Below are 72,089 nucleotides of genomic sequence, written 5' to 3'. Positions count from 1 at the left end.
GATATCTAAAATTCTATCTTGACTTGTGAACTTGTGTTAGATCGTGAAATGTGGTTTGAGAGTTAGGCATGCGACCTGAGGTGATCATTTACTAAGATCAGATGATCTGAGCTTGATTTTGCCTCGAGACATCGAAGAATGCTTTGAACTCTAACTGTCATTCATGACCTGGGAAACTTAGATTTTCCCATGGCTGAATTTTTTTGAACTATCTTGTTTGGTGTTCGCGTTTGGCATGGTGAATAAATGCCTCTTTTGAATGACCTCTTTAGAAGTTATTTGTCATATTTGACAGCTGATACAATCAATAAAGTAATCTTTATCTAACAGACGTATCACTATGCATATTAAATGTCAGCCATAAACAATAAATGCTAGCCATGTTGAAACAACATTCTTTTGGGGCACATTAAATGCAGATGAGATAATTACGCTGGTGATTGAGATTCTCGATAAAGTTATCATCGGTTGGTTTCTGCGAGGCGTGGAAGTTACTCTTCCCATGGATTGATGATACGTGGTCGCGATCTAAGATCAAGAATTAACTCCCACCCAAATTTGCTTTTAAAGGAAACTATACCATCATCTTCTTCACAAAGTTATAGGTATCTTTGTTAAGCAAAGGCCAATAATATCCCTGTCGATAATTTTATTGGCGAGAGACTGTACGGTGGTGTGATTACCACAAACCCCTTCATGTATCTCTCTCATGATGTAGTCTACATCTTCATCTGTCACACATTGGAGAAGAGGAGTGCTGCATCCTCGTTTGTACAATTGATCTTCGATCATGGTATAACGAACAGCTATAGTCTATAGGAGTCTTGCCTCAGTCTTGCTGTTAGGAAGAACCCCTTCCTTGAGATAATGAATAATTGGAGTCATCCAAGTTATTGATTCAGTTGTAGCCACTGTCTGATCTGGTGAGTTGATACTGAGAACCTCGATGTATTTAACCAGGATGTTATCTGGCACATCGGAGTCCAGTGATGAAGCTATCTTTGCCAAAGAATCCGCAATAGAGTTGTGATCTCTTAGGATTTGCTTAATCATATATTGCTAGAAGGGCTCAAGTGCGGTCGTAGCTTTCTTCAAGTAACCGCTCATGTTTTCTTCTTTAGCTTGATATCTACCAATATCAGATTGACTACCAATTAGGAGTCATTATTGATTTTGATCACTTCTGACCCCATCTCTCTGGCTAGTCACAGACCAACAAATAACATGTCATACTCAGCCTCATTATTAGTGGCTTTGAATCCAAACCTAAAGGCTCCATAGATGCGAGGACCCTTAGGGATGATGAGCAGAAGACTAGCTCTGACTCTTCTTCTATTAGAAGACTCATCAACATAGAGGCTCCATGTTGATGAATTTCGAATAGTCTCTTGGACGACCTTGCTGGCTAACTGATCGGGTTCCCGATTTAGCTGATAGGAGAACTTCGATATAAAGTTAGCCACAATTTGCCTTTTAATTGCTGCTTTTGGTTTGTAATATATATCGAATTAACTCAATTTCATGGCCCATTTAAGTAATTTACCCGAGGCCTCTGGTTTCTGAAGGACTTGTCTAAGCAGGTAATTGGTCAAAACATAGATGATATGGGCATAAAAATAAGGTCGCAGCTTCTTGGAGGCGATTAGCAAGGCAAAGGCTAATTGCTCCATTTTTGGATACCTTGACTCGGCGTCTAGTAACCGTTTGATGGTGTAATACACATGCCATTGAATTCTGTTCTTTTCTCGAATGAGAGTAGCATTGATTGCATACTAGGAAATGAACAGGTAAAGAAATAAAATTTCCTTAGGAAGTGGTTTGGACAAAAGAGGCAACTTTCTAAGATGCTCTTTTATGCCATGAAAAGCTTGCTCACATTTTAGAGTCCATTCAAATTTCTTGTTGGCCCTGAGTACATTGAAGAACGGCAAACAACAATCTATGGCTCTCGATATGAAGCTACTGAGAGCCGCTATATTCTCATTCAAGCTCTAAACTTGCTAAAGTTTTGTAGGGCTTTTCATATCTAGGAGAGCTTCGATTTTCTCAAGGTTAACTTCAATTCCTCGATGATTAACCATGTACCCTAAGAATTTACCTAAGGTTACTCTGAATAAACACTTAAGAGGGTTAAGTTTCATTTTGTATTTTCAAAGTATGTTATGCATTTCTATGAGGTGGGCTATGTTATCTGAAGTGATATGCGATTTAACCAGCATGTCATCGACATAGACCTCTATTGTTTTCTCGATCTGCTTAGAAAACATTTGGTTAACCAAACATTTTTCAGAGCGAAGGGCATGACTTTGTAGCAATATAGCCCCCAATCTGTGATGAATGAGGTGTGTTCCTTGTCGGGTATGAACATCAGGATCTGATTGTATCCCAAATAGGCATCCATAAAGCTGAACAATTCATGCCCGAAAGTGGCATCAACGAGCTAGTTGATTATGGGCACAGGGAAACTATCCTTTGGGTAGGCTTTGTTGAGATTCGTGAAATCAATACAAGTTCGCTATTTACCATTGGGTTTTTTCACCAAAATAGGATTGATGACCCAATTGGGGTAATGAGCTTTCCAAATAAACCCGATTGAGAGGAGTTTGTTCACCTCACTTTTAAAAGCTGCATAGCACTTTGGGTCCATAGCTCTTCTTTTATGGAAAATTAGCTTGATTTCACTGTCAATGTTGAGTGCATGATATATGATCTCGAGGCTGATCCCGATCATGTCGGCATGTGTCCATACAAAAACATCAATATTCTATCTGAGGAAGCTCGCTAAGTTGGTTGCGAGGTGAGGGCTGAGATTACTTCCCGATTCTCAGCACACGACAAGTACCTCAGACAAAGTCTCAACTGGTCTATTGTGGTTATACTCCTCTTGCACATGAGGATCGTGTTATCTTCCACTAGACCAGGCTGTGGCTCGATTCTGTTGATTGCCATTGCCTGCTCAAGGTTACCCTCGGGCTTCCCTTTCCCTTTCCCCTTACATGCCATTTGGACTGCTCAATTATAGCAGTTGTGAGATTCATGTTGTGATCCTCTAACTTCCCCACACCCTATTGGAGTGGGGAACTTCATATTCTGGTGATGGACAGAAGTGATAGCTTTGAATTTTCATAGTAGAGGTCGTCCAAGAATGCCATTAAATGTTAAAGGACAATCTACTACCAAAAATTCTGTTACTTGGTCACTTTGTGAGGATTGCCTAAAGTGACCGGAAGAGTAATCATTCCTCAGGGAGTTAGATGATTGCCGGTAAAACCATAAAGAGGAACAACTACAGGCTTTAAGTCTATCTCTTCCAGCTTCATCTCTTCAAAGGCTTGCTAAAATAGGATATTCATGGCGTTTCTATTGTCCATTAGCATCATGTGGATTTCGTACCTTCCCATCTCAGCTACGACAACTAGTGCATCCTCATGAGGGTGGTGCACTCGTTTCACATCTTTCTCAGAGAAGGTAATCTCCTATTCTCTGCGCAGCTTGCTAGGTCATGGTTCCAGATTGAGCACATTGAAAGGCTCATATCTCAGGCATAATTATCTTGTGCATGTCGAGAGGTCCCTATAATATGAGGTCCCCCAATGATGGTCCCTATAAGTAGACACTTTGCGACCTTTATGCCTTTTCCCATCTTCTTGATCTTTCTCCTTCAAGGGAGTCGGACCATTTACATACTCCTTAAAGTGGCCTTTCTAGCTAAGGTCTTCAATTGCCTGCTTGAGAACTCGACATTCATTAGTATGGTGCCTATTATCCCTGTGGTAACGATAGTATTTCTTGCCGTTCCTTTTAAACATGGGCTTTTTCATGGGCTTTGGCTTTCCGAGCAGATTGACTTCTGCTGAATTATTTAGAATGGCTGAGACTGATGTATTGAGTAGAGTGAAGTTATCGCGGTGGTGATGAGGAAGTGGAGCATAAGATTTCTTGGGCCTAAACTGTTGTTTCTTTTTCTTTTTATAATCGTCGTTAGCCTATTTACAATCATTCCTTCTACTACTCTCTCCCCCGAATTCATCCCTTCGACTAGGAGCGCTGGTCAAAGGTCTGGGGTCATGGCGATTTAGAGATGCCACTGAGTTTTCTATTTGCAGATATTTCTCTGTTAAGTTGTAAAAGCGAGTAAGGGAAATATCCCCTTCCAATTGCAGTTTGTTCCACAAGTTAGTTTACGAGTGAACTCCAGCAATAATTAGAGTTCAAACTGAATCTTTAGGTGTATTAGCCACCTTATTCAGTTCCTTGTGGAACTTGTCAATGTAAGACTAGAGAGACTCATTCTTCTCCTTTCATATATTGCTTAGATAGCTGAGCAGCATTGAGAACTTCTGATTAGCTTGGAAGTGACTTAAGATTAATGAGCTCATCTAATGTAATGAGTTGATAGACCGTGGTGGAAGCAATCTGAACCAACGTTTAGTTTGGGCAGTTAGAGTCACTACTAAGCAGCGACATTTTTCCAAGTTTGAAACTTGGTGAAGCTCCATGAGGTCATTAAACTCATAGAGATGATCATGAGGATCAACATTCCCATTGATTGCTTTCATGTTGGCATTCTAAATCTTGGTGGGAAAGAGGAAATCAGAACTACTACAGAAAAGGGAGGCGTGCCAGCGATCACTCCCTGCTCATTTTGCTAAGCTTGAAGCTGATCCAGAGCTCACTGTAACTCCTTTGTCTGAGGAAGCGAAACCCTTTGGGGATCACTCTCTACAATGAGGGTATGTTCTCGACGATCTCGATTGATGATAGACCCCAGGTTGGTGCTTTCTCTACCCTGACTGGAGCTTTCGCCATACCTTGACATTTGCAGACCCGAGCCACGTGAAGGTGTTGAGTGGCTGGGGGAGTTTTCCCTATCTCTATGGTGGTCAGAACCGACGTGATGATAGTGGGTACTTTCCTTATGGTGATGGTCGGAGCCATCATTGCGCTGTAGTGCGCGTAGTATGAGCTTTCACTTGTTTCCATACTTTAGAACGACCTACAGACGTTTTTGGAAGTGGTACCACCTTGTCTGAATTTAGTGGCATGACTTGGTCTTAACGATCCAACCTTTATTTTATCGTTTGGAGGGTGTTATCAAATTTCTCTAGGTAACGGATCAAAGTAAGATTCGTCTAGAAGGTCGAAGGGATGCTCCTCGCAATATTCTGGGGAGGTGGAACTACTTCGGGAGGAGTAGTCGTTCTCTTGATTGTGGGGAATTTCCTCGTTATTGGTGTCAGTGCGATCGACTTTAAAATCACGAGCCATGAGATTTTGTGGTTGATCTTTGAAGATCAAACTAACAGATCAGTTGAGATTAGTAGATAGAGAGCTAATGTGAATCTTTGCCATCCTTCTAATGCCAAACTATTAATGCTGGATTTTGACACCAACGACTTCGCATGTGCAAAGTACTAAGAAAGTCTTAAAAATTTCACGTGAATGATTATGAGAGTTGAATGGGGTAATGTTCTCACAGTAGCATGCAAAGACATAAAAGTAAATGAGACAGCAAATGTTTTATAGTGGTTCACATGCTTAAAGCAAATCCTACATATACTGTTTTCTTTTATATTATTGTGTTCCTGGTTATTAGTCAAGATTACAAGAGGTCGCGAACGATGATCTGGGTTACAGGTGCTTGGTGTTATAAGTGTTATTAAAGAATATCAAGCTAGTCTCTTTTCTGTAATGTGTCTTTGCTATTTTCTTTGTTGAATTCAGAGTGTCTGATCTTGATTTTGTTGGGCGGGGGGGGGGGGGGGGCTGCCTATTTAGACCTGCTGAGTTCAACGTAATGATTATATTTCTGCAAGTGGGTTGGTGTTGTGCAAATCTCTCTCGTCTTCCCATTGGTTGAGAACTTAAGAAATATCCTTAAATTAGATGGGGCTTGGACAGGTGTGCGAACCAAATTCATTCACAGACAAAACTTGAGTCGGTTGGGTTGTTGATAGCTATATTCTTTCCGTCTTAGGCGATGTGGTAGACTCTGGATGGTGCAAAGTCTTCCTGAACTTTGATTGGTGCTCGCTAACATCAATTTATGTCAACCCTGATATTTTAGGCATAACAATATTAGTTAAATTTTCGTTCAAATAAATGCACATACTTAGCATGCAGATTGATTATGATATCATATCTTAATTAATTAAATTCTTAAAGTATATTAATTAAGCTAAAAATTATTGAGTACAATTGTTTGCTTTTTATGTGTTTGTGCATGACACAATCGGCTTCCTCTAGTTTGTTTATTTAATTGATCCAAGTCTATAATATCATGAAAAAATGAACGGTTGTTGGTGAGTGATTGTCTATTAATCTATGAGTTTATCCACTATATTAAGAGTTAAAGTAAATATTAGAGAGAATAAGAATCTAACACCAGCCCCAGCGAGTTTGTAGATAAAGAGAGGAAATTCGTAAATGAAGTAGTTAATCATTTTCGACAAATTTGCGTGAAAACGGCCAGAAAAGACATAAAATCAATCTCTTGAATATAAATCGAAAAAGAAATGAAGCTCCAATTCCTTCATAAATGGTGAGATTGTTGTTTGCGTAAGAAAAGAAGTTGCTCTATAATATTATCACAAATAAGAAACTCAAAAACCACTATATTTATATCTAAATTTTTTAATAAGGGCGTGTATCTACACGTAGTTTACCGTAATGATGAGTTGGTATCCAAAAAGTTTGGAAATGATAAACAGTCACTTTCCATCAGGTTCAGTTAGAAATTTTCGTTAGCTAAAAGATAACAGTGTGCGAAAAGACTCAAATACCTTTGGCAGTTTAATATTATTAGTTTTATTAGCTGACGTGGTGGATGACATGATAATGCCACATCATCTGACACGTCATCAACTTGCCACGTCAGGTATTATACAAATAAAAAGAAAAATCAAATGTAAATCCCATTTGGCTCCCGAATTTTTCAAACCTAATCCCAAATTTCAAAACCTAAATTTTGAGCTCTCTCCCAAATAATATCAATCCATAAACCCAAATTACAAACCCTAAATTTTGAATTCTCTCCCAGATGCTTACTAACCAGTCTTTAAAACTGTTCATAGCGATCTCTGACATTTAGATGAATTTTTTTTTTTTCACATTGCCCTAACTGCACCCCTTTTTCTCTTTCGTTCCCCCTTGTAGTCACTAAATCGAATCAGAAATTGATTGTTGTGATTGGCAATATGAGTTCACAATCACAATCACAATCACAATCACAATCACAATCACAATCACAATCACAATCACAATCATAATCTCCTCTTCCTCGCGACGGTTATCGTGCATCAAGTGTTTCGACGCTCTTGGGTTATGCTATTCACTTGTTCATCAGATGCAGCAGGGGGCAGTTTATTAAAAAGACATTTGGAGTTAAAATTTAATTGAAAGGCTATGTAGTTTGTAAATGTTAACTAAATAGCCTTATTTTTTATTAAGCTTAATTAAATATGATTAGGGGTTAATTAGGATTAATGAATAATTGTGTAATCTTTTAAAAATTATAATATGTTCCCAAAGAGTCGAAATTCTTGCAAATAAGCCCAAACACCTTCTTCTTTTTCCTCCCGCCACGTTAACGCATTCCTTCGCCATTAACATCTTATCCAACACAGATACTTCTCCTCCTCTTCCTCCTCCTGACATTTCGTCCAGGTATGTGTATCTTCCTTTCGATTTCATATTTTGATTTACAAAGATCTGGGTTATGTTTTGATTTAGCATGGATTGGGTTTGGGTTATGATTTTGATTTAGTTGTTTAGGTTGTTGGGCTATGTTTGATGTAATGGAAGTTGAGAGGAGTGAAATATGTTGAAAATTTATTCTGGGTATGATGGATCGATTGTAGGTGGAGATGACTGAAAATGTGTTCTGGGTATGATGGATCGCTTTCGCGATCTGGTGTATCGCTTAAGCAATCTGGTACGTCTGGTAATGCAGCAGATAGATTGCTTAAGCGATCAGGTATGTGGCATAAGATCGCTTAAGCGATCCGCTAAAAGTCTGGTGTATAGGAGCAGATCGCTTAAGCGATCAGTAAATGGCATAAGATCGCTTAAGCAATCATGGTTATTAATACTGGATCGCTTAAGCGATCAAGTGTATCGCTTAAGCGATCCAGTATAAATAACCATGATCGCTTAAGCGATACACCAGACCATATAAGCGACTGTGCGGATTCTTTTTAAAATATTTGAACCCTTAGTACAACATTTAAGAATATTTTTTTTCTTGCATTACAGGTAGTTGGCTATTATTACACATGGGACAAGTTGTTTTAGGTGTTGAATATTTTGGTGAGTGGGTGGAGGAAGAAAGTAGCTGGAAGTGGATTAGGAAGAGCAAAGAAGTTATACCAATTGCTGTGAGCACAGAGGTTAGTTTTGATGAGTTGATTGATGAAATAATTAGAAGAGGTAATTTGAGTAGGTAATTTGAGTTGCTCGCATAGTGATATAGTTGTGAAGTATGTTTTAAGCAGAGTTCCTGAACATTATAAGGTACCTTCTGCTATATTAAAGTAGGATGAAAGTGTAAAGTTATATATGATTGATGTGGCCGATAATGGTTCAAAGGAAGGAGATAACGAGGAAGTAGGTGGAGATTTGCCTAGTTTTAATTTGAACTATGAGGCCATTGATTTGTTAGTTGAAAAATCAAGAGTAGACGGTGAATTGCATGGTGAGGAGGACACTGTAGAAGAGGTTGGTGATAGGGGGCAGAATGGAAATGTTGAGGAGGAGGACCCTGTAGATGTTCCCATAGATGTGGAGATTCCTTTAAATACAGATTATGCAAAAGGCGTAGATTGTGAGGAAGAGAACACTATGGTCGTTTATGTAGGTTTAGAGGAGGCAATTAGAGGTAGTAGTGAATCAACTCATGTTTTTACAGATGGATCAGAGTTGCGCATAGGGTATTTATTTGACAACAAAGAGGAAGTGGTGAGGAAGCTAAAACTTGTTGCCGTGAGAGGTAATTTTGAGTTCATCACCAAAAAGTCAAATTCATTAGCTGTGACGGTTGCATGTCGTGATCGAAAGTGCAAGTGGTAGGTTTATTGTAGAAGGTTGGCAGAGTCTAAAAAATTTATTCTTAGCACATATACCTGTGAGCACACATATGGTTTGGGACATATTTCAGGTGAGCATCGACAAGCTTCCGCTGATGTTATTAGACAATCTGTCAAAAGTCAGTTCGTCGAAGGGAAATGTCCATCTCCTAAAGACATTCAGAGACTTATGCGCACATAGTTGGGATGTGCTGTTAGTTACTGGAAATGCTGGAAAGGGAGGTAACATGCACAAGATTTTGTGAGGGGCACGCCGGAGCACGGGTATGCAGTATTAGAAGCGTACCGCTATATGCTTGAGTTGACAAACCAAGGTAAGAAGATGGCTTTGAAGTGGGACAGGAATATGATGTTTAAATATTTTTTTGTTGCTTACGGTTCTACTATGAGGGGTTTTGTAAACATGAGAAAGGTGTTGGCTGTTGATGGTTGCTTTCTGACGGGAAAGTATGGAGGTACATTGTTGGTGGCCACTGCACAGGACAACGAGAATCACACATATACTATTGCATGGTGTGTCGTTGACTCTGAGAATGACGAGTCGTGGACTTAGTTTTTTCAGCAATTACGTACGATAGTGCCTGACAGTGACGAGTTGTGCATAATATCCGATAGACACAACTCTATAAAGAAGGGGATTGCCATTATTTATTGTCAAGCACATCACGGATTTTTTATGAGGCACCTTGGTGAGAGCATAAAACAAAAGTTTAAGTGTGCTGGCCTCCTTCAGACATACTATATGGCAGCAAAAGCTTATCGGGTTGATGAGTTCGAGGAGCACTTCCAGGAAATCCGAATCAAGGATGATAGAGTTGCTAAGTATCTTGAGCATGGTGTTGTTTCGAGCGATGGAGTAGAGCTTACTTTCCTGGAAGAAGGTTTGATGTCATGACCACGAATATAGCAGAGTCCATAAATTCGAAGTTGTTAATAGAAAGAGAGTTTCCAATAGTTGCACTTTTTGATGTAATCCAGAGGACATTGTCACGGTGGTTCCATGAGCGTCGTATGGAGTCAGATAATTTTACTACAACCTTTGTTCCGTCAACTGAAAAATTATTGCGAGAACGTATGGAATTGTCAAATGCACTGTTTGCCGATCCTCTTAATGCTCAAGAGTTCACTGTACGTGGCTATGGTCCGGATGCCCTAGTTAACCCTGTTAGTAAAATTTGCAGCTGTAAAGTGCTTGACATTCAACGTTTACCTTGTCCTCATGCACTAGTAGTACTAAAACACCAACGGAAGTCGGATTTTGGTTCAAGAATTTACATGGAACTTTGCTCCCCTCTCTATATGGCAGGTCACTACATGCTAGCTTATTTAGAAACAATATATCTAGTGCCTCTAGAAGAGCAGTGGGTAGTGCCGCCAGAGTTGGCTGACATTGTCATCCATCCGCCATTCAAGAAGATAGTAAAGGGGAGAAAAAGAGTTAAGCGTATTCCATCAACCTCTGAGGTTCCCTGGAAGATGAATAAGTGCTCAATTTGTAAGCAACCTGGCCATAAGAGAAGCAGTTGCCAGAAGTAATCACATGCAGATCCAGAAATTTAGGTTCGAAGAAGGATGAAATTCAGGGAGTTGCGAAGGCCAACCATTGATGAGTTATTGTTTTCAATTATTGATGTTTTAAATTTTATTGTTACCTTTAATAAATCATTCTTTATATTTCTTGTTACATGGCCTAAATATTTGTTGGTGATTTTAGTTTGGAATTAGGTTGTCAAATTGAGGAGAAAGTATGGAATGAATACGTGTTGGTAATTTTAGTTTGTCAAAATTCGCGAGAAAAGTTGGAAAAGTATATATTGCCCATGATCGCTTAAGCGACTAAGTATATCGCTTAAGCGACAAAGGGTTTTTCAAACAGGATCGCTTAAGCGATCATGCACCTGGGCAGATATTGATTCTGCCAATCACATGATCGCTTAATCGACCAAGACAAAAAGACAAGAATCACTTAAGCGATATCACGGATCGCTTAAGCGATCATGCACCTAGGCAAATTTGATTCAGCCAATCACATGATTGCTTAGGCGATCCATGATCACTTAATCGACCAAGTGAAAAAGAAAAGAATCGCTTAAGTGATATCTACGATCGCTTAAGCGACCTTGTGTAAACGAAGTTTTTTTAGTACGATTGCTTAATTGACCAATGAAAAATTTTAAAATTTAACAAATACACTCCCACCTACCCATGGTGCCAGATTCCGGCCACCATTGCAAAAATCCTACTGGGAAAGGGTGTTACGATGCACAGCGATCGGATCAGGCGGATAAGGCTTCGATATGGCCTTTTCCGGCCAGATCGACCACAGATGTGGCTGGAAAAGGCTAGATCACGGCCAGATCTAGCCGTCGACGAATGAAAAAGTCCACATCTAGCTGTCGACGACAGCCAAATATATGGCCGTCGTTTTCGGTCAACGATGCCTAAGATTTGGCCGTCGTTGACCGTCAACGTTGGCCATTTCTTTGAAAGTCGATGATGGCCAAATGTGGCCTTTTCCGGCCAGATCCACAGTGGATCTAGCAGAAAAATGTCACATCTGTGAATTACTAGCCATTTTCGATCGTTTGTAGCCGTCGGTGGTAGCCAGAATCTGGGAAGTTGGGTGGGTGGGGGTGGTTTTGTTAATTTTTAAACTTTTTCAGGCCGGTATTAATGAAATTAATTCACTTAATGAGTCTAAAATTAATTAAAAAAATACTAATATTTCCTAAATAATTAAACAAAGAAATATTTTGGGAATAAGATTTGTAAAATTTATAGGAATATTCAACCAAATGCACCCTTTATGTTCTGAACAAAGAAGAAGAACATATGTTCACTAAGATTCCATGGTTACCTTTGAAATATAATAACGGTCATGGTCCACTAAACGAATAATAAACCCCATATATTTCGCATAAACATAAACATTCTATACCTTATATGTTTCATACTGACGTAAAAAAACTATATGTTTAATATAAATATAATAACGGTCATGGTCCACTGAACGAATCGTAAACCCTATATGTTTAGCATAGACGTAAACATTCTACAGCTTATATGTTTCATACTAACGTAAAAGATCTATATGTTTAATATAAATATAATAACGGTTATAGTCTACTGAATGAATCGTAAACCCTATATGTTTAGTATAGTATTAATCGCTTAACCGATGCTCTGAAATACAATAAATAATATCCAAATACATAGGATCACTTAAGCGATCCTCTGTATTTACACAGTCGGTTAAGAGATCTGTCTGTATCGCTTAAGCGATTCTTTGCTTTTACTTTGGTCGCTTAAGCGATCCGTTTTTATCGCTTAAGCGATTCTTTGCTTTTACTCTTGGTTGCTTAAGCGATCGGTGATCGCTTAAGCGATCTAGTCCGCAACAGATGCCCAGATCGAAAATCGCTTAAGCTATCCATTTGTATTGCTTAAGCGATTTTCGTAAAAGACTTTGATCGCTTAAGCAATCTTGGCCAAGGTAGAATGAATCTGCCCAGATCTATGATCGCTTAAGCAATCCATTTGTATCATTTAAGCGATTTTTGTAAAAGACTCTTGGTCGCTTAAGCGACCCTGTCTGAGGTAGAATGAATATCTTCCCAGATCTATAATCGCTTAAGCGATCTTATATATCGCTTAAGCGATTCTTCCTAAAAGAGTCTTTGTTGCTTAAGTTATTCGGGATCGCTTAAGCGATATTTTTCGGGGCAGAATGAACATCTACCCAGATGGATAATCGCTTAAGTGATCTTATGTATCGCTTATCGCTTAAGCGATGCTTCGTAATAGACTCTTTGTCGCTTAAGCGATCATTTCTGGAAAAGTCTTGGTCGTTTAAGAGATATATGTGGTCGGTCATATACGTAATTGTTTGGTACCATGCCATTCTTTAGGTTAATTAATTTCGAAATGATTGTGATTGGGAAACATTTGTACATCACTCATTTCCCTCCCAAATCCGAATAGAATTTGTATCACAAAATTAAGTAATTTATATCAATCTAATTCATCACAAATCAAAATATAAGAGACATCAATGTAACCTATTTATCGAAACACAAAATAAAAAATAGGCATGGGATGTGGCAAATATCGAAATATTTGGACAAGCTAACCATTAGCCCCAATTGTGGTGAATCAAATAATCACACCAATACATCACATGTTGTAGTGATACACAAATTGAAACAAAACGCTAAAAAACCATTATCCAACTTGGGTGAAGCAAATGATCACACCATACATAGTAAATTCAAATTGCTAATGAGATATCTTATACGGACAAACAAAAATATCTCCCAAATATCAGATCCAATTTTTTACAATGATTCTGTAGGCACAAGGCTTTTGGCTGCCGCAAGAAGAGCCACATCACAACGATCTGGACTTGAGAATTTCCTATACACTGCTTTTAGTTTACTTTTTGATGCCAAAGAGTTTAATGTCACTAACACCTTTGCACAATCCCTTCATTGCAGATGCCTCCTCTTGCCAACCAGCCTTTGAGAAGTTTTCGAATTCTGTTTGCCAACAACTTGTCTGAGATCATTGTTTGGTACCGTGCCTTCCCAGTAGCCTTTATTGCAGATGTCTCCTCTTGCCAACCAACCTTTGAGAAGTTTCCTCTCATTGTTTGCCAGGAACTTGCAAAATTATTCGGCACACACCTGCAGACACGTCAACTTTTGTAAATAAAAAAAACATGTAAAAAAGTTATAGAGTGGGTAGGTGAGAAGTTCACTCAGTCCATCTCTTTCGATAAAGCTCCATATAACCATGACACCTGCAGCATCAGCACCACAACCCAAGTATCAACATCAACATCACATAAACTAAAAAATTCAAAGTTCAACTTTCATACATTTTGATTGGGTTCTGGTCACTCAAAACGAATCCATCTGCCCATGGAAGTAGTCGATAGCCCAGCCCTCTCGACAGTCTCTCATTGTTTTGTCATTCAAGCCGTCCATCGGGGTGTTGGTCATGTCGAACTCAATAAATTTTAGGGCATATGCCCCACATTCAGCACTACAGTAGGAAGAAGACATTAGCATTAGAATAAACTTATAGAATAATTGTATTATGTAAGTTAGTTTTATACAAAATTTACCTTGACTCATTTATTGGGCCGGTAGAGCATTTAATTGACCACTTTTCGGTTAGTACTTGATCACCCAAGTGCCCAAACATCCTGCTGTCATGCAACAGCTATGGGAACAACCTGGATAGTGGCTCCAACTTGACCTCCAACTACTTGTCTCAACAAATAGTTGGGTTGCAGTCAAGGATCTTAAGCAACCCCTCCTCTAGATGCGCGACGACTACTATCCAGTGCATCTCTTTGACGAGGATGATGCAGTACACTCTTTTAACAAAGGCCCAACCGTGGCCATATTTGGGCCGATCCCCCCGTATATACTGCATAATTATGTCATCAAAATGAAAATCATCAGGGATGTAGTCCAACTGTTGTGGGGCCAATCTTTTTCGCTTCGGTCCTTTTGTTGCACCACTAGCAACTACATTTTTAATTAAAGTGCGATATGCCGAAACAAGCGTTTGGCCAAAAGCCACATCGGTGATGGCACAGTCAGGATACAATAGATAACCATCAGTAGTCTATCGTAGCCTCATCAGTACCAATATTTCATCGATGTGCTGCATCAAATAAAAACAACAAGATAAGTATGGAAAACATAGGCAAAAATAAGGAAAATTAAGTGAAAATAACTCACCGAGTCCTCAAGCCACGTGCCCATCGTCAACAACTTTTCAAACCATTCCTGGGGATAATCCCCTGTCTTATACTTTATATGGGCATTACTTCCTGATCCATTGTAATAGGCATAGAAGAGTTTTTTCTTTTCCTCTATTGGCCTATACAAATCGACATTTGAGTCAATTTTCGCTTGCCCACTTCCTCCCCCTTCCTCCATTTTTACATCCTCGCTTCCTTCGCCTCTCACCTCGCCCTCCTCCATTATCACCGCCTTACTTCCTCCACCAACCTCCTTAACCTCCTCTATTTCTGGTTCTTCCTCTATTTGTTTTTAATTTTCTTCTTCTTTACCTGTGTCACTACCATGTAAGGCAATTTCACAAACTTGCTCTTTCGGCTCTCTGTTTTAAGCCCAGTTTGCACTTCAATCGCCTTTAATTCTCCACCAACTTTCTCCTGCATTGTACCAATTTCCTCCTCCACTGTTCCAACTTTCTCTGCCAGCTTATCCACTTTCTCCTCCACCCTTTTCATGCGCTCTTCTATCTTGTCAAACCTGTCATAAACAGCTATTGTAAAACTCTCAAACAGGCCGTTTATGAGGTCAACCACCTCATTCTCCCGACTCCGATGTCTCGGCAAAGCGGTACTTGTTGTACCAGTTTGCTGAGGCATATGAACCTCTTCCTCCCTCTTCTTCTCCTTATCCTCGGGCCTCCCGCTGATTGGAGCTTCATCATCCTCGACATCAACCACATTGTCAAGTAGTGGCCCTGCAACTGCCGTCACATGCGTGATCCTTTTTAGGCCCGCATCAAGCGATCTATCCATTCATCCCTTTCATCCTCCAGTGCTTTGAAAGATGTGACATAGTCCTCTTCCGCTTCATCCCCAGTAGCAGTGAGAAAGGGACAGACGACTCCCTGCAATAAGAAACAAATCAATCAGATTGAAGCGACATTTTAAGCAACTGCATATTCAAAATCTTAATTCTTTAATCTTACCCTAGCCGCTTCAATCTTAATGTCTATTTGGTCGTAGTCCCTATGGGTACACCTCTCGACATGCCACCGAAATATCCTATGAAATTGCTGTTGCATATCCAAACTGTTGCTACTCCCCCCCGCCTTAGCGAAGACAGGGATGGCCTCGTACATCCAAGCCTACATTGTAAAAAAACAATTCATATCATAATTCAAACACATATATTATAAAAAATATAACAAAAAGCTATTAATATTTACCTACATTGCCCATGGGAAGCGAAACAAATTGTACATGCTTGGTTTATCCTTCCTGACCCATTGGGCCTACTTTAATGCCATGTCTGGTTTTTTCAGGCTATTGATGGTTCGCTCAAATGATATCTGTCCCCATGGATAAGAATTAAAGAACTCCAAGTCGCTTGCAAACAACAACCAATCATTTTCAATAGCTTTTGTTGAGTCACCAGCCAATAAGATCGAATGTAAAAACAATACCAAACACACTTTTATCTTCTCTCCATCATTAAACCAAACTGTTTGTAGCCTCTTCTCTAAAATCTGTCCTGTAATAAACTTTGCCCCCTGCAAACCTTCTTACAAAACCTTTTGGCTGTCGGACTCGTCCTTATTGCGTCTGCCTCTGCCTTATCTGGCACTTCCCCGCATCTTAAGCCCGTCACCAAGGCATACTCCATCATCCCAAAACGTAGTGGCTTTCTGTCCACAACGAACCACATTTCTTTTTATTTTTTTATTGCATTTTACTGAGTGCAACAACATGTAATGCACATCCTGCCCCCAAAATGCCTTTTTCCAATTTGTTCCGATTCTTAAAAACAGACCGAAACAAGTGCAACGAAAATCTCTTGCACCATGCCTCATTCCAGCTAAAATGTCCCTTATTCTGTCAAAAAGATGCCAACTCAGCCTCACCGTCACCTTGCAGGGAAGTAGGGTACCTTATCACTTATAAGCTCCAACTTGTAGTCTCTACAGTTTACGGTCCGCACAATCTGTACAATCGATATAAACAAAATGTCAGCAACAAAAATAAACCAAAACAACTAAAAAACAAAATATCAGCAACAAAAAATTACCACTGTAGTCGCTTAAGTGATTTTGGATCACTTAAGAGATCTTGACTCTGCCTCATACAAGATCGCTTAAGCGACCAAGAGTAACTGAAAGAATCTCTTAAGCGATACAAAAGATCGCTTAAGCGATCTTATATCTGTGATTCTGCCTCGACAAGATCGCTTAAACGATCTGAAATCGCTTAAGCGACCAAGAGTAAACTGAATAAATCGCTTAAGCGATACAAAGGATCGTTTAAGTGATCTTAGATCTGGGCAGATGATAGGATCGCTTAAGCGATCATGAGTAAAAGACATTAATCGCTTAAGCGATACAAATGATCGCTTAAGCGACAGTACAAGCAATATTCCCAAAACAAATCGTACCCTTTCTTCGCCGACCTCTCGCATTCTTGCAGGCCTCCTTCTCGTCGCCTGAATCCTCGGACGACTCCTTTTGGCCTGAATTCTTGCCAAACTCCTCGTCTTCAAAACCGTTTGCCGATTCTTCTCTCTGTTGTTGTGTCGCTGTCGTCTCCTCTGCCTGTGGACTACCTTCACTGATTGGATGATCCACCGGAGCAACCATTGAACTGCTTGCGCCACCGGAATCTAGGATTCGAAGTGGTGTAGGGTTTTCCTCCTCATTGTGAGTGTCAGCCATGGTTTTGGATTGAATTTGGTATCAAAGTTTGCAGTTTTGATCAGAAATGTGGATTGTATCACCGGAAATCGCACAGATTCTGTTTAGGGTTCAAGAAATTGATTGAAAATCGTGACTATATCGCCGAAAATCGCGACTGTATTCCGTTTAGGGTTCAAGAAATTGATTTCAGGATTGAATATGGTGTGCAAATTTGCAGGTTCGATCGGAAAAAATCACAGTGTCTCCCTTTGGTTCAAGAAATCGCTTTTTGCCCTAATGAATTTCGATTAAGCGAGGTGAATAGATGGGACTTGTTTTGATAAATTTCAAATTTTAAAAACTTTCATTATTTATATTCGGCCCACATATGTTTTAACCTTTTCATTTAAACCCATTTTACGTGTTTAATTAATCCTAACTATGCCACGCCATCTTCTCTAAATTAAAAAAAAAATGAAAAACATTTTCAAGGCCATTTTCTTAAATCGAAACTTGGGATGGCCGCGCAGCTAAATTTTCTCGATGCAGCAGTATTATCGCTAGGGAACTTTCGACAACTATTCCATTAATTGGGCTGCTCTTGTAGATTGTTTAATTCTCAAAACCAAACCCTCTTCTCACGTTGAGGTAATCAATTATTCTCCTTTTCCATCCCTATTTCCATTTTCTGTAAATAATTTTCTACACACTTTTGATGGCCGTGGTTCATCTTCTATCTATTAAGCTATTTACTTTGTATTTGTTTTTAGGATCCATTCTTCTTTTACTCTATTTTTATCGCATCGCTTCTTTTAAGTTATATTCAATCTCCAGGAAAAAACTTACTTCCAAATCAATATACTTTTTGGACTTTAATTTTTCACAACCAATTCACTTTGTATATTGCTTGTGATTTATTTTCTCCAATTTTCAACTTTAGCATCAATTAGTTTTTTTCTTTTTTTTTTTGGGGTTTGTGCTCATCGTAGGATCTAAACTTCGAACAACTTTTGAAATCCACTTTTATTGGCGTACTATTGTGAGTAAAAGATTTTTCATTTTCAATGTTTTATTGTTACTTGCTTTATTGTGAGAAAAATAATTTTCAAGGACTTCCTGCAATGAGCATGTATGACTATTCACTGATGTTACTGTACTTAAGTACTTTTCTTTATATGCTATATTGTTTTCTTCCATTGGTTCTAAACTTTAATTTTTCCAGTTTTTGGTTACTTGTAGCCGTTCTGTCTCAGTTTACTCTAATGTTTTCCTTCCAGGTTGGAGGCCCAATATAGCTAAGTGTGATGAAGAGAAAATTGAGGTAAACTTTCTGAATGCATGTTATTTGGATTCGCTGTCTTCTTTAATTTTGGTAATTTGTATGATTGAATCCTCAAAAATCAGATAGACGTGCATCTTACTGTCATTACAAATTATTAGATTGCTCAGGCTGCATTTGGTGCTTTGGAGGATATAGATTCAGTAGAAGGTTTCAAATGACTTGCGGTGTCGCACACTCTAATGTTTTTGCAATAATTACAATTGCAATTGATGCATTGTATATAATGTATTTGTATTGAAGTGCTTTTTATTTGTGTGTTGCAGTGAAATTGAAAGTAAGATAACTGGGCTTTATAAAAAAGTAATGTTGCAGAGTATCAGGATGAAATTTAGAGTTATTAGATGGAAGAACTTTGAAATTTTATACTGCCCAGTTTGATCTTTCTGCTGTTTCCTTTAATGATATACTAAATGCAATCTCAGTTGGTCCTGAGCAATTGAAATTATTTTCCTACATAGCAGGTTTTTACTGGGGAATCCAACTCTGATGCTAATATAGCATGTGGTGTGAATAAGGTTTGCACTTGCAGGCGCTGTGAGGAGAAGGCTGATGGGAAGGATTGTTTAGTTTGCGATTCATGTTAAGAAATGTACCATGTCTCCTGTGTTAAGCCAGCTGTTAAAGAGATTCCTCCAAAAAGTTGGTATTGTGTTAGCTGCGCTACAAAAGGCATTGGATTGCCTCATGAGAACTGTCTAGTGTGTGAGAGGCTGAATGATGAAATTCTAGATGCTTGTTTTTGACGGAAAAAATTGAAAGCTTATGACATATCCTGTGAGAGTGCAGTCTTGAACTGAAATCTCCTCAGCAAACAAGTGGAGCAGCTGTTATGAAGATGAATTGCAAGTCTAGGCAAAAATTGTTATTCAATGTTTGTCAATTTGATTGTATTTAAAACTACCACAATTTGTTTGATTACTTTTAGCTGACAGCTAGGAGTTCATTTCTATGTTGGCCTGAGGAAGTGGCATAGGTTGATAAGCTTAACTGCCATTTCTATTTCATTGTCTCCCATTAAATTTGGAAAAAAATTGAACTTGTGTAAATCTTTTGGAATGAAAGTGGTGCTGAATTTTTTGGGTTAATTACGATGTAATGAGTACAAAGCGAATCAAGGGCGAATCCAGAAAATTTTGTTAGGATGGGCCAAATAAAAACTAATTGTATATAACATTCATATTCTGTTTTTCTAGTCAATATTGTCACAAAAAGAAAAAAAATTATATTTACTATTGTCCTGGGCGGGGCTTCATATTAAGGAATTGTTGCATCACCATCTCCTTATCAACACTGTCAAATATATCTTTCTCAACATATGGAGTTAGGCTATCATTCAAGAATTGATCTTCCATCCGATTGGGTAAATGAGTCTTCACAATTTTCATAGCAGAAAATGTCATTTCTACACTTGCAATTGCAAATAGTAAGGTTAAAGCCAATGTAATGAGCAAATATACCAATGAGTAAATAAGATGCTTCTTCTTTTCAACTATTTTCTAAGCAAGAGTGGTAATATAATTTAGTTTTGAAAAATCACTATTCGAGCGCATATCATCAATGTAATTATCAAGTTGAAGTTCAGGTGTCATAAAATCAATAGAAGAAAATTCAAGTGGATAGAATTGAGCAAAACGAACTAATTTTCCCTTATCAAATGCTTGAAAGCAATCACTTGGATTTAGGAAAGTCATGCAAATAAGTAATTCTGTATTACCTTCATTAAAATGACTGTTAAGCTCTGATAATTGCAAATCTATTATGGCATAGAACAACTCGATACGATAATGAAATAAATTTGTCATCTCTTGAACATTACACCATGGTCTCCCTTGTGCAACAAATTTCTCTTCCATATTTTGCACATTTATATTATGAGCAATGCAAAAATGAGAAACTTCATCAAGTAGATTATCCCATCCATTATTTCTTATCAACAATATTCTTCTTTTCAACAAATGAACCAAAGACATAACATTTATAATATCTTGATTCTTCCTTTGCAATGCTTGTGAAAATTCAAATGTGATTCCCAAAATGTTTTTCATCATGTGCAAGTTAAAAGCAAAATCAAAAGAAGTCATATAATCCACCAAATCACTTGCTTCAACTCTATTATCAGAATTTTCAGTAAGATCCTTAAGCACTTCAATAACAGATGAAAACAAATTAATCAAGCTCAATAAAGTCCATAATGTGAACCCCACCGTGTTTCCCCCGGCCGCTTAAGACTAGTATCTTGATTAAGGTCTTGCCCTGTTGAAAGCCCACCACTTTCAATAGCTTTTTTCACCTTCAAAGCTTGTTTCTCATTAAGAAGATCCCTACGTCTAGGTGACCATCCAACAATAGTCATAACACAAGAAACTTTCAAAAAAAGTCTCTCAATATTTGTATCCTTTTTTGCCATAGCTCCAAATGCCAATTGAAATTGGTGAGCAAAACAATGAATATAGAAGGCATATTCATTATCTTTCAATATAAGTGCTTTTAACCCATTAAACTGACATCGCATATTACTCACACCATCATAACCTTGTCCACATAATATTGATATGCTCAAATTGTATTTAGAGAACAATGTTTCGATTCCCATCTTCCCCTTTTTTTCTATAAGTTTTCTCAATAAAAAATTCAATGTATAATGTTATTATGCTAATGCATACAAATAAAAGAAAAACATTATACATAAAAAAAAGTACTAACAAGAGAGAAAATAGCTAATAGAATTTTATTGAAGTGTAAACTATGAAGAATTAGGAAGAGTTGCAGAGGAGTTGTGGAAGACGTGAGCGACTATGGACTGAGGGTTTGAAAATTGTAACTGCAGAGGAAGGTTTACTTTTACAAGTTTTATTAAAAAATTGAAGGTGGGAGGTGGGTCAAGTTTTTTAGTATTAAAATGAAGAGTAGACCAAGACTTTTAGTAATAAAATTGAGAGTGGGCCACATTTTTAATATTTGAAAATAAAAATTGAGGGTGGGCCAAAGTCAAACCAAATAGAATAACATATTAAATTTTTTTTTTTTTTTTTTTAAATTGAGGGTGGGCCTTACCACACTCTGGATCCGCCCCTGATGGATAATCTATTAAGAAAAGTAATGTTACACATACATCATTTTTATACAACATTTCTCATACAACATTATGTGGTAATATATGATTGGTTAATTTAAAGTTAAAATTAAACTTTCACCGAATCATATCTTGCCACATAATGTTGTATGAGAAATATTGCATGAGAATAATGTATGTGTAGTATTATTCTTAAGAAAATTTGCAGTTATGTTTCTTTAGAGGATCTACAGAAAAGCCAATACGCATTGACTAAATGAGCATCAATGATAGCCAAAGCAGAGCCTAAACTTCACCTTCGACTACATGCCTCATTTCTGTTGTACTATTGCAAAGGAGATATATAGATAAATAAGAGACCATCAGAATTAAGCAATCACAAAGTCAAGTATATGAATATTCAGCGATTAAATAAATAAAACATCATTTCACATCTCACTACTCTTAAAAGCAAGTCCAAAAGCACATTTCAATTACAGTAAATGCATTAATCACAAAGCATATACAATATGAAACAATGTACCATCACTGCACAAACGAGCAAAATCAATTAATCAAAAGGTAGTCAATGTTGCATTACAAATGAACAAAATTGAATTATATTATACAGGAACAATATGACATCAGAAACTATCTATTTTGATCACTATCGTTAGTCACCTTCGATGAGTTTGCATATGCTCTAACTTAATATAAATATATAATACAAGAGCAATATGTGACATCAGAAACTGCATTTTGGTAATCTGAATTTGCGTCTACAACAATCTACATATTTGTTCCTCCATGTTCTTAGCCTTTGTTTTTGCTTCTGCTGGAAAAAAATAAATAAATTAAACTCATTTCGAATAAAATGAACGAAACTAAACTTCTGTATGATTACACCACATATAGATCACAACCAAAATCAATGGGCAACAACACTCTAAAGCAAACCAGTTAGTTCATGTAACTGACCTGTTAAATACATATCTAATTTTCCTACAGCATAAACAAACTCTGGTAGTGGGACTGTAAACGAGCCAAGCCAGCTCGACTCGACTCGATTAGAGCTCGTTTGGAGCTCGGCTCGGTTATTATCAACTCGAACTCAGTTTGTTAACCGAGTCGAGTTTGAACACAGTGAAGCTCAACCGTGGGCTCGCGAGCCTAGTCCAGCTCCCGTAAACACTATGCACTTATGCAGGGTGCTTTGGTGATTTTTTAAACCATTAGGTATTAAACTGATATTTTCTAGTGAAAAAAGTTAAAAAAAATGACAGTTCATATCCTTCCCCCCCCCCCCCCCCCCCCCCCCCCAACCAAAGTGCAAATTCTTATAACACGATACACCAAATCAATTTCAGTTCCCACTAGCCCTAAATCTCAAATTGCAAACAAAGACCCCCAAATTGTAAACTAGCCATGATTCCTCGCCGTGAAATCGGTAATTTTCGTCGCCATCTCCGATCTCGGCAACCTGAAAAAGAGGCCCGAAATCGTAGACACTCTGAAACTTCCAGGTTAGTTTGCTGTGTATGGAGTGTAGCTTGCTAGCGCTTTTTTTTTTTTTTTTTTTTTTTATGCTTTTTGGGTTAGTTTGATCATACAGCCTATACATTACATGGGATAAAAGCTAGGGCAAAGTTTTTGATACAAAAGCAAGTATTGAGAATTAAAGAGCTAGCTAAAACGAAGTTGGGTTTACTTCTCGCAAGCATTTTATTTCACTTTGTTCATTTTACTGGAGTCATGAACAGGCTGTGTATAATATGGGGAGCTAGCTAAAACGAAGTTGGGTAATGGGATTATGTTTTGCTGTGAAGGAGGCTTGTGTAGCATACGTATCTTAGTTTTCTGCAGTTCTATTTGGCAGTACGTATGAGTATAATATGCCATATCCGTATGGGTGTCAATAGCAGGTTTAGGAATGTTCATATGTGTTCAAACATCTATTGACTCACAAATATGTTATAACCGTGTCCCCTGAATTTTAGTTTATTAGCTCTGAAACCAAAGGGTACATGGTGTTTTGTGAGGAAGGTGCTGTTATGAAAAATTCAACAATTGTTAGTAACTGAGTTCTGTGATATTTCCTTGCTCTAAATTAGGGGCCGAAGTGGGTTAACAATTTATAAGAGGAATCATGATATTAGTTTCTATTTGTAATGGCAAATCCAATAGAGAAATCCTTGTTATCTTCAAGCGGGGATATTTAGTGCTGATACCTTTTGTAACACATGCAAAATACTGAAGTCTATATAAACACATCTAGAAGATGCTATGGCCTAAGAATGTTCAATGATTCAATTAAGTAAGAGTTTTTTTTTTTTTTTAATTTTCTATCAAAAGCAGGTTAAAGATTATCGCATGCATGTAGTGCGTGTATTATCATTTCTTTATCTGTTGGAATACATGTAGTGTGTGTATTATCATTTCACTTTCTTTATCTGTTGGAATTATACTTAGTTGGGTACTTGGGTGAGATGGAATTTTGTTGTCCATCTGCTGTTGGTCCAGTCTGTTATGGGCTATCTGCAGTGGCTGGAGTTTATTTGTTGGTGTTTGATTGAGCAGCAAGATGATTCTGGTTTGTTTTCTTATGTAAAAAGGTTTTTGGTGGTTGCTAGCTACTGTAGTTTGTGGGTGTTGCAGATGGGTTTCTGTGTTGGTGTTTACATTGTGAGCTGGCGTTTTTAGGTGCGCTGTTGGTTTTTTTTGGAAAGGTCTGCTAGAAGCTTTTGTTTCAGCTTGAGTATTTGCTCTGGCTTTAGTATCTTCTGGTTGTGCAGTTTTGCTCTCCTTCAAGTTTCTTTGTTACGCTATAGCTAGGTTCTGGTCTTTTGTTTTTATATGTGATGCTAGAGGAACAAAATAATTGTGATTTATGTTATTTTTATCAAATTTTAAATAATATAATTTCAATAATTTTATGGTTGCTTACTACTGTTCGATTGTCTATGATTTTTATTTTTTTTGATACATGTGTCAACATTAATAATTTTAAACCACCAAGCAATGGGTTTTCAGTTTGCTTAATGGTCTCTATTGGCTTTTTGAAGCCCTCCAAAGTATAATTCTAACCCATGAAAAATATAACAATTTTTTTTTTTAAATGAATATATATTATGTGAAGCAGATAACAACCACAAAAGAACTAGAATTTATTTTATTAAGCATGTAAAAAATGAACCAGAATTATCAATTATATATTATTTTAACTTTATGATATTATCTAACGATAGTGGTTAATTCATTTTTCAATTGTAGGTATGGCATCGGGAGACAGTTCCTCAAGCACCCCTACATTGGATGACATCGACAATTGTGTTACGGTAAGAGTAGTCGATCGGCGTAACATTTATGGAAGCACAGGTGGTACCGAGCAAAGTATGAGTAGCCCTGAAAATGTTGAGGATAATGACAGTCCACTTGAGAGGAAGAAGAGAGCGAAGACATCAGCTGTGTGGTCAGAATTTAGGGAGGTGGTTCTCCCTGGTGTTACAAGGAATGGAGAGTGCATTCATTGTAAAACAAAGTTGAAAATGACTTGAAAATGACTGTCAATGGAAGCACAACACAATTCAATAGACATTTGAAAAGGTGTGCGAAGAGAACAACTCACTTGAGGCAATAACAAATAAATTTCCCCCCTTCCAGTTCTCAAGGTGGTTCTAATATCCTTCCTGCTCTACGAGGCCAATTTAGTATGCTGAAAATGAGGGAGCTTATTGCACAGTGAATGCTGATGCATGAGCATCCATTTTCTATTATGGAGGAAGAGGGTTTGAACAACATGATGAAGTACTAGATTCTTGAATGGACTCCGATATCCTGTAATACTTGTAAGAATGATTATATGTGAGTGTTTGAAAATGAGAGGCAAAAGTTGCTGACCCTATTGAAAGGTGTTAAGAAGATAAGTCTGACCACAAATCTATGGCATTCAGGCAACCAGAGGATGGAATACATGGTCTTGACTGGGCATTAGATTGATGATAATTGGAAGTTTAATAGAAGGGTGTTGAACTTTATTCATTTCCCTCCTCCCCGTTCTGGTGTTGCCATTGCTGATGCAATTTTCAAGTGTTTGATGGATTGGGGAATTGAAGCTAAGGTCCACACGATATCGGTGGATAATGCTTCAAGCAATGATGTTGCAGTAAAAGTGTTGAAAGATAATTTCCAAGCTACGGGGAAGCTCATATGTGGGGGCAAGATGTTTCATGTGAGGTGTTGTGTACACATCTTGAACCTGGTTGTTCAAGATGGTCTTTATCAGATTAGATACATTATTGAGGACATTCGTGATACCGTGGCATATATCAATTCATCGGAGAGTAGACTAAAGGTGTTTGCAGAGATTGTTCAGCAGCGCTGATTGCCATTTTGCAAGCTTATTCTTGATTGCAGCGATGGAATTCAACATATAATATGTTGACAACGATAATGAAATTTAGGCGTATTTTCCCTTGTTTGAAGGAGAGGGATTTGAGTTATCATTATTGTCCCAAGGAGGAGGATTGGGACACAAAGTTGAGAAAATTTGTTCAATTTTAAAGGTGTTTAGTGGTGCGTCAAATCTGATATCAGGGAGTGATTATCCGACATCAAACTTGTTTCTAAAACAAGTTTGTACAATAAAAATTATGTTGGATAGTAAGAGTCAGGATGGAGATGAGTTTATACATACCATGATTTGGAAAATGAAAGAAAAGTTTGACAAATATTGAGGAGAATGTAATCTATTGATGGGTGTGGCAACTATTTTGGACCCCAGACTAAAGATGAGGGTAACTCAATGGGCGTTCCCTAAGATGTATCCTGAGCCTGAAGCGTGGGCAAATATGGATGTTGTTCGAGATGCCTTGTATGAGGTATATAAGGAGTATGTTAATGCCAATAAAGTATTGACAGCTGCCTGCGCTTCTGCATCTACAGGGGGTGGAGTTCAAGTTGTTGGTGAGGGGTCAGGGGCAGCAACAGAGAGGGCAGACGCAGATGATTGGGATGATTTTAGTGAGTTTCTGGATGTGGTTGAGACGGTTAAGCCAACGAAATCAGAGTTAGACTGTTACCTGGAAGAGGGATGCCATAAATGTGTTGGGGACCCTGTGGCGTTTGATGCTTTGACTTGGTGGAAGGCTAATTCAACAAAGTTCCCTATCTTGTCTACCATGGCTCGTGACATATTAGCCATCCTTATTACTACGGTTGCTTCTGAGTCTGCTTTCAGTGCCGATAGTAAGGTTATTGACACGTACCGATCGTCGTTGACTCCCAACACAGTGGAGATGCTCTTACAGTGGAGATGCTTCTAAGTTTGCTTTCAGCTTGACACTGTTGTAAACAAACCGAGCTAGATAAGCCAAAAGCTCAGCTCGGCTCGGCTCGTTCACAGTATTGTCTGGTATTCAATATTGTGTGCACAAAAATGATGAAGCCAATAAAAAACACCATAAATATAACAAAATTATCAATCTTGGTAGTCAGCTTTGATATGCAGCATTCCACGTATAACCGATTCAAAGATGTCACATCCTCGAACGGTTAACCCTTAACAAATTTTGAGCCAAGCAAGATGTTAGCCATAAATTTCAAACCATATGGGTAACAAATTTACAACTGCAAAAGGAAGATAACCTAACTTATGCAATAATCTAATTCACATTACGCTTAACATATTACAAGAAATAGAATCCATCAAATTGGTTACACAAACCTATAAATGGGAAGATACTAAAAATTTGTTGATTAATGCTCAAGTTGTAAATTGAAAAAAATAAATCAGGAGGAAGATAGCCCAAGAGCGTCGAAACACTTGATGCACGATAACCATCGTCGGGGAGGAGGAGATTGTGATTATGATTGTGATTCTAAACTCATATTGCCCAATCACAACAATCAATTTCTGATTCGATTTAGTGACTACAAGGGGGAACGAAAGAGAAAAAGAGGTGCACTTAGGGCAATGTGAAAAAAAAAAATTTCATCTAAATGTCAGAGATCGCTATGAACAGTTTTGAAGGCTGGGTAGTAAGCATTTGGGAGAGAATTCAAAATTTAGGGTTTGTAATTTGGGTTTAGGGATTGGTATTATTTGAAATTTGGGATTAGGTTTGAAAAATTCAGGAGCCAAAGATTTACATTTGATTTTTTTTTTTTTTTTTTAAATTGTGGGGTACCTGATGTGGCAAGTTGGTGACGTGGCACTGCCACGTCGTCTATCACCTCAGGTAATAATACTATAGTATTAAATTGGCAAAGGCATTTAAGTATTTTCTAGCACTGTTGTGTTTTAGCTAACGGAAATTTCTAACAGAACCTAAAGGAATCAGCTGTTTGTCATTTTCAAACTTTTCGATACCAACTTACTATGGGTAGACGCATGTCATTTGGCCTTTTAATAATGGCAGGTAGGGTTTGTTGGAGGCGGCTCTAGTTTTGAAGTTGGGGTCTACACATTTTAGAAGATATGTTTATGGCAAAGATTTTACCTAAAGTTTGGGAATAGTATTTACCCCTTTAACATGGAATTTAGGCTGGGCATATGAGAGTCGGGCACAAACGAGAGCTTCAACCATTATTTTTTCTCTATAAATAAAGCATTTCTCCATTTTTGTACGCCTTAAAGGCAATATTAGAAAAATAGTCAAAGCCTAATAAAATAATAGTGGATGTAGGATTCACTTTAAGCATCCAAACCACTATAAAAATCTTTCTTCTCAATCTATTATTTATGTTTCTACAAACATATATAATCTCTGCACTATAATCAACTCTCATAATCATTCACGTGTAATTTCTAATATTTTCTTAGTGCTTTGCACGTGCGAGGTCGTTGGTGTCAATATCACACATCAACAGTTTAGAGCTAGAGGAAGGGCATGATTCACATTAGCTCTCCATGTTTTTCCAGCAAGCCTCAAAATCTTCACATTATCAGATGTGAAAATCTGAGTAGGATAAAGTCTAAATCTGGCAAAGCGGTAAATACAAGAATTGTAGCCCTTCGAGTTGGCTTTCCAATGGTCTAAGAATCATCAAAATCCGAGGTCTATAGGTTAAGTTATCGTCAAAATATTGAAGCATGTTCCACATCCAAACACTCAAATCCCATGGTCAGATCACTCAGATCGCACGCATCAGAGCTGTTAGATCATGTGGCCAGATCACATGCATTAGAGCTCTCAGATCGCGTAGCCAAATCACCCATATCACACACATCAGAGCTCTTAGATCTCGTGGCTAGATCGCCCAGATCGTATGCATCAGAGCTCTTAGATCGCGTGGTCAGATCACCTAGATTGCACGCATTAGGGCTCTTAGATCGCCCAAATTGCACGCATTAGGGCTCTCAGATCACCCAGATTGCATGCATCAGAGCTCTCAGATCACATGGCCAGACCGCTTAGATAGCGTGGCTAGATCGCTCAAATCGCGCATCAGAGCTCTCAGATCGCATGGCCAAATCGCGTAGGTCGCATGCTTAGATCTCTCAGATCAGATCGAGCTCCCAAGCTCTTGAGATCGCGAGTTCAAGATCGTTGAGATCACGTGTTCAGAGCATTTAGTTCGCACTTCTAAATGGCTAGATCGCGCTCCTAAGCGGCCAGATCGTGCTCCTAAGCAGCCAGATCGTGCTTCTGAGCATCCAAATTGCACGTTCAAGATCGTTGAGATCACACGTTCAAGAACGTTGAGATCATGCATTCAGATCATTTAGATTATGCTTCTAAGCAGTCAGATCATGCTTTCGAGCGCCTAGATCGTTGATCTCGAGTTCTCAGATCAAGCTTCGCATTTCTGAATCAAACTCCTTATGTTCTCAGATCAAGCTTCACGCTTTCTAATCGAACTCTATGTGTTCTCAGATCAAGCTTCGCGCTTTATGATCAAACTCCTTATGTTCTCATATCAAGTTTCGCGCTTTTTTATCGAACTCCTTATGCTCTTAGATTGCAAAGAGCTCTCAAGCTCTCAGATCGCAAAGCTTGAGTTCTCAGATCAAAGCTCCTTGCAATTCATATCAAGCTCCTTATGCTCTCTCTGATCGAGCTCATAAGCTCGCTCATTCACTGAGATCGCATGCATAAGATCTTTCAGATCGAGCATTTCAGATCACTTAGATCATGTGCACATATCGAGCTCTTTAAGATCTTAAATCATGATCAACTCTCAACTCTGAGATTGCGAACAGCCTCAGATCGCGTTCTTAGCTCTCAGATCGTGATCAATTCTCAGTTCTAAGATCATGACCAGTTCTCAACGTTAGAAAAAACACGTAGAAAACTCAAAAGAGCTTGAAACATGCCGAAAATGGTTGATTTTGGCCCCAAAAATGGTCTTGACTAGATTCCTCTGTCACTACAACATAGAGCTCAGAACGAGCTTTTCATGGATATCCTACGGGCTCCAAAACTCCTTACACATCAAAAGTTATGGCTGTTTTAAGTTGGCTTGTCCGTTTAAGACCTTTGAGCCGCACGTTTGGGCTTCTGACGCTCAGTACTCTGCAAGAATTCATCTACTAGACATTTTATGTCAATTATCATATCGCACTTAGCTTTGGATCGCTCCAAGCGCTCAGATTGCAGTCCTAGTTCTCAGCACTCAATCACGTCAGGCATAGTTCGAGCTCTTCAATTCATGATTGCAGCCTATAGTGCGATAGCCATTCAGATCTAAGACATGAGTTTTTGAAGTGTAACTACGCACTCCAAAAACGGGGGGGTGTTCTGTTGTGCCAAAATTATACACTGATGTCAGCACCACCAATTAGAGCTTAACAAGCACTCAAAGATAAAATGGTATTGGCTGTCAAAACCCAAACCGCCTCAAAGAGAAATTTTATATCAATCATATCCCATTTTAAAATAAGGATTAAGGAGTGGTTCTCACGTGTCAAGGCAACTTACAAAAGGACTCATTATATTGACCTCAAATGTATAAATTGGCACATCTCTTCACGAAATAGGGGGATGGGCATATGAGAGTTGGACACAAATGAGAGCTTTAACAATTATTTTTTCTCTATAAATAAAACATTTCTCTACTTTTGTATGCCTTACAGGCAATATCAGAAAAATAGTCAGAGAATAATAAAATAATATTGGATGTAGGATTCACTTTAAGCATCCGAACCACTATAAAAATCTTTCTTGTCAATCTATTATTTATGTTTTTGCAAACATATATAATCTCTGTACTATAATCAACCCTCATAATCATTCACGTATAATTTTTAAGAATTTCTTAACATTTTGTACGTACTAGGTTATTGGTGTCAAAATCACAGATCAATGCTGTTATGTTGATTAAGAAAAGCTTTTTGGATGCTTAAGAGGTTTACCACTCCCATTTGTTTCAATCATTATTATGTTATCCAAAATGTGAACATATGACTATCGACAAAAGTGCTTGGATAGAAACTTTCTATATAATCACAATTATTCATACGTACATGAATTAACTCTCGACAATATAATATAAAAATGATAAAATTATTTAAACTTCTATTGGTTCATGCTATCAAACATACAAGAACTATATTATATATGTAACATCCTCAACATATCTCGTCAAGTCAAAAGGACAATCCCCTTAAACAAGGTGGGGAGAAGCTGGGGACCTTACAAGTCATGAAAAGGGGTACAAGATCGAGCGAGTGAGTTGCTTGTTGATGAGGGTGTTGGATTGTTGCTGGCTAAACTTACTCACCACCCACATGCCCAGAAAGGCTGGTGATAAAATTCAATGCATAATTAAGTCTGACATTGTAATTATAATTTATAAAGTGCTGTGGTCCCTCTCCCTATCTTCGCATGCCTAAATAGAAACTCAAGCAGGCCTCTGACTTTTTTACGTAAATTATAAAAATCTCAAAAAAGACTCCAAGTCTCCATGATTTCACCGTAAAAAGCTCCAAATATCTGACCTCAACTCTGAACATGCCGGCAGCAGTGACTTGTTCGCTGGCTTAGACTAAATTTCATGTGGGATCACTCCTTAATATATAATTGATATAAAATATCTCTTTGAGGTTGGTTGAGTTTTAACAACTAATAGTATTTTATCTTTTGAGTGTTTGTTAAACTCTAATGAGTAGAACTGACATTAATCTATATTTTTCGCACAACAAATAAAATACTTAGTATATATTTTTGACACAATAAATAAAATACTTATAATTAGGATTAGGTGTTGAAAACTTTTCACCTGCTATTATTTTACACTTTATGTGTTTAAATAATTGCCTTAAACAGAAGCTTGTTAGTTCATGAAGAAATTCAACTCTTTGAATGATTCTCTGATGCATGCTTAAAATTCTTCAAAGTTCACCATCACAAGCCACGATATTTTTCTTCCCATAGTCGGATAATTCACGAAATACCCATCATTACTCTGTCACTATTTTATGAAGATTTTTATTAAATACTTCTCAGCTGTACCCCATTTACATATTTAATGCAGCCGTGTCTTTAGGTTGCATCGATTAAGACAAATTTATTGTAATTATATTTTTAATTTTTTTATAATTATTTGATTGGCCTTGGAGAATTTAGACAACTCCAGTACATGTTTCTTGAACGTTTACTAAAAATAGGAATATTGACTTTGTAACCTCCAAAATGCAAGCTTTGGTTGCCAATTAATATGAACCAACATGGTTTATAACTCTGTTTTGTCACATTTCTGGCTTTGCATGAGCTATTTAGAGGATGATATCGGACGGGTTTTATGTTTTCTGCAAGTTTAGAAACTGAAAATACCACAAAAATTGTGAAGTTTCTTCAAGTTTGAAGTTTATATTTGTTTGCTTCTTCAGATTATGGGTCTACAATTTCAAGTGTTTGTGCTGTGTCTTTCAATCCAGTTTATGATCATAGCAGCTACAACTAACTCAGATGATGGTAAGTTCTTGCTTTGGTGATTTGTAATTGAAGGATCTTAAATGTATGTGATGTTTTAGTTTAGTGTTGGTGAAAAATCAAGATTCAATGACTGTAAATGGATCATCAATTGAAGGGTTTTGGTTATAATTTTTTTGTTTAGAGTTGATGGTTATCTCTGCTTGTTATGTTATCAACTGCAAAATATCTCGAATTTTCAATCTAATATTTTAGCAGAATTCGACATTCTGGTAGTTTGAGTTTTTTGAGTACTATCTAGTATCTAGGACTAGGAAATACCTGAATGAATCTGTAAAGAGAATCAGCTTATGCTTAATTTTCTTTAATTTTGTCGGTAGAACAGCACTTCAGAGTTGTGAGCTGTTGTTCTGGGAAATATTGCTTAAGTTCTAGTAATAATACTCCATCTCTGGGCTAAAACTAGTTTTCCAGTAATCTGTAAATCCTACTTCTGTCACAACTTATAAGGTTTTGGAGCTGACCATTTTAACATTATACGATTTCAGAGCTAAAACTAATTTTCGAATTATCTGTAAATTCTGGTTCTGTCTCAAATTATAAGGTTTTGGTGCTGACCTTTTCAACATTTTTCCTTTTGTTGCCTGGATTTTGATGCAGCTGCTGCTTTAAATTCTCTCAAGTTTAGCTGGAAGAATTTTCCACCTAGTTGGCGGGGCTCAGATCCTTGTGATGAACATTGGGAAGGAATTCGGTGCACCAACTCACGTGTGATTTCCATGTAAAGTTTTTAGCAAGTTATTTTACATGTTATATAAGTTGCTTCTTCGGCCTTTTAAAGCTAAACCATTCTGTCTTTCAGAACATTATCAGGCATGGGATTGTCAGGTACTCTATCCGGAGACATAACAGCTTTATTGGAGTTACAAACTCTGTACGTCTTCTATCGGCACTTTCATTATCATACATCTGTCTTTTAAAATTACTGATAATTTGAATAGAGAATGCTACAACTGTTTTATCTGTTCATTTGGTTTTAAGTCGACCCCTTCATTTGATTGTTATGTGTTAGTTGGAAATTTTTTTCTTCATATTTCTCTCTATTTGATTATGAACTCTTCATTTAGGGATTTATCCTACAACAAGGATCTGGGAGGATCTCTTCCAGCAGCAATTGGGGATTTGAAAAACCTAACAACTTTGTAAGGATATAAATTCTTGTCAAACCATTAGCTGATAGGAACTTCTGTGGTTAGAGTCCTCATTACAAATATGTTGTGTTTATTTTCTTGCCAGGATCTTGGTAGGTTGCGGTTTTTCTGGGCCAATTCCTCACTCAATTGGATCTCTATCCAAGCTGGTCTATCTGTAAGATGATTCACTTACACTATCACAATTTTCAATTATATTTTATACTTGAGGGGTCTGCCGGTGTATGAATATCTCATCATAGGTCGCTACTTACAAGTTCTACTATGTGTAGATCTTTAAATTCGAATAGTTTTTCTGGACAAATTCCTCCTTCTATCGGTAGTCTGTCTGAACTTTATTGGCTTGACCTAGCTGACAACAAACTTACCGGGACAATCCCAGTCTCAAGTGGAGATTCATCTGGCCTGGATATGCTAGTTCGTACCAAGCACTTGTATGTCAGATGAATTTAACTTTTAGTTATCTTGCTTTCTATGGCCTTGTTTTCTTTGCTTTATTTTACTCTTAACATCCTTTCCCTCACCTACAGTCATCTTGGAAATAATCAACTCTCAGGCACCATCCCAGAAAAACTTTTCAGCCCAAAAATGGTTCTGATACATGTGTGAGTTTAATGAAGTCTTTATTAAATTTAGTTAATACTTATTCTTTTCTTTACCTCTAACTTTTCCCCACCTTGCGACAGGCTATTTGAGAGCAACAACCTGACTGGTACACTTCCTGTCTCCCTTGGACTTGTGCAAACTTTGGAAGTCGTGTGAGTATCTGCATCTCAAATTCAAATGAATTAATAGATTACCAACACTGAGGTTCTCTGACTTTTTTTTCTGATGAATTTGGGGTCCTGATTACAGACGCTTCGATAGGAATCGATTGAGTGGATCTATTCCTTCAAACCTCAACAATCTTTCACATGTTAATGAGTTGTAAGCTGACAAAAGAGACTTCGCAAATAAGCTTTTATACTTGTTTTCGGAAGGCATCACCCTCTTGCATGAAAAACTTCTTAGTGTTTTTTGATAAATTATTCAGGTTTTTGTCCAACAATAGATTGACTGGTCCCATGCCTAACCTTACTGGCTTGGACTCCCTTTTCTCCTTGTAAGTAGAATAGGTCAACTGGCTCTGTTTATATCTATCATTCTCATTTGATATCAATTTTAATTCTATGATATGCTCTGCAGGGACATGAGTAATAACAGCTTTGATGCATCTGATTTTCCTACATGGTTTTCAACGTTGCAGTCATTAACAACAGTGTATGTCTCTCTGTTCTTTCACCTGTATTTCGTACTCTTTCTCTATGATGCAACACGGACATGTTAATTTTGAGTCAACAGTGCATTACCTGCACCATTTTGTGTCCAAAGTAACAATATATGTTCACCGTTCGTTTTATCTAGGCCATATATTATGTCTAATCATCGACATATTAGATTGCAAATGCACTGATCAGAAAATAGTCAAATACTCTAGGAAATTTGAACCGACTTCCTATGCTGAATTATTAGTCTTCATGTAAGGACTGTCTTTCTAATGTATCTTTTGGAAACAAATCTTGTGGAACTTCACTCCCTTCCTCTCCCCGATACTCTGTGTTTGGTCTCATGAAGTTTTCAGTCACACACTAGAACGACAATAAAACTACTTCATGTGGCAGATGATGGACAGTACTCAACTGCAAGGTGAAGTTCCTCCTGAATTTTTCAGCCATCCCCATCTACAAACAGTGTAAGTATCAGCATAAATTTCAAGTAATACCACGTTCATTGGTTCAAAAATTCCAACTGAAGCACAAAAACAGATTCCCTGACTCCTAACAGGAGTTAGTGAAAACTCCTGGGCAATGGCAATATTTTCTAATTTTATTGACACATGGTGACAGGGTAATGAGACACAACCAGCTTAATGGCACCATGGGCATTGCAGCAGCCATAGCAACCAGCTGGAATTAGTTGATTTAACGGAAATCAAATTTCTGGTTTCACGTCAACAAGGAGCAGACAATGTTGACTTCATGTAAAGCTTAATTCTTTCATTCTCCTAGAATTTGTTCCCAATAGCTTGCTAAAAAATGTAACTAATAACTCTTGGGCGTTAGAGATCCTGGATATAGAATTCAATGTAAAAAACTGTGTTCTTCACTTACTGGCCTTTTTTTTTTTTTTTTTTTTTAACTGATTTTTGCAGACTTGCGAGTAACCCTATTTGTGAGGAGTCAGTGAAACAAAAGATTACTGCACACCCAACGAAGAGAGTTCCACTTATTCAACACCATCCAACAATTGTAGGCACGATTCCTGCAGCTCAGATCAGATTTCTAGCCCCACTGTCAGTGTGCTTACCCATATACAGGAACTCTAGTCTTCAGAGCTCCTTCCTTTTCAGGCTTGGGAAATTTCACTTACTTTACAACACTTGGAGATATGACATCGGCTTTTCGGTCTTATAACTTCCTGTAGTTCAATTTCTCTGTAACCCACGCAAGGATTCAATGAGTACCTCAATTTGAACGTTCAAGTATTTCCCCATCTAGTGAGATAGTTTCAATCGAACAGGAATTTCTAGTCTTGGATTTGTCCTCAGCAACCAGACTTACAAGCCTCCACATAATTTTGGACCTTACTACTTTATTGGTGATCCATATGTACATTTTGCTGGTTCTGCTATTCTCATAGAACTTAAAAATGAATTGTTGCAATTTGCTTTATTTGATGTTGATACAAATATGTTTATGTGTCATCTTTTGGGAGGATCGGCATCAAAAATTCTATAAACATTGGCATTATCATTGAGCAGCAGCTGGTGGTTGTGTCCTTCTGTTACTATATCTTTGCTGGGGTTTATGCACATCGTCAAAAGAAATAGCGCAGGAAAGCAAATGAGCAGAACCCTTTTGGTATGATAGGATTTATCTACACCTAATGTTCTTCAGTTTATGGATTGTCATATTTATTTATGTTGTACAAATACATGCAGCACACTGGGACCAAAACAGAGCAGTGGTAATATTCCTCAACTGAAAGGAGCAAGATGCTTCTCCTTTGAAGAGGTTAATAAATTCACAAACCAGTTTTCAGAAGCTAACGATGTCGGATCTGGGGGTTATGGAAAGGTTTGATTTTCTCTCTCCCCTCTTTGATCCCATTCCTCATCACTTTGCATAGTGGTTCAGTTGCTCATTCAGCAGAACTGTTGGCCTGTCAGCTCCAATGTGCTTGAATTAATGTTTGAAATGATCTGGATATACCAGAACTCCAAAATTGTTAAAAACAAACACAAGGTTGAAAAGAATAATCGTATGTTTTGCAGAATATAGTCATTATTTTATGAGCCTTCCAGGTCTTTACTAAACAACATACTTGTATTCCCCGGTTATGGATTAGTTTTTCTTTTGGTAGCTTTGTTCCTAAATTTGTCTTATATTATTCAGTTCTGTAACAAAATTTTTGTCACTGATTCCCAAATTTGATTTTGTCAACATCTTGCAGGTTTACAGAGGAACTCTCCCCACTGGAGAACTGGTTGCCATTAACGAGCTCAACAAGGATCTATGCAAGGTGGACAGGAATTCAAACTGAGATTGAACTTCTATCAAGAGTCCATCACAAAATCTTGTTGGCCTTTATGGATTTTGCTTCGAACGAGGTGAACAAATGCTGGTATATGAGTATGTTCCAAATGGCTCTCTGAGGGATAGTCTATCAGGTATTCCCCTCCGTTTCTCACCTTCTCCACCAATGCATGAATTCTGTACACTTTGATTCTTCAATTGCACTCTCATATTTAATGAGACGACAATTTTCAGTGTCGTCTCCAAAGAACCATAGCAAAACGTAGTGAATATCATAACCGATCTTGTAAAAACAATGAATATTATAGAGCTACAAATTATTCTTTTCAAGCTTTGATGCACAATGAGCTACCCTCTAATGGAGCAGACCATCTATTGTTAGAAAAATCAAAATTCGTCCCAGGTTATATCATGCTCTGTCTGATTCTGAAAAAAATTACGTCCTATATTTGCAGGGAAGACTGGATCAGAATGGATTGGTTAAGAAGACTTAAAGTAACCCTGGAGCAGCCAGAGGCCTGGCCTATCTGCATGAGCTTGCGAACCCTCCAATTATACACAGGGATATCAAATCAACAAACATACTACTAGATCAACGCTTGAACGCAAAAGTTGCTGATTTTGGTCTGTCTAGAGCTATGATTGATAGTGATAAGGGTCATGTCTCTACTCAAGTGAAGGGGACAATGGTAAATACCTCCATGCATACACTTGCTCTAGAATGAATATCATTTCTTACCCCTTTTTTGCTGTCTGTCTCTGCCAAATTAGGAAAACTGCTTAATCTGGATTATTTTAGTGAAACGTATGCAGCTTGATATCACTAAGGATGTTTAGTTTAATAGATTTATGCCCTGTAAAGTTCACTGAACATTCAAACCAATGCTATATATCCTGAGTATGGATTCTTCCTTTTGTATGCAGGGTTCTTGGATCCTGATATTACATGACACAACAATTACTGAAAAGAGTGATGTTTATAGTTTTGGATGCTGATGTTGGAGCTAATACCGGAAGAAGGCCGATAGAGCGAGGAAAGTACATTGTAAGAGAGATAAAGACTGCAATGGATAAGAAAAAAGATCTGTATAACCTATATGAACTTCTTGACCCAACCATTGGTTTGGGTACAACACTGAAAGGTTTGCAAAGTATGTGGATTTGGCAAGATTGTGTCCAAGATCAGGCTGACCGACCTACAATGAGTGAAGTGGTGAAGGAGATTGAGAATATTTTGCAGATTGCTGGTCTGAATCCCAATGCAGAATCAGCATCTACTTCAGCAGTTACGATGATGCAAGTAAAGATACTTTGAAGCACCCATATGGCATGACGAGGAGGCATTCCAATATAGTGGTGGCTTTCCACCTTCAAAGGTTGGCCTCAATGAGTATCACTTGAAGTTTTCAATGTTGAACTTGGTAAGAATGGACGTCCCTATGTTTCGTATTTACTTTGGGTAGAGAATGCAATTTGTTTGGTCAACATTGTTGTTTGTACTAAATGACTAGAAGTGCAATTTGAGAACTTGGCTGTGACTAATGACAGAAAAAACTGTATAGAAGAGCATTTGTACTTCTATTGGAGTAGCCTTCTCTATTACATTAAGCATATGATTTTTGCTTCTTTTCCAAAGGGAGACTGCAGAATCTCGGCGTAAATCTGTTATCGGCTCTTTTGATTAAGTTGGTTGTATTCTATTATTGAAAATATATTCTCTTCTTCTGTTTTTCGATTCTTTTATCGTAAACATTCCATTTCTCTGTTTCTTACTTCCTAGGAGAAGAGAGAACACATTCTGAATTCATTTGTAACTTGCACCATAATAAAATGTATAATACATTATACAAAAACCATAAAGACGTGTATGAAGTCTCCTGCCTTTGTACACAAAGAGAGTGTTCGTCTTGCACAAAAATGGTATAAAAATGCATACCTCAGGTCATGGTTTCTCCAGCAGAGCTGAAAAGTACCATTCATTCTTGTCAATTCTGCGTCAAGCTTCATATCATATTCCATCTAAGTTTCCTGAATCCAATTCTATCGAACATCAGAACATGGTTTCGTTGAGCTGTGATCCACGCAAAAGAAATGATCAACCCAGAAGAGCCCTCTTGGCCTCAGCACTCTGTAGATGTCAAAGAGTGTTAAGCATGGCATATGAGATCCAGTTGCCTAGAGGCTAGAAAATGCATCGAATGTACTATATCCAGTGTGTTTTCGAAGAAAGGAAGCCTTTGGAAAACACTAACATGCATTGGAATCAAGCCTCTTGAAGCAATGAAGATGTTGAATGGACCATCAAAATTCATTGAAGTTGTGATGATTGTCACATTTCTCTCTCTCATTCTAGCAGCAAATGTACCAGATCCTCCTATATCAAGTCCAATTCGGATTGTCCCTCAAGGTTTCATGCTCAAAACCTGATCAATGCCATAGTCCAGGCCTTTGTCAAAGAGCCATCTGTTCTTCTCTCTGCCCTGCAAGTCAAAGCAATCTTTGCAAGCAAAGACCCCTGGTGCATTGTTTCTGTCGATCAGGCACTGGTAGCTTTTACAGGAGTAAGGATCACAAATGATGTTGGTGTCTGGTGCTTTTGCCCAGAGACGTTCTGGGAATGGTGTTGGCTCAACATAATTGAGAGGGGACTTTGGATGGCATCTCCGGCGAGGCAGCGGTTCACACCATTTAAGCAAAAGCCTCTGCGCAAAAACATCATCTACAAGACACTCCCTGCCAATCTCATATGTCATATACTGAACCAACTCATCTTGAAACTTGAACCAGCCTGCCCCAACCGGCGCGATTACTTCATCCAATCCCGTCGTTGGAGACTTTCCTAAGGGAAGCTTGTGAAAGCCTAATGCAGCCCTCACTTCATCGGGCAATCCAACGCTCAAGTCAGCAGTGAACTTTCCACTGGGCAGACTCGCTACCTTCTGAGTCGAGCGTTCATGTTCTCTTGTAAGCTCAATCAATAAGGCCTCTACCAGCAAATTAGTAGAGTTAAGCTGCTGTTGCAACTCAGAAATGAAGGAATGACTAGCTGCAAGCCCAAATTTTGTAGAGTTGAGCTCATGCACGAGAGTGGAAGAGTCCCAAAGAGGGAGAGACAAATGGTTGCTGTGCGAAAAGACAGCCATACTTGGTGTCAAAGTTGAGCTCCGAAAAGTACCCCATAAATATTCGATCAAGTTTCCCTTTGTACCATTCACAAACTACCTTTACTCATTCTTCGCCTTCTGCAGTTAAATTAAGATTTTTGTTCATCAATGGCAAAGATTATTAGTATCTCAAAAGGCATGATAATGGTGTTGGTTTTGGCAGCTTTTACGATGTCAGCAGCTATTGTCTCAGCTCAAAGTACTGGCGAGATGGCGCCGGCACCGGCTCCTTCTTTGTACACCAGAGCCGCCTTCTCTCTCCCGATTTCCGGTTCTGTTATTGGATTCTCTCTTGTTCTATCTCTTCTTACGCTCTTGAGGCACTGAGAGGTTGCATTTGATGTATTTTTTGTTACTTAAATTATTATTCACATTAATAATATTCTATGTGGGTTCTTTTTTTATTTATTAATTTGGGAATTATGGAAAATTTACTTAATCAACCATTTTTTTAAACTGATATTAAGAAATAAGTCATTTATATATGATTTGTAACACAGACCTTTATCAATATTTTTGAACAAAAATAATTCAGAATCCATTTCAACATTATAAAAATATCATAGATCAACTGGTGTGGCATAAGAGTGATTCTTTTTCAACAAACAGTTATATAATCTTTAGATTAGTCAAAAAATTAACTTATTTAATGAGTTTTTCAGTTCAATTTTTTTAATGTGAAGATCTAAAACAAGACATGATCAAATTCATATGCTTTGTTTAATTCAAATTCAATGTATATAAGTGAGATCAGATTCCATTAAGGCTTAAGGATGCCAAAATGTCCCTCCATTCAAATTTGCAGAGATTTGTCTCCATTGGGATTGGAAGAGATGTGTGTACTCAACTTAAAACTTACACTTCCTCGTTATAATAGTATACATTTAATATATTTTTATTTATAATATTGTACGTAGAGATAATAATTATACAGTATATATATATTTTTTAAATAGTATGTTTTGGTTATAGAAGGAGAAGCATGATGTTTATAATTACTTGTGTTGTAAGAAAGGAGAATCATTAGAGTATAATAATTAATATGTATGGTTAGAGATCAAATTCCATTAGTTATGCCCCCACCTTGATTGTTTTATCTCAAGTTCCCAACTCTTAAGTAGATTTGTTATTTTATAAAAGATTAAATAAGTCATTTTATCTTTAATAAGACCCCCCCCCAAAAAAAAAAAAAACTCACAAATAGCTCACAAATAGCTTACTAGAAAAGTCTAAATTTTTTTTTTAAAGCACATTAGAAACATAAAGGATGATGTGACAATTTTTCAAACTATGAGAGGTCTTTTTAGTATTCTCACCATTATTAGAATATTACGGCATCTTTGAGATTAAAAGAGAGTCTTAAGTGTACCAGACAAACATAGAGAGAAATTTTACAAACACAACTTTGCCTTCTCCCAAAACGAGAAAAATGGCTTCTTATTTATAGGCAAATACAGGAATAGAAGGAGAATAACCTTCTACCGAGTACAAACATTTTACATGATCCATGTGAAATATTGTCAACGTGGGGGATAGAAATTTAAAAACAAAACATAGTACACATGGCTAAGAGCTTGACATTTTTGACTTTTTTTTTTTTCAGTTTTGACTACACAAAAACATTATTACGCTTGATATGGCAAACTTCCATATGATCCACACATATTTTACAGATAAACATTAAGGACATAGATATTAATTTTAAGACACATAGTACTCTTAAATTTTGCAACAAATTTGTCCGCAATAGAGTTTTAATCATCTGACAAATTTGTAGCATTCCACGAGTCTTCATCACAAAAATCGAGATAGCCCATTACTTAAATCCAATTAGTAGCGATTTATCGATAAGATGAATTTGGATAAGTATCCAAAGAAATGACTGGAGACTGAGCTGGCTACTTTACAATGGTACTTGGTGCATACATGTACTGCTACCGCTTGGATTTATGAAGATAATGGTCATGAGTCTGCTGAAACTCTTCTTTTTCATCAATGTCTGGTTGAGAATGTGGATACCACAATTCTGGATAGTCTTGTATATCTGAAGTGGCATTAATAATGAAACTTATGCATGTCTGTCTAGCTTGGAGTAGCTTCTCAGTGTAGGCTTGAGGAAAGAGTTCCCATGGAGAATCATCGTGAAAAGACGGCCATAACTCATCTGGAATCGTCTGATTTTTCTTAAAAAGGATTTTTTGAATAGATCTAATCTCAAGAGGGTGATCAAACATAATATGGACCAAATCATATGGATAGGACCTATGAAATGTGACTTGATGCTGTGAGAAGCATAAGCCATCAAATCTGATATAGTGGTGTCTATGAAAAAACATGATGGACCATGCCACTTTGGTTGACATAGGACCTCGATGTCGAGCAAGTTGATGAGTAAACACAGACTTCCATTTTTCCAAGGTTTTGAGCCATTTAGGAAAAGTCATCAAAGGGTCTAATCCAAAGTTTGAAGATGACTAATACTGAGAAATCATTTTCAACATGTAATGGAGAGGGAATTGGACTGCAATGTGATAATGGTGTAACATATACCAAAAGAACCATAATAATTCTTTTAAAAGTATAAATTTGGACCAGGAGGTATACAAAAGATCTTTGAAAAGGGATAATCTAGATTAACACCTAATATATCATACATGGATTGTCCATACTTTTCAATGCATTGGATTTGATAAGAAAACATGAGGGTGGTGGCATTTCCATCAATGGTACGAGTTCGGACAAGGTTATAGAATTCAGGAGGTGTGTCTGGTATAAGGTTAGGTGAAGAAGAGGATGAACAAAAACTGGACTGGGTTAGTGGTTGATACATGAAACAAGGAAGTGGTTTGGACCTAGGGTTAATGAAACAAACTTGTTTAGCTTTAGGCCTGGATAAATAATCTGCAATGGTATTGGTGTGGCTTTTGATGTGTTGGATGATGAAAGAGTATTTGTTAAACCATTCTGCCCATTTGAGTAATTGTTGATGTGAAACCTTTTTCTTGTTGAATTGAAGTATTTGATCAAAAGATTTCATGTCTATTTCAACAAAGAAATGATGTCCAACAAGATGAAATTCAAACCTTACAATAGCATATTTTACTACCAATATTTCTTTGAAAGTAGAATGATAATGTTGTTGATGCGATTTGAATTGTTCGCTCTGGTATCCACACAAATGTCATACTTTATCATCATCTTATTTAAAAAGCACTGCACCCTAATGGGTGTCACTAGCATCTGTCTAAAGAATTCGTTTCCTATAAGATGGGATCTTCAATAGTTATGTAAGGAAAGCTTTGTGCTTAAGACCCTTAACTGCATTGGTTTGCCTGTCAGAACATAAAGGAGAATTATTCTTAAGTATCTGGAAAAGTTGAGAGGTAAGTTGGGAAATGTTGGGGATGAAACTGCGCATGTAATTGGCAATTCCCAAGAATTGTTGCATTTCTTTCTAAGTGGTGAGAAAACTTGGGAATTTTTGTAACTCATTAGCAATATAAGTCTGGAGGTCATACTTGCCATCAACATTGACCATACCAAGAAAATCAATCTTTGTCTGACCTAGCTGGATTTTCTTCTCAGAGAACATGATACCATAAGAGTGTATGATATCAGCAAATTTGCAAAGAAGATGAAGATGAGACTCTTTATCTTTTGAGAAGAGGAGGATATTATCAATATAGATAAGACATGTATGAAGAAGAGGAGCAAATATCTTCATCATGGCTTTTTAGACAAAGAAGAAGTCACTTTAAGACTAAAAGGCATGATTGTCCATTGGTAATTTGGTTAGGAATGTAGAAAGCAGTCTTATGACGATCATCAGGATGAATTCCAAGTTACCTAAACCCTGCTTTGAGATCAAATTTGGAAAACATCTTTCCAGTATGTAAATTTGCAAAAAGGATTTATCTGGAAGGCAGAGGAAATTTGTCATCGCAGAGAAAGAAATTCAAAGGCTGATAATTGATAACAAGTCTAAGCTTTCCTTTGGTTTGTTCAACATGTTTATTGACATAAAATGATTCACATGCCCATTGAGAATCTGTGGGTTCAATCAATCCTTGAGATAAAAGTTGAGTACATTCTTGTTGAGCAAGGCTACGATTTTCTGGTGACATACTAGAGTGGCTGGCTTTAGTGGGATTGATATCTTCACTTTCGATGAATGGAAGATGAATAAAGAAATCAAAGTTCTTCCATAATGGATGGGAACATTTGGTGAGAAAATCTGCATGAGAATCTGCACAGGATCTAGAAATAAGCTGGACTTTGATTTGCTCAATGGGATTGCTTTCAATCTAAAACAATTTAGGTTGAGTGATCCAAGATTGGAAAAACATCTTGTACCAAATACCATCAGGGAGGATTCTAAGTTTATTGAGTTTGGAATAAATATCAAAACTTAGTACCATATCTTTGCCAAGTAAATTAGAACCAAGAACTTTGTGAAAAGTGAAACATCTTGGAAAAATTTAAATTTTAATGGGTTTGCTGATCAGATGAGTAGTGAAAGTGCCATTATTAGCAATGTAGAAAACTTCTTGATAAGGTTTCCACTGGGAGGATAGGAGGATTTTAGGATTGATAATAGTGCGAGTAGCACCAATATCAAAAAATGCTATAATAGAAATAGGAGTGGAATATTTAGTAGGGAAGATTTGGATTTTTGCTATAAGTATTTGACATGAGAAGGTTAATGATGGAAAGGATTGTGGAATTTGTTGAATCTGGTAGCAATAGTGACAATAATTTGAATTAGAGAAATTAATATCAGTGGCTAGAAACTGAAAAACAGTATCTAAAGTGGGTTCTTCATCCATGACATCATCATCAGAAAAGTCTATATCAATGAGTTGAGAAAGTTGTTGCATCATTTTTGTTGATGGTATGGGCTTGTTCAGACAATTCTTAGCAAAATGGCTAGGACAGTTGCACAAGTAACACCAATTAGATTGTTTGCCTTGGCGTTTCTTTGTTTGAAGAACTTGCAAAACTTGAAGCTTCGAGACTTGCGTCTAGTAGAAGCATCAGGTTGAGAATACTTAATATGTCTAGAATAAAACTTCTTTTTGGTAGGACAAGAACATGAGTGATCTGATTTGCACTTGATCTTCAAGTCTGGTTTGTGGCAAACCTTTGTCATTTGTTTAGAGCGTTTCAGATAGTCATCAAAAAATTATTTCTGAGAACAAAGATTTTCTAGAGCAAGACAAACTGATAAATTTCTCCAAGAAAAGTGGAACAAAGGTGTTTTCTTTGAGATTACATGAGCTTGGTTGCTTTATGACTTAGAAATTCTGGAATGGAGGCTAAAAAGGCTTGCTTCATATTAGGATCATCCATTCTTTTTAAGTACATTATATCCTTTCAACATTTCTTTATAATGTTTGTCAAGATCTTTTTTTTTAGAGAATATCATCGCATCTTGAAATATTCTTCTTTGACCTAGTTTTCATAATAGTTGGGCAAAAATAGTTGCAGAAACCCCACATAAAAGCATCTAAATTGCAATCGATCGGCGAAAGGTGAATAAAATTCTGGGCCCATTTATTCCGGCCTTGGGCATCAAAATTCAATATTCTGCAATTAATTGATTTGTTGCCCAAAAAATAATATCAACAACTAATTTTTGTGGTTGCCAATTCTTGGGTGGTAATTTTTTCCTGCGAAAACAGCATAATTGGCGTCTACATTAATAGATTTTGCAACTAAATTTTTGGTCACAGGAAACAATTTTTTGTAACTACACTATCATTGCTAAATTCGACACAAATATTTAGGGTTTAATTTGTAACTATTTGATTAGTTACAGAATAACACAATTACCGAAATATCCTAGCTTTTATCTAGAATTGCAAGAGGCCCATGGTATATTTAGCAACAAATAATTTTGTGCTTATTATAAATAGTTGCAAAAACTCATCTATAGCAACTAAATTGTATTTAGTCACCAAAATGAATGGAATTTTTTAGGTGCCCAATGTACTTAGTTAAATGAAGGAAAATAATTGTTTTAGTGACTAAAATGAATTTTGAATGACTAATTCGTTAGTTGTAAATGATCATTTTTGGGCAACTAAGTATTTAGTTGCGAAATATAGTGAAAATTATGCAACCAAATTTTGGGCGGCTCATGTTCCCGCTTGAAATAAATTGGAAGGCTGCATTTAAATATGGCATAGTTGTAATTTTGCAGACAATAACAAAGATATGCTTATGTCGTAAACATCTAACACTCACAAAAATTTACCCAAAAACAATGAGCCCTAAACCTTTTCTACACTAAGGTTCATATTCATCGATTTCTCCAAAGTATCTCCCGTTCATATCATCGATTTGTCCCACTAAGGTTTGCGTTTTTATTCACTTTCTTGTTCTTTAGATCTTCAATTTTATTTTCTATACATTTATTTCTGTGTATCTTCTAGGTTTTTTTTTTTTTAAAACTGCCTTGTGGGTTTGTTCTTTCGATCTCTTTTTGATTTGGGTTTTGATTTGAGTGTGATTCAACTCTTTCAGAGGTAAGCTTTAATGGGTTTTCTTTGTTTCATGACTCTTATTTTAAATAATTGTTCTATTTTTAATATGTTTTGCTAATGATGTTAAATTTGTTTGGGTTTTGCCTGATTTAGTGGTTGTTTTGGGTGTGGATTTGGTCGGTTCAATACGATTGTTTCATGACACTCGTTGGAGCGTCGAGAAAGGGTGGGTTAATGAACAAGTAAGAGAGCTATATCTAAGTTCATCAGGTATGAATTATCAAATTAATGTTGCATGAGTTGTATAGTTACGATTGTATCTATTATTACTTAATTTCTTGCACAAGAAACTCATCAATTCAATGCTTATTTGTCTAATAAATAATGTTTTGATACAAACATAAATTATAGATATGTAGAAAGAAATATAATCATAGCACTCACTGGGCAACATGCAGGGATGAATGTTGATATATAGTTCTCTATATAATGGATAAATCACAGACTAATTTTGAGGCAATACTAAACACATTTTATTGTTAGAAAGCAACTTGACAATGCTAAATAAATGAAAACTTTGTCTGTTTTAGAGTGTTCTCTATATAGCCAAAAAAAGAAGAAATAAAACTCAGCTGAATCATGATTAATTTACCTATAAATTTCATTCATGAGATATTGGTGGATGAGATGCGTATTGGTGGAGATGCATACTGGTGGAGATCTGAAGTAGAAAGTGAATCCAATATAGTAGATTGATTTTCTTCTTAATTTCTTACTGATGTTGATGTTGAAGAAGATGATGAGACATTATGCATATAATTCATATAAACTCTGAATATTTACATAATATTCTATAAGTTTGGCCATGTTAAACCACAACTATTGACTGCACCGCAGAGAATGGATGAGATGCATATGAGGTGTTCATACTATATGCATTCAATAAATGGTGTTAAATGTTATTATATTGTATCTATTGAATCCCAAATTCTTGCTGGACTTATTGCTTATGGTATGAATTGATGGCAGGAGAAAGTGATTGTGATGCAAGAGGAAACCAATGCGAGGGAAAGTGAAAGATCTGAAGCTAAAATCTGTGAAGAAGTGCTTGGTAAAGCTTTCGGCTTCAACCAAAATTTTGCATTCTCGGTGACTCAGTAGCAAGATACAACAGATGCAACAGAGCTAAGGCGCACAGTTCAACACAACAAAAAAAGATTTAAAGATTTGGAGGAGCAACTCATACTATTTGAAGAACTAAAGGATAAAATCAAATTGCTGGAAGAACAACATCAAAAAATGTTTGAGATGATAACTCACATGACTACAGCAGCTGCAAGTGCACAACTTGTTACCACTCCAAATCCACTTCCAACTCTATCTCCAACTGATAATGAGTCATCATCTTCTGCATCAGCTGCGTCTAGAACCCGCTGGTAACGTTTGAGATGCTACCATTGATGGTTAGTTTTCGTATTGTGTGGGCAGTACATATTTTGATATGGGGGTAGGATATAATTTTTCTTTTTTTTTGGACTTTTTGGGATTGCTTGCGCATATATTTAGATGGTATTGATGAAAATAATGGGTGCATGCTTTTGTTTTTGGTTATGCACACATGATAGTGCATTTCTGGATTTTTATTGCTCATGTTGCAAAAAAATATCCATGTATGAACTATTGACTTTATATCCAATGAAGATAATCGATGTTATTGATCCACATTTTTGTATTGTGTCTCTTATTTTGTTGATGTTCAATGTGTTCACCAGGTGAATTACAAGAAGTAGCGACATTACTCTTAAATGTAATCCTATTTGACACTAAAGTTTTAGTAGCAAAAATAATAAACAATCTTGGACTAATCAAATATTATTAACTAAAAAAAATTAGTTTCCAAATCTCATATACTATGGGCAACTATACCACTTAGATGTCAGATGTAGAAAAATCCATTTTCCTAATCAAATGATCAGTTGCGAAATCAAAGAAAGCAAATGGGTCAAACACTTTTAGTAACTAAGATTGAGTTGTTTTCGGCACAGATAATTTAATCATTAAAACACACTTTCTACAACTAAGTTAATGGTTGTAGAAAGGAAATTATCTTATTTCGGTTCAACATTCTCCGATTAAAATTTTTGGCATTTACCACTAAAGTTTTAGTCATTAAAAGAGGTATTCTGCAATTAAAAAATTAATTGCGAAATGCTTTTATCAAATTACCTTTAAGCATTCGGTGTCTATTTTTTGGGGAATTACTATCCATTTTTTAGTCATTAAAAGCTACATTATGTAACTCAATCAATAGTTGCAATGCAATTTTACCAAATTACCCTTATTCATTTGACGTTTAATTCAGGGGACTCTTTTTCGAGGCAATTAGTAACTAAATTGTTGGTCGCTAAAGACAAAATTTTGGCGTCTAACTATGTTTTTAGTCATGGATGCTTTTTGGGACAACGTTTTTGCATCTAGCTGGCGACTAAGGAATTCTAGACACGATACACAATCAATGTCTAAATTTGACTATTAGCATATATTTTCGATAGATGTCGAATGCCATTTTTCTTGTAGTATATAAAGACGAGGTAATCTGCAAAATTCATCATAGAGGGGATATAGAGCTTGATTAATATCTAGCATTTAGATTAACAACATTTTTCTTTATTCCTCAAGACTATTCCACCAATCACGGAGAATTCCACCAAATTTAGTTGAAGCTTGTTATGAACAGTGGAAACTTAAGCATTAGGTTTAACCATCTCAGCTGGTAACCAGGCTTGAAATTCATACATCAGATTTCTCAATTTATGTGGAGGAAGATCATCAATAGTAAAAGTGTGGAGCTTGACTGAAGTTGTATGAGATCATGCTCAACTGTAGTATGACGGGGTTGTCGATACATAAGTGGAGAATCTAGAATGAAATCATTACCTTCAGGCATTTCATCATCATCAACTTTTGCGACAACAAGTTGTCTTAAGGGTTTGGGTTGGTGAGTCATTAATTGAGGATAAACATTAAAGTGTTGATTAGAAGTACCACTGGCAGAATCAAAGCTACTGTCAAACAATTCATCACTAGAAAGCATATCAGCTTTTGATTTTGTTTGGAAGGAAGACGAAGAAGCCTGAGTTATACTAGAGGTTGCAATACACTGTCTTTCTACCATGTCTTTAAGAAAAGAGCTCATATAATTGGAAGAAAGAGGACTGTCTGAATAGACAGGATTAGCAAAAGTCTAGCGGTTTTCCATCATCATCATTTGCATCGGAACCTTATCCTTAGATAAAGGATGATGAGGCTTTGGAGATGGAGGATCTAAATGATTGGAAGAGAAAGAGTCAGGTATATTATCAGGTGTTTCCACGCCGACTTAGGTGCTTTAGCAGAATATTTGTCTCGCCTCTTTTGCTCACACTCTTGCTTATTCTTTTCATCACGTTCTTTGCAAAGTTGTTCAATATTTCCAAAAGCTTGAACTGCACCAGAAGGTCTTTGAGGAGAGACCAAAGTTTGACTGATCTTTGGAAATGGTAAAAGTAAAGGTTACAGCCAAACTGGTGAAGAGTCAAAAGGATTTGTCATTGAAGATACTTTAGGAAAAGATTGTGGTTGTCTAAGTTTTTGCTTAAGATATTCCTATTGAAGTGATGCCATTTAGATTTTGAGCAATCTCATTTCTACATCCTTCTAGATAAATTGAGCTAAATGACTATGAGAGTACCTGATGATGTGGTTCAATTCTTGGTGGAGCTGATCAATTTGTTTTTGTAAACAAGAAATCAACATAGAGATTCTAGAATTGAAAGTCCACATGATGAGTTAGCAGATCTAATTTTTGTTCTATTTTGGTCATGGTTTTATTCTGGACTAAAGCATTTTCAGTCTACCAATTAAGAATTGCTTCAGCTTGGGAAAGTTTTGGTCTCAAGCCATCAGGCTGTATAGCTTTGGAAGGAGCCACTTTTGGCTGTTGAGTCAGTTTCCTTAAGAGAAGGTAAATCCGTGTCATAAGTGAAATTCTTTCTTGTCTTTTGAGGGTTAGGTGATTGAACCATCATGATGGATTGGACTGGAGGAGTAGGAATGACGGGATAATGGATTGTTTTGTTTTCCTTTGCAATCCACCAGAAAGCCTGCTAATAACAAGGTAAAGGCTTTTTAAAGTAAGGAGACTTCGCATGTTTTGGTGGTTTTAAAGGAGATCAGGTTTTGTTGATAACAAGGTAAAATATGATATTAATAGGCTTATGCACAGAGTAGAGTTGTGAGAGTTGGTCCATTCCACATTTAGAAAACTAGTGTTCACTGGTTCTAAGTTTTGTATGTTACACTGACATCAACAAAATGTTAATAATAATAAGAAAGCCGAACGACATGCTCCCACCCGAAGTTTGCTCTAAAGACAATTTAGTATCCCAAAAGTTTGAAAACGACAATAACCCACCAATAGTTAATTTTTTTCTGTTAACTTGGTGAATTCAAAAATAGTAAAAGAGTTTTTATGTCAACAACCATCTTCTTCTTCTCGGCAACGCACATTAGCAACTTCTGCCACCAGCGCATATTAACAACCTCTGCCACAGACGTTTTGGCCACTTTCCTGCCATTTTTGACCCAAAACCTCCTCCATCCACCCTCCTGGCCCTCCCTCACTTAAACCCACCAAATCCCGACACTGGTGCACCCATTAATCACGAAAATGTGGCTACCATTATTCTTCGTGACTGTTCATATTTGAAGCCATATTCTGGTCGATATTCACATTGGAAATCCACCAATCCATCACCATTCAGATCCCCATCATTCCCTCCACGAAACCCAACCTCCCATCACTCATCCCCACTCACCATTTGTTGTCTAGCACTTAGTGTTTGCCCGCCCTCCAACTGTTTGTGAAAATCCCCCAACCAACCCAACAAGCTGCGACTCCTTTATCGATGATCTTGGGCCCTTTTAGAGTTTGTTGTTGAAAATCTTGTTATTGAAGTGTTGTTTGCTTGTGTAGGTTTTGTTTTTTGGTCGCCGTAGCTCCTCAAGGCTCTTTCCTTCATTATTTTCTAGCACGCACACAACGTGCTTGACAAAAGGTCGTAGTCAGCGACCTCCATTCCCAACATGCGCCAATGCCGTTGTTTGTCACTAGACTTTAAGAAAAAAATGCCAAATTCGGCCAAAAAACGATCGATGAGGCAAAAGGATGAGGCAAGAGGGCTGTGCAAATAGGCTTAGGGTGATGGATTCCGTCAATTTTGGCAAAGAATCTAACTGGATTCAACGCAATCGTCCAACTATTTTCAGCTGTATGTAAAATGACTATCCTATGCTTCTTTAAACAGATTTTATTAACAAATTTTAACAGTAACGTGGGAAATTGTCTGACAGACTTAATAGTTGGTGGGTTATTGTCATTTTCAAACTTTTGGGGTACCGAATTGTCTTTAAAGAAAACTTTAGGTGGGAGCAATAAGAAATACGCCGAAAGGATGTCAGCTGCCCATAAACGAAGCAACATACTCCAGACCATATAATTTTTATTTTGTAATTATATAACTATACGTAGAGGTAATAATTTTAGAAAAAAATTAAATAGTACATTTGGTTACAGAAGGAGAACCATAATGTTTTTAGGAGAATCATAATAGCATGATAAAATGTATGATATTTAGGTTGCTTCCCTTCCCATAGAATTTATCTAATTTTTTTAAGGTAATATATGTTTATTAGCACTTAAACAAAACTTTAAGATTAAATAATTTATTTTATCTAAGACTTTTCTAGTAAGGTATTTGTGAGTGTTTTTTAGCCCAATAGTTTGAATAGAGTTGTGAGAGTTGGTCCATTCCACATTTACAATATAAGTGACCATGTTACACTGACATCAACAAAATACAAATAAAAATAAAAAACGCCAAAAGGATCTCACCCGTCCATAAATGAACCAACTCCAGACCATTGATCAAGAAAACTTATAGTTTAAGACCCTTTCATAACTTCTTATCAATTCATTTTATTTATAAGATTAGTAAAACCATAATTATTAATACAAGAATTTACATAATAATTTAAAAATATGATAAAAATACAATTTTTTTTTTATAAATCATCACTCCAACCTATCAAATGGACATTTTTTAATTAAAAAACCAATATTATTAGAAGCTGTAACACAAAAGAGAAAAATAATAATTATAAAATAACTATTCTTGCTGTCCAACTTGACTTGACTGGGCTCCACACGCCGTGCAAAACACCTATAATATAAAGGTTGAACAACGTACACCCACCCAAGGTTTGAAGTAAAGACAATCTGGTATCCAAATAGTTTGGAAAGGACAAACAGGTACTCTCCGTCGTTTTTTGTTATAAATTTCCATTTATTAAAAGGTAATATAGTAATTGTATGTAGAGCAATCAAATTTGAAATTTTAATTATCTTTCTCGATTAATGGAAGAAGCTTCTCTTGGAAGATTCACTGGGGGCTTGACATGTGTCCTTAACAGTTGACATTGAATTTTAAAAAAAAAAAAAAGAAAAAAAGAAGAAGAATAAACGAAAGTCTATTGGCTTTTCGTTTGTTGTGGCTTTGTTTTTTGTTTAGAGTTTGAGGCTTTGAGCAACCGAACGGCAACTATCGACGACGACCTAAATGAAACCATCGACAACAACCAGTGAAACATGAACTAGCGACAGGGGAGGACGAGTTAAAGCCGACGACCATGACGGAGTGATGAAAACTGTTTGTGACGAGTGAAGGGAAAAAACATTGAGAAGCAACATTATTGGTGTACGACATAAGGAACAACAACATTTGATGATGTAAGGTTGTTTACGGATTGACGGTAGATAAATCATCGACAACTAAACAGCGAAAAGCGAAGGTTTAATGGAGTAGGTAAATATTCATCAACCTTTTTTTTCTTTGAAGAGTATCGAAAGTTGTATGATGGTTTGTTGGTTGTCGTTGATAGTGTGTATGCGTGTAAGGGTTTGTGCAAAATATTTCCTGAGTGAAAGTAACTGTGAAAGACTTGTTGTTGTTCTTGGTTTTTTATATTTCACTGTAGTACTAAGTTGGTTTGTGTTTGGTTCGCAGGATTTGGAAGTGGTGGAGATCAAAAGTGGATAGTGAAGCAAAGCTCTAAGGCCAGGTGATATTTTTGTTAAGTTGCTTATATTGCAGAATGTTGTAGATAACTCTGAGAGAAGGACATGTAAAGATCTCTAGAATTTGTTTCTTCAATTACTTTTATTCGATATCTAATATAATAAGTTTTTAGGTAGCCAATGACTAGAAACTAAATAAAATCGGAAATCAATAGGAAGAAATAAAACTAAAAGAGGAAACTGGTGACTGGTCTTTGTTTTTGCCCTTTTGTTTGATGTAAAGTGGTGTTAATGGGATTTGTTTGATTGTAATTGAAATCAATGCTCTTGTTGTATTTAGGATGGTGAACAGACTTTACTTCTTTACATAAACTTTTCCATGGACATTGTTTTCAGACTTTGATGCTCGTGTTACTACTTGGACTAAGGGCTTAATTTATATTTGAAAAACCCTTAAAAAATATATAACCAAGTGTAAATTCAAGTTATCGAAATTCAAGTCTTTTTTACTTTATTGAGTGTTGTGATTTTTTGACAATTGGATTGTTTACAATACTTGCATGTACTTGGATTTAGTGTCCATCGGTTGTAATTGTTATCATTTTGGAGAAATTTCTTATAGGTATCATTTGCATCAGATAATTGTTATTTGTAAGCTTTTCATATCATTGTATTTGTTTGTTTGTTTTTTTTTTTTCCTATTTTAATTTTTTATAAGTTTGATGTTAATATGGTGCATGTTGAGCATTTTATGTAATTTTGTCCAATACTGAGGGCTTGTGTGATTTTGATTGATGAGTTGTTTCACAATGCTTGCATGTGGTGTTGACTTTACTTGTAGTGTGCATTTGTTGTAATTGTAATTAGTTTAGGATGAAAACACTATTTTTTGCATCAGTTTGGTAACCTTTTCATGTCGATATTTTAGGTTGTTTATGTGTTGTAAGTATTATCATTTGAGGGGAAATTTTGTATGACCCTGTAAGTTAATTATTGTATAGTAAGTGTTTGTGGTGATTGCATGAGATGAGTTTTGGTTTAAATTACATGTAGATTTGTGGCTTTTTGAATGTTAAGTTTTATGTGATTGATTGATGTGTTGTTTCACAATATATACTATGGATAATGTGGAGTGAGACTTGTTTACTACAATGAAAGAAAAATCCAGCCAAACGGTGGGACTGGTTTGCTTGAATGTGATATTAGGAGTGCTAGCATGAATATCTTGTCATATAAATTTTTCATTTTGCAGGATGAAGCCGCAACTGTTTAATTTGATATTTCAATTGTTTGGTATTGATTGTGAGACACGGAATGTTAACCCTGATGAATTTAACCACATGGTGTTAATAAAGGACATGAAAACATGTGTTGCGGAGGAGAATGCAATTGTTCAACTATATCCTAATGAGAAGTTTAGGGTGGAGGCTAAGCTACTGTGGTTAGGGAAGAAATGTTTAATAGAAAATGATGAGGATGTGGCATTTCTTTTCAAGTAATATGGATCGAAGAGGTTGAAGGACATTAGGTTGTATGTTGATGCTTTCTCGGTATAGAGTTTGAAATCATTGCAACCTTTGCCTGAATTGAACCTTAATAAGCCTAATGACAATGAAACAGAAAATCATCGTGAAGGGTTTTGTGATGATGACTTCTATTGGAGTGATGCCTCCGATCAGGAAGATGAAATAGGCAGTGGGTTTGGTGGTGTAGTTGGGAATGTTGATGGTGAGTTTGGTGATAATGAAAGGGGTAATGTAGCAAGTAGAGATGAAAGGGCTGAAAGTGGGGGAATTTTGTCTGATAATGATCAAAATAGTGACGATTTCATGGGTTTGGGGTCTAGTGAGGATGAGGATGTAGTTAGCAGGATGAGTAGGAATATGAAGGCAAATGAGTTTCAATATGGGGTAGATGGGAAAATTTACTTTGAGGTAGGGCAAGTTTTTAGAAGTATTGTGCATTTTAGGATGGTTTTAAAGGACTACATAATTCAGAGAGGCTTTGTAGTGAGAAGGGTGCATAATCAAAAGTGAAGGATCAAAGCAGTGTGCAAAGTAAAGGGTTGTCCATTCCATCTGTATGCATCCTTAATGATTAACAAGCAGTCGTACCAAATTAGGAAATATGAACATATGCACACATGCCTTAGAGTTTATAACAATTCGGATGCCTCAGCCGCATGGATTGTCAAGAAGATGGGGGATTTTATTTAGTCATATAAGGGTTGTTGTGTAAAACCCTTAGATGCTGAATTAGGAAGAGTGCATTTTTTTGGAGATACATAAATGGAAGTTGTATAGGGCTAGGAGAATTGCAACTAGAATGACAAAAAAACAGCATGCTAAGTCATTTGCTTGGTTGTTTAAGTACACGCACATTCTTCAAGTCACCAACCTTAGATCGATGATAGAACTAAGGTTGATTAGAGAAGAAATTCCCGAAAGTCCTAGATTTAAGAGATTTTTTTCTAAGTTTTGCAGCTCAAAAAAGAGGATTTTTGGAAGGGTGTAGGTATTTTATAGGGATTGATGGCTGCCATTTGAAAGGTTAATATGGTGGTGTAGTTCTATCGAAAGTATCGATGGATGCAAGCAATGGGATATTCCCTTTAGCAATATGTGTTTGTGAGGTAGAAAATAATGACTCGTGCGACTTCTTTCTTTGACTCTTGCATGATTTCTTGGGCAACTTAGAGCATGAGACATTCATGAGTTATAGGCAGAAAGGTATTCTAAATGCATTACAAGCTGAGTGGCCAAATGCAAGGAGTTGATTTTGTGCTCGGCATGTGTACTCTAACTTTAGAAAGATTTTTCCTAGGGTTCACCTAAGGAAATTGTTTTGACAAGTGAGTAGGGTTGCAAACAGGATAAATTTTGTTGAGGCCATAGGTATGGTCAAGGATGTAGAGGAAGGTGTATACAATGGTTGCTTGAAAATGAACCGAACCAATGGTCCAGACATGCCTTTGACACAACATCGAAGTTAGACTACATTACCAATAACATGAGTGAATGGTTCAATTCATGGTTGGGTGAAAATAGAGAACTTCCCATACTAAGTCTACTTGAGCTTTATTGATGTAGGGTGATGAAACGATTATAATACAAATTCCAAGCCGATACATAGTGGGTTATACCTCTTCCACCAGTGGTTCACAGATAGATTAACAAGTTGATTGAGTCAACTAGAAATGTCAATGTCCAGTACCCTGGATCTGATGAGTTTGAGGTGTTTGATAAGAAGGAAGAGCGAAAACATGTGCTAGTTTTGGGTGACTAGTGTGTGATTGTGGGGTGTGGCAGCTATTGGGTATTCCTTGTGTTCATGCTATAAGTTGTTTGTTACATAGAAACATTTCCAACTTTGAAGAACATGTTGATCAAAAGCTTAAAATTCCAATGTACCTATAAACTTATGCAGACATGATCCACCCTGTCCCTGACAAGACTAGCTAGCCAGAGGTTAGTGATGAAAAAATATGGCCACCAACCAAGCAACCCAAGCCTGGTAGACCTCCCAAGTCAAGAAGGAGAGACCCAACCGAAGAGCCAAAAAGTAAAAGGGTTTCTACCCTTAGATGTAGTGTCTACAATGTCATGGGCCATAACAAAAGGTCTTGCAAAAAAAAAAAAAAAAAAAAAAAAAAAAAAAAAAATTCCAACAAATGCAAATAAAGGAAAAAAGCAGAAGGTAATAGTAAAATGTCCATTTCATCATAATTTTTTCCAATGATTATCATACTAGTATTGATTTCCTTTTTTTCATTTTGTAGCGAACATTTGTGCCCACAATGACTGCACCCTCTTCAGCAGCTCAGTTTGCAGCACCTTCAATGCCTTCTTCAACTCAGATGTCAATCTTGTCACAAGCTTCAAGTTCAACGGGTACTTAAAATTGTTTTAAACCATATGTTATTTATGCCTATTACCTTTTACTTTCACTAACCTTATTCTTACTCATCTTAATAGGTCAACCAAGTCATTTATGCAAATGGGTGGTTTTTTTTATTTGCTGCAACAGCAGGTTAACTTGCGGTATGAAAATTGGGCACACTATTTTTTGTGTAGCACTTGTTGTCTTTGGGTAGTATGTTTTGGCAATATTTGATTTTGATTGGTGGGTTTGTGTTTGATGATGATTTTCTTTGTCATTTTGATTTGGTTTTGGCAATAAGAAATGGTTGTTTGTTTATGGTGTAGCATCTCTTTGTCTATCTACACTTTTCCAGTCATCAGATTCGCGAAGTCACAAATACCATGTTGTTCAAGATTTTTGAATAGCACTATGCCACAGTTCAAGACTTACGCAACTTTTTGGAAATGCTAATAAAAGCATCTTGTTAATTGCTTCAAACACAAATTAAACATTTTAATTGTGCTGTATTTTTTGTATACCTTCAATTTGAACTTTTGCTATCAATACAGGGACAAATCTTTGCTGACTTAATTCTGCAAATATATTGTAGTACTTTTGTGTACACCAAGATGTTGGATAATCTATCATATAGTAAACTTATGTAATTAAAGGTGAGTTATGAGCCGTTAAATTTTCAGTTCTATTAATATTGCTTTGAATCTTTCATAATTTGTTCTAATAAGTTGAAAATTCCCTATTTTTGTTAGCTTTCAATTGGTTCATCATCATATTAACTAATATTGCAGAAGTTTAACTTGCTTGTCTTCAAGACATGAATTCCGCATGCGCATATGATTGTACATTAAGAAATTTTAATTTTAAATTTACACCATCTGAGTGCTCTTTTAATTACATCTTCATGGATAGCTATGAACATGAAATTGATGTGCTAATGGCTTTGACCCTGCAAAGTGTATGGTCATTCTAATAAAGCTGAAACAACAGAATTTTTAACTATAGTGCATGTTTAATAAACATTCATAGAAGGATGCCTTTTGAATTAACTTGTTCCTTCAGCAAGCTTTAAAATTGATAAATTATACTACGCTGGGTAATTCAGTTAGAAAACCAACATTGACAACTTGATGAGAAAATACATTCACAAACCAACATTGCCTGACGGTGTAAACCCAATGAGCTAAATACTGTTCTTTGCTTCATGCTTATGCCAATGGCAACGAGATTGAGTGGATGCTTGCTCTTGCAGAAGAGATATTCTTTGGTCTGATTGAACCTCATGTTGTGCTCTTGAAGACCCTTGTTTTGGTGAATAGTAAAAGTGACCTCCTTACATAAACAGAGCGTGCCTTCTTAGAGTTGAAGACAAAAGGATTTTCCCCTGACATAACCACTCTAAATGGCATGATTTCGATTTATGGCAGGAGGCAGATGGTAAGCAAAACAAATGAGATCTTGAACTTCATGAATGAGAGTGGGTTCACTCCTAGCTTGACAACCTACAATACCTTGATGTATATGTATAGCCGTTCTGCAAATTTGAGAAGTCCGAAGAGATGTTAAGGGAAATTTTGGAAAAAGGATTGAAACCTAATATAATATCATATAATACTATCATTTATGCCTATTGTAGAAATGTTCGGATGAAAGAGGTTTCACGGATATTTTTTAGAAATGGGAGATTCTAGCCTTATTCCAAATGTAATCACCTACAATACCTTTGTTTCAAGTTATGCAGCTGATTCATTGTTTGTGGAGGCTATTGATGTGGTTTAATACATGATCAAGCAAGGATGTAAACCAAATCAGAACACATACAACTCCATTGTAGATGGTTATTGTAAACTCAATCATCGAGATGAGGCAATCATGTTTTGTTAACAATCTTTCCAAGCTTGATCCACACACATCTAAGAGGAAGAATGTAGGTTATTAGACCGTATAGCAAAGAAATGGTCATAGACATTCCTCTTCTCCAAAGGGATGACATTTCAGTTTGTGTGCTTTTTCAACTCTGATACCCTGTAGCCTCTCTTCCATTCACAAGCCAAGGACAAGATGAATCTATTGCCTCCACTCCCTCCATGAGTAGATATTTTTTATACAGAATGAGGTGAGAAAGAAAGATTGTGTTATAATAGTGTTAGACTGCCTCTCCTATTAATGCACGGCTGAGGAGAAGTCTGTGGTTTAACTTGAATAATCTCTTTCAACCCTATCTGTCTTGCCTTTCTTCTTTGGTGTGGTCACTCACACTTTTTTTGGCGAAGCCACACTGCTTATCCCTCACCACGTCGTCTCTCACCACACTGCTTCTTTCTCCCCTGCTATCTATCTTTCACCAAATGCAACAAACATCCTAACAAAGAGTAAGAAAAAACGAAAACAGAAAAATAAAACAAAAATGGCAGGAAGAGAAGGAGTGAAAAAGAGATAACATTCAGGGGATCACGAAGCTGGCGATTCGATGTCTGGTGAGGTGTGACGACATCAAGTCAATGAAGATGATTTGGCGTGGCAGGGTGTTAGACTCCGCGTGGTTTCAGTGATTAGTTTTAGGGTTTGGTTTGTTGGCGTTTTAATGGATTTTATAATGAAATCTTATCAATTAATGAAGATTTCAGAATGACAGAGAAGAAGGAAAAAGAAAAAGAGCAATTTTGTCAATCTATTTCATCAAACACAGACCAATGGAGAAGACAAAATAAGAAGCAGAAAAAGAACGATGGAGAAGAAGAAATGGAAACCAGAACGACAAAGAAGAAAAAAAAATTATTCATTGCCGTGGTAAACTTTTAGGGGCATTTCAGTCTTTTAAGCAGTGTTACCTCTTGACAGACAGAGATCCCTAACAAAGAATGAGAAAATATTTGTTTGTCTTTTCCAGACTATCTGGTACACATTGTCTTTACGTCAAACCTTGGGTGGGTGCATGTCGTTTGCCCATAATATAAATACGCCATCAACTTTCGCTTCAACGCATTCAACAAACTCGTTACTCATTCCTCTAGCTACTGCAATTACTGAGTTTTTTTTATTCAACGTTTATGGCCAAGGTTAATAGCTCAAATGCCGTGATGATGACGGTGTTGGTTTTGGTAGCTCTTGCCATGTCTGCTCAAAGTATCGAGATGGCGCCCACACCGGCTCCTTCATTCGACACTGGAGCTGCCTTCTCTCTCCCGGTTTCCGGTTCCATTATTGGATTCTCTCTTGTTCTATCTCTTCTTTCTCTCTTGAAGCTCTAAGTGCATCAATAACTGAAGAAAATTGGAGGACTGAGACATTGTATTTGATGTATTCCTTGTCACTTTGATTATTATTCATCACATCAATAATATTCTTTTAAAAAAAAATAATAATAAATGAATTTCGTTAAGTGATGTTGATGATTTATATTATATACTGATTGGACATTTTTTTTACTTATATATCTATTCAATCTATGTTTTTGTGTTGAATTTCTTTTAAGTGAAAATCTAAAACAGGACATGAATAAATGTCCTTCGTTTAATTTAAATTCCATGTATTTAAGTGAGATCAAATTCTATATAGCATTTTTTGTTAACATGAGTTCCAGTCTGCAAAGATCTGTCTCTATTGGGGTTGGACTGGATGTGTATATGTTGTTCTGAAGAATGAGTGAGCGGGTCCAAGGAAAATTAAGGTAATACTAAAAATAATTGGAAAAAAAAAAACATTGTCTGAAAATACAAAGAAAAAAACATTAAAAAAAAAATTACAAAATTGATTACTTATACAACTCATAGATTAACCTTCAAATTACCACTTATTTCGTTTTTCTCAAATATTTCAATATATATTTTTTTTAATCTTCGTTTGATTTTGTAATAAAATATTCATTTGAAATAAAGTTTTAATTGATGAGAGAGGAAAGAAAAGATAAAGAGAAAAAAGAGATGTAGAATCTTTTATAAAAAATTTCTTACTCATAAATTCTCTGTTTTCTGAAAAAAAAAAAAATCATAAATGAACATTTATCACACATATACGGAAGGAAAGACGGTGAGAAAATATGCTCACTCCACTAATCCTTAACTCAAACCTAATTTATTCCCCGCTGTATTGTATATACAAAATAATTTTTACTTTAAACAATATATAAATATATAGAGAGATAATGATTAATAAAAAATATTCAATGCTAATGGTGATTTTTAAGTAGAATATTAATTTTATTTGAGTTTGTAATAAGATATTAACTATACCATTTCGTATTGCTAAAGATTCTCAACAACAATTGTGAAGATCTAGTGAGGGAAGTCTTTACTTGGTCCATTTAAAACAAAACTATAATTCAATTAATTTCCTAACAGCATATGATATATGATTTTTGATTATTAAGATAATCTTGTATGACTCAATTATCAAATATAATTATTTTTAAATTGATCTAAATTATGAAACTAAAATAATTAAAACATAAATTAACAGTCAATACTGCTATACATTGAATTCAAGAACAAATATTGAACATTATATTTAAACTCAAAAAGAAAAAAAAAAAATTGCCCAACCCATGTGCATATTCAATTGAGTTGTATTTATTTGAAAACAACATGTCGTTTAATTAAAAAATATAAATGGAATCAATCAAACACGATTTATTATATCTGAAATATTATAGGGAGAAATTATGTCTTGAATTAGTCTAATATATATGGTAATATTATATATTGTTTGATTTGGTATCTTATTAATTTGACGTTTCTTTGTGTATTAATTAAGGTAGTGTGAAATTATTTATCATAATTAATAGGCTTATGCGTAGTATAGAATTAATTGAGAGTTGGTCCGCTCCACATGCTGCATCATATTATGCCAACCACAAAGCATAAGTTTTTTGGATTGTCTAATGAAATAAAATAAAATACATGGACCAAAAGATCTCGACTGTCCCACGTTCAATAGCCACGCAACACCGACCATGACCAACAAAATATTTCACAACCGTAGTTACTGTCAAAGTTGATCATATTGGGCTCCAAATTCACCTATAAATACTCCTTTATCTTTCGTTTTTAAGCATTCAATAAACTCCTTGCTCTTTCATTCTTTGCTTATTCCAATTACATTTTTACAACTTCTTTGTTTTTCAGCAATGACCGAAGTTATTGCCAGCTCAAAGGCCGTGATGATGGCGTTGGTTTTTGCAGCTTTTGCAATGGCTGCAGCCACTGTCTCAGCTCAAAGTAGCGAGTTGGCTGCGGCACCGCCTCCATCTTTGGACACCGGGGCCGCTTTCTCTCTCCCTGTTCCCGGTTCCATTATTGGATTCCCTCTTGTTCTATCTCTTTTTGCTCTCTTGAAGCACTGAAGAAATTTGCATGTGTACACATATTTTGTATTATTGAGGGATCGGGATTGTTCATTGTATTGGAAGTTGGGTGAATTTTAAATGTATTCTTTTTGTATATATTATTTATATTATCAATGAAATAATAAATAATATCAATGTAATGTCTCAGTGAATTTACTTTATTTAAACTATGTTTTAGAGTTAAGAAGATTGCAAGTCTAAAATCATATTTTGCTATGTTAATTAATTCTAAAATCGATTGCTCTAATTAAATTTTATGATACTATTTAATTAAACAAAATTAATTTTTTTTTTCAAAATTTTGTATATAAAATAAAGTAACATATAATGTATTGATGAATTAGTATAAAAAGTTAATTTAATAAATATATATAAATGAAGCGGGTATTGTAATTAACTTTGGAACAGAATAAAACATATATTTTGTTAACTAAAGGGAATTAAAGATTTGAAATTATTTTATTCAAATAAACCTAGTAAGAATGTCAAGTTAGTTATATATGTATATGTTAGGTACCTTTTTTACCCTTATAAAGCGTGCTCATAGACCGGATATTTTTTATTTGGAATGAATAATCAGTTGTGTATATCATGGCGCTCCACAAAACAAACTTTGGTTGCAGCATCAATCATCTGAAAACTTTTGCACTACATAAAGCCAACTGAAAATGTATATGGTTACAGTATGTCACTCATCATATTTGGGGAACCTATGAACTTTTTTCCGTTGCAGATACTCCTTTTGTAATATATAAAGATAATGCAGCATGCTTTTGCTCAACTTAGGAGATGTATACATTAAAAGGAATAGAACCAAGCATATATTGCCAAAATTCTTTTATACACATGAACTTCAGAATTATTTACTAAAATGTTGCCTACATCAACTTTTAAGAAAATGGTGTATGGTATTGGCAATATGATGGCTCAGTAAGCAACCAAATTATTTCCAAGGTGGGGTTTGGTCATAGAAGGCATTTGAATATCTTGTTGTCTCGTGTGGCTAAACGACGCCTTAGAATTCATTGATTCCACCAGATTCTTGTAGATCAGTGCCAACTTGTCGTGTTTAGACCAGTTGTAACTGTTCCTGACGCACAATGTCATAATTCATTAGTGGCTCGAACTGCCACCTAGTTATATCTTTTTAATTTTATATAATAAATTATTAAACTATTTATTTAATTTGTTAAGTTTTTTTATTTAACTGCAAGTTGTAATATATATATATATAGTTGAATATCCATATGAGTTGTTCGCCATGTGACACATTTAAGAACTTATAGAATTATTTCATTTTGACATATAGGATTTATGGTTGTCATGTGGTTGAATTTTATTGGTGATGATGTAGAGATATATTAATTGCTATATTGGTATTCCAAATCCAAAGGTAAAAACATACCCATTTGAGTGACAGCGTAAGACACTTTTTTTTTTCCCTCTAAAATTGCTTTATTTTGGAGCTCTAGAATTGCTTTCTCTTGCCACGTTGGATGTGTGGTTTAATGAGTTAGCTCTAAGATTCATTAATACCCAAGTTGGTTGTTCGCCATGAATAACCATGTGGGTTGTTTGCCATGTGACACATTTTGGAAGCTCTAGAATTGCTCCATTTTGACACATTGGATTGACAAACTAATCAAATTGTTCTATCTTGACACGTTGGATTGATATTTATTGCTCTATATATAATTATTAATTAATTAAAAAATAAAATATGTAATAATAATAATAATAAAAAGTACAATGCATTAACATTCTAAAGGTCTAACCATAATGACACCTTGTATTTGTGATTACCATATGATTGAATTTTATTGGTGATGATGTAGACAACATTAATTGCTGCATTGGTATTCCAAAGTATAAATAAATAGACATAAAATTGGATTACATAAGTGCATTGCATTGGTTGTATTAATAATTAATAATAATACTAATTATATCGGTGCATTACATTAACATTCTCAAGGTCTAACCATAACGGCACATTGGATTTGTAATTATCATGTGGTTGAATATTATTGGTGATGATGTAGACATTATTAATTGCTATATTGGTATTCCAAAGTCTAAATAAATAGACAAAAAGATTGGATTAGATAGGTGCATTGCATTGGTAGTAAAAGCATACCTGTTTATTAATAATTATATATGTGCATTGTATTGACATTGCAAACCTTTCTTCGTATTCAATTCGTATTTAATTGTGTTGACATTCGAAAGGTCTAAATAAGGGGTTATAAAAGGAGCATATGTTCATTTGTGTATTATCGCAATATGTTAGTTTGTTTCAACAATACGTCTAGTATTTTGTTAATTGTTTACAGGTCATGTTAGTTTGTGTCAATAATACGTTTGTTCTTCATGATTTTGTTAATCGATGATTTTTTTATTTATTTATATTTTTGTTGTTGTTTATAGGTTAAAGATTCATGAATTGACATGGAATAAAGGAAGGATGTCCAATTGACATTATCAAATGAGTTTTTATTTTGATTCGTTCTTCTGAACTGTAAGTATATCTTCTAACTATTTTAATACAAAATTGTACATATATCTCCTAACTATTTTAACTGTTATTATTTGGTTGAATGATTTTTTTTTTTTTTGTTCGGTCAATCTATTTGAATGATTAATTGTGTTAGTGCTGTCGAACGGTAAGTGTATTCCTTTACAATTTTAATATAAAGATTAATTAACTTTTGTTGATTTCATTTTTAGGTAACAGTTATTATACAAATAAATAATTGTTCCTTAACAATCTTAACATAAAGATCGATTAAATTTTGTCATGTTTGTTTTCAAGAAAATGTTTATGTACTTTACTAAGATCAAATCGAGGATGATCTTATTATCAGCCGAATTATGAGTATGTGTCATTTCTATATTAGTAGAAACATGCAGTTCATTTGTGTTGAATATGTTTTCTGTAAAAATATTCGTGTATTTTAATTTGTTATATGAATGATTAATTGTTTATGTACTATTGATATGTGAGTATATATGTTAAATGAATTAATTTTGACTAATTCCGTTTTCCAATTAATAGGTATTATTTGAAATATTTCTTATCAGTCCTAATATGATAAATCCTTAAATTTGGGTTAAGTAAACTATTCATTTTATCATCACACACATTTCAGTTTCCATAGAACAATTAGTAGTAAATTGACCATAACTTGCTTAATAAAAATCCAATTGATGGAAGGATTGAATCTTTAGAAACTATGCAAACAATGCTTTAATTTGATATATTATACGCTTAATTTGGATAACTGTAGCCCTACTGCTGAACCATTCCTTTCATCATTCACACATTTCTGTTTCTACTGAACATTCTATAGTAAATTGATCATAACTTGCTCAATAAAACTCCAATTGATGCGAGGTTTATATCTTTAGAAACTAGACAGACAAGGCTTTATATTGATATATTATATGCTTAATTTGGATAACTATAGCCCTACTGCCAAACCATTTCTTTTATCATCACACATATTTCGGTTTCCTCTATTTCTCAATTTTCACTGAACAGTCAGTAGTAAATTAGCCATAACTTACTCAATAAAAATTCAATTGATGAGCAGTTTGAATATTTGAAAACTAGATAGCTATAGATTTAATTTGATATATTATACAATTAATTTGGATAACTGTAACCCCACTTCCAAACCATTCCTTTTATCATCACACACATTTTGGTTTCCACTGAATAATCAATAGTAAATTGATCATAACTTGCTCATAAAACTCCAATTGATGAGAGGTTTGAATCTTTAGAAACTAGACATACAAGGATTTAATTTGGTATATAATACACTTAATTTGGATAACTGTAGCCCCACTGACCAACCATTCATTTTATCATCACACATATTTTAGTTTCTCTCGTTTCTCAATTTTCACTAAATAATTAGTAGTAAATTGACCATAACTTACTCAATAAAAATCCAATTAATGAGAGGTTTGAATCTTTAAAAACTAGATAGCTATAGATTTAATTTGATATATTATACGATTAATTTGGATAGCTATAGACCTGCGGCTGAACCATTCATTTTATCATCACACACATTTTGATTTCCACTGAACAGTAAGTAGTAAATTGACCATAACTTGCTAAATAAAACTCTAATTGATAAGATGTTTGAATATTTAGAAACTAGACATACAAGGATTTAATTTGGTATATTATAAGCTTAATTTAAATAACTGTAGCACCACTTCCGAACCATTCCTTTTATCATCACACGCATTTTGGTTTCCACTGAATAGTTAGTAGTAAATTGATCATAACTTGCTCAATAAAACTCCAATTGATAAGAGGTTTGAATATTTAGAAACTAGACATATAGGGATTTAATTTGGTATATTATATGCTTAATTTGGATAACTCTAGCCCCACTGTCAAACCATTCATTTTATCATTACACACATTTCGGTTTCCTATGTTTCTCAATTTTTATCGAACAATCAATAGTAAATTGGTCATAACTTACTCAATAAAATTCCAATTGATGAGCGGTTTGAATCTTTGGAAACTAGAAATATAGAGCTTTAATTTGATATATTACATGATGAATTTGAATAGCTATAGACTTGTGGCTGAACCATTCATTTTATCATCACATACATAAAACCAATTCAATTTTAGTGATGACAAAGGAAAACAAATATTGATATGCAGATTTAATTGTATTTGTTCTATCTCTTTTTGTGGTATTTTTTTTTATGTTACATACATATATCGAGAACAAATTGTTGCTGAATATAACAAATTTTATTTGTATCACAAATATCATCTAATGTTTGTTGCCGAACCATGTAGCTTTAGTAAATCATTTATAACATGCCGAACCATTATTATTATCCTTAAAGGAAAACAAACACTTATATGTAGTTTTAATTGTAATTGTTCTATCTCTTTTTGTTGATATCTTTTTATGTTACCTATATATATCATGAAAAGAGGTTGTTGATGAATATAACTAATTTCATTTATTTAACAAATATCATATGATGTTTGATGTTGAACCATGTAGCTTTAGTAAACCCATTATTTTATCATCACATACATTCAGATTTTCACTGAACAATCAGTGGTAAATTGACCATAACTTACTCAATAAAACTCCAATTGATGAGATGTTTGAATCTTTAGAAACTAGACATGCAAGATTTAATTTGATATATTATACACTTAATTTGGATAACTATAGCCCCATTGATGAACAATTCCTTTTATCATGACATACATTTTGGTTTCCACTTAATAGTCAGTAGTAAATTGACCATAACTTTCTCCATAAAAATCCAATTGATGAGACGATTGAATATTTAGAAACTAGATAGACAGTACTTTAATTTGATATATTATATGCTTAATTTGGATTACCGTAGCCCCACTGCCAAACCATTCCTTTGATCATCACATACATTCCAACTTCCACTAAATAGTTAGTAGTAAATTGATTATAACTTGCTCAATAAAAATGCAATTGATAAGAGTTTTAAATCTTTAGAAACTAGACAAACAGGCTTTAAATTGATATATTATACGCTTAATTTGGATAACTATAGCCCACTGCCGAACCATTCCTTTTATCATCTCATACCTTTTGGTTTCCTCTGTTTCTCAATTTCCACTGAATAGTCAGTAATAAATTAGTCATAACTTGCTCAATAAAAATCCAATTGATGAGCGGTTTGAATATTTGAAAACTAGATAGATAGAGATTTAATTTGACATATTTTATGCTTAATTTGGATAACTATAGCCCTACTTCTGAACCATTCTTTTTATCATCACACAAATTTTGGTTTTCATTGAACAACCAGTAGTAAATTGGTCATAACTTGCTCAATAAAACTCCAATTGATAATAGGTTTGAATCTTTAGAAACTAGACAAACAGAGATTTAATTTAGTATATTATACGCTTAATTTGGATAACTGTAGCTTTGCTTCTGAACCATTCATTTTATCATCATACATTTCGGTTTCCACTTAACAATCAGTAGTAAATTGACCATAACTTACTCAATAAAACTCCAATTGATGAGATGTTTGAATATTTAGAAACTAGATAGATAGGCCTTTAATTTGATATATTATACACTTAATGTGGATAAATTTAGCCTCACTACTAAACCATTCTTTTTATCATCACACATATTTCGGTTTCTCTTGTTTCTTGTTTTCCACTGAACAATTAGTTATAAATTCACACATATAAAACCAATTCAATTTTGGTGATGACAAAGGAAAACAAATATTGATATGTAGATTTAGTTGTATTTGTTCTATCTCTTTTTGTTGATATTTTTTTATGTTACATACATATATCGAAAACAAGTTGTTGCTGAACATAACAAATTTTATTTGTATCACAAATATCATTTGATGTTTGTTGCCAAACCATGTAGCTTCAACAAACCATTTATAATATGTTGAACCATTATTATTATCCTTAAAGGAAACAAATATTGATATGTAATTTTAATTATAATTGTTCTATCTCTTTTTGTTGATATCTTTTTATGTTACATACATATATCATGAAAAAAGGTTGTTATTGAATATAACTAATTTCATTTATTTAACAAATATCGACTGATATTTGATGCTGAACCATGTAGCTTTAGTAAACCATTCATTTTATCACCATACACATTTAGATTTCCACTGAATAATCAGTAATAAATTGACCATAACTTGCTCAATGAAACTCCAATTGGTGAGAGGTTTGAATCTTTAGAAACTAGATAGACAGAGCTTTAATTTGATATATTATACACTTAATTTGGATAACTGTAGCCCCACTGTCAAACAAATCTTTTTATCATCACACACATTTCAGTTTTCACTAAATAATCAGTAGTAAATTGACCATAACTTTCTCAATAAAAATCCAATTGATGAGAGGTTTGGATCTTTAGAAACTAGAAAGATAGGGCTTTAATTTGATATATTATAGTTTAATTTTGATAACTTTAACCCCACTGTTGAACCATTCATTTTATCATCATATACATTTCGGTTTCCACTGAATAGTCAGTAGTAAATTGACCATAACTTAATAAAAATCCAATTGATGAGATGACTGAATTTTTAAAAACTAGATAGACAGGGCTTTAATTTGATATATTACACCCCCTGCAGAACCATTCATTTTATCATCACACACATTTTGGTTTCCCCTGTTTTTATTGAGCAAGTTATGGCCTATTTATTATTGACTGTTTAGTGGAAACCAAGAAACAGGGGAAACCAAAATGTGTGTGATGATAAAATGAATGGTTCTGCAGGGGGTCTAATATATCAAATTAAAGTCCTGGCTATCCAGTTTCCAAATATTCAAACTGTTCAACAATTGGCTTTTATTGAGCAAATTATGGTCAATTTACTATTGACTATTCAGTGGAAACCAAGAAAGGGGGGAAACAAAAATGCATGTGATGATAAAATGAATTGTTTGATAATGGGTCTACAGTTATCCAAATTCAGAATATATTATATCAAATTAAAGCTATGTCTATCTAGTTTCAAAATATTCAAACTGCTAATCAATTGGATTTTTATTGAGCAAATTATGGTCAATTTACTACTTACTGTTTAGTAGAAACTGAAATGTGTGTGATGATAAAATTAATTGTTCGGTTGTGGGTCTATAGTTATTCAAATTTAGCGAATAATAAAAATTAAAGCCCTACTGGTCTAGTTTCCAAATATTCAAACCATTCATCGATTGGAGATTTATTGAGTAAGTTATGGTCAATTTACTACTGACTATTCAGTGGAAACCAAGAAACGGGGGAAACCGAAATGTGTATGATGATAAAATAAATGGTTTGGCTATGGGTTTACAGCTATCCAAATTTAGTATATAATATATTAAATTAAAACCCTGTCTGTCTATTTTCCAAATATTCACACCGTTTGTCAGTTGCGTTGTTATTGTGCAAGTTATGGTCAATTTACTACTGACTGTTTAGTGAAAACCAAGAAACGGGGGAAACCGAAATGTGTCTGATGCTAAAATGAATGGTTCGACAGTGTGTCTATAGTTATCCAAATTTAGCATATAATATATTAAATTAAAGCTCTATTTGTCTAATTTTCAAATATTCAAATTGTTCATTAATTGGATATTTATTTAGCAAGTTATAGCAGATTTACTATTGACTATTCCGTGGAAACCGAGAAACGGGGAAAATCGAAATGTGTGTGATGATAAGATGAATGTGTGGCAATGGGTCTACAGTTATCCAAATTGAGCATATCATATATCAAATTAAATCTCTGGTTGTCTAGTTTCTAAATATTTGAACTGTTTGTCAATTGGATTTTTATTGAGCAAGTTATGGTTAATTTACTACTGACTATTAAGTGGAAATCGAGAAACTGGAGAAACCGAAATGTGTGTGATGATAAAATGAATAGCTTGGCAATAGGTCTACAGTTATTTAAATTCATTGTATAATAAATCAAATTAGAGCTATGTCTCTCTAGTTTCCAAGTATTCAAACCATTCATCAATTGGGGTTTT

The 72,089-nt window shown here is 35.6% G+C and overlaps 1 protein-coding gene, 1 long non-coding RNA gene and 2 pseudogenes across 2 annotated transcripts; 2 read left to right on the top strand and 2 right to left on the bottom strand.

Annotated features, from left to right (window-relative positions):
- Window positions 1-20,072: 20,072 nt before the first annotated feature.
- Window positions 20,073-21,436, bottom strand: LOC116116356 (zinc finger MYM-type protein 1-like). Its single transcript, XM_031402440.1, has 3 exons — window positions 21,043-21,436; window positions 20,558-20,986; window positions 20,073-20,245 (listed from the first exon to the last, which is right to left on the bottom strand). The coding sequence occupies exons 1-3, from the start codon at window positions 21,434-21,436 to the stop codon at window positions 20,073-20,075; spliced, it is 996 nt and encodes a 331-aa protein (XP_031258300.1).
- A 10,891-nt stretch (window positions 21,437-32,327) lies between these two features.
- On the top strand, window positions 32,328-39,015 carry LOC116116355 (annotated as a pseudogene).
- Window positions 39,016-39,494: 479 nt separating this feature from the next.
- On the bottom strand, window positions 39,495-40,695 carry LOC116116354 (annotated as a pseudogene).
- A 6,230-nt stretch (window positions 40,696-46,925) lies between these two features.
- Window positions 46,926-48,387, top strand: LOC116116372. The gene is made up of 3 exons (XR_004125797.1): window positions 46,926-47,071; window positions 47,355-47,471; window positions 48,231-48,387. It is a non-coding gene; the product is annotated as an uncharacterized LOC116116372 (long non-coding RNA).
- The last annotated feature ends 23,702 nt before the right edge of the window (window positions 48,388-72,089 follow it).

Source organism: Pistacia vera, unplaced genomic scaffold (genome assembly GCF_008641045.1).
Source record: "Pistacia vera cultivar Batoury unplaced genomic scaffold, PisVer_v2 Contig77, whole genome shotgun sequence".
Lineage (NCBI taxonomy): Eukaryota > Viridiplantae > Streptophyta > Magnoliopsida > Sapindales > Anacardiaceae > Pistacia > Pistacia vera.
This window is presented reverse-complemented; position numbering and strand designations above follow the sequence as displayed.

Excerpts from the sequence above, each read along its gene's own strand:
- LOC116116356 (XM_031402440.1), bottom strand. The coding sequence starts at position 21,436 with ATGGGAATCGAAACATTGTTCTCTAAATACAATTTGAGCATATCAATA. Across the intron at positions 20,987-21,042 it reads GCCGGGGGAAACACGGTGGG|TGCTTAAGGATCTTACTGAA; the intron begins GTTCACATTATG and ends CTGTTATTGAAG. Across the intron at positions 20,246-20,557 it reads TAACAGTCATTTTAATGAAG|AAATGACATTTTCTGCTATG; the intron begins GTAATACAGAAT and ends TTGCAAGTGTAG.